The 72,089-nt window shown below is 48.3% G+C and overlaps 2 long non-coding RNA genes across 5 annotated transcripts; both read right to left on the bottom strand.

The window, feature by feature from the left end:
• Positions 1-24,452: 24,452 nt before the first annotated feature.
• Positions 24,453-33,456, bottom strand: LOC110340179. Its single transcript, XR_005881097.1, has 3 exons — positions 33,218-33,456; positions 25,643-25,818; positions 24,453-24,770 (listed from the first exon to the last, which is right to left on the bottom strand). It is a non-coding gene; the product is annotated as an uncharacterized LOC110340179 (long non-coding RNA).
• Positions 33,457-39,473: 6,017 nt separating this feature from the next.
• Positions 39,474-65,870, bottom strand: LOC110340211. 4 transcript variants are annotated; one of them, XR_005880952.1, is made up of 9 exons: positions 65,763-65,870; positions 64,860-65,067; positions 63,013-63,098; positions 50,270-50,371; positions 45,443-46,822; positions 44,649-45,054; positions 43,810-44,129; positions 41,096-41,518; positions 39,474-40,668 (listed from the first exon to the last, which is right to left on the bottom strand). It is a non-coding gene; the product is annotated as an uncharacterized LOC110340211 (long non-coding RNA). The 4 variants fall into 4 exon arrangements; XR_005880953.1 differs by lacking the exon at positions 50,270-50,371; XR_002381982.2 differs by lacking the exon at positions 64,860-65,067.
• Positions 65,871-72,089: the final 6,219 nt, after the last annotated feature.

Raw genomic sequence — 72,089 nt, 5'->3', positions numbered from 1 at the left:
TTCATCTTTGCACCATGTGTCAGATTCTTTTGTAATGTTATAGATTCCTATTCCTTAGAAAGAAAAAAAACTCTGTCCTTGTTCTTCATTTCTTTCCAGACCATCTCCTGGCCTTAATTTATCTTCTTGGAAGTCCAACAACAGCCCAACCAAGTTGTTCATCAGGTGTAGTAAAATATACTAAGACCATGAGCTCTTACCCACATCAAGCAAAAATCCCCTATAAATAATAATAATTCCTGGGAATTGAGAATCACTTTCTGTCTCCCTAGTGTCCCCTGAACCTTCTAACAGTGCAAGTTCACCAAGGGACCAGCGAAAGTCACCAGTGAGGATGATGAAGGTAAGGCTATTTTCCTTTGTCTAAGGCAGTGGTCCCCTCATATTGCAGTGGGTATCACATCTGAATCATGAAACTGGTCTGAGGCACCAAGGACATCAGAGATTTTATTTAGTTGGAAGAGGGAATGGAACTGTACCAACTTGGTCTTCATTCAAGACAGCGTACATCACAATGTGGCACAATTTGTGTCCTGCTTTCTGAGTGATTCCATCACGGTGGGCGCCTCTCATTCACACTAGTTCTCATGGTTTAAAGATCTGACCAGCTGAATACTGAATATCCTATGCTGATGTTGTACAATCTGTTATGCTTTTCTTCAGAACATACTGGAATGTGCTATGGCTAATAGAAACCAATTTTGGAACTATGCACCCCACTCTCTCATGTTTATTTAATTTTCAGCATGTGTCACCTAAAAAGCAGGATGTGTGCTTCTCTGCCTTTCAAAGAATAAACTGTCTGTTGCATGCTGAATGACACTACCTAGGACTTCCAACCACCACAGCAGCCATTGTGGCATTTTGAATTCCTGTTGATTTGCCTTATTGCAGGCAGATGCAAGAAGGCAGAACTCTTTGACAGGATTATTGTGCCCTTGATGGAATAATTAGTGTCTCTTGAGATTCATAGTTAAGGTGCCTCATCACTATCCCTGAACTGTCATTTATTCATTTATGGATGAACACACAAACATATGACTGACCCTGTATAACTGAGATGAGGTTTGAATACATTTTTGTAGGTAACTTGTATTCTGATTTTCAACTTACATATCTGTCACTGAAAATTTGGTTTGGTAAAAGGTGTGATATTTTTTGGAGGGGGGAGATTGAGACAAGAATTGGAGCACAATGCTTCAAAATATCAAAGTTATTTCCAAACCACAAGTCCTAGAAACAGAAAACATCTTAGAGAAAAATACAAATTTTCATAGATGGTATGTGATGTAGGTTTTGTTGAATACAAGGATACACATATCTATGATTTCTTACTTGATATATCCCTTTCCTAAAAAGCACTAAAAATATAAATTATCATATCATTAGGTATCTTAGAACACAGTGGTACATCACACAAAATACAACTGATATTCATACAATTCCTATCTAAGCTGTGTCTTAGGAAAATGATCCAACAATACATACCATATCTGCGTTTTTTAAGACACCACCTGCAATCAATAGGAAAGAAAATATTTAATGGCATGACCATGCTGAGTAATGTCTACAAAGTCATTTGTTTTTCTACTGACAGTGTTATTGCAGCCAGGACAGAGAAGAGCAGTAAAGAGCAGACTATATTAATGGGTACATGATTTGATGATGTCACAGAAGATCTGGGACTCTGTACTTTGTGATAAAAAATTGCAACTTTCATACTTTTCTGAATCAAAGGCAGATTGAGATAAACCTGTCTGTAGACAAAACCTACATCACATACCATCTATGAAAATTTGTATTTTTCTCTAAGATGTTTTCTGTTTCTAGGACTTGTGGTTTGGAAATAACTTGAGTATATGACCCAAAGTTTGATGTGTGTTGGAAGCTTAGTGTGGCCAGATATAGATTCTTAAAGCAGAATTTGAATCTTCTGAGTAAAATCGGGAGCACATGTGCGCATACACTGCGCACACATACTGTGCATACACTGTGCACACACACTTTCATTTCCTCATCAGATAACACAAATACTTATCACCAAAGACTCTGGGACCCAACAATGCTCAGCCTTAGCCCTACTGTTCATTTCCCCAAAAGCCCTGGGAGAAGCAAGGCATGAACAACTAATACCACAAACGCTACAGTGCTTGGTGTGGACGCTGCACTGAGCATGCTCTGTGGGACACACTGTTTTAATCCTGAGTTGGGACTGTCCCTCCTGCCCTCTGTAGATGAGGAAGCATAGCCTTCGATTTTCCCCCAAAGTCTAGCTTGGGCCCCAGGCAGACTGGCTTGCAAGCAGCAAGTACACCTATCTGCTATTTAACTGGCTTGTCTCTTCCTGGAAAAAACTGCTTGCTGGCATGCAAATACCAGGGGCCTGGGCATGTGCCATAGCCCTTTACTCTGAAAGCAGCAAGTGTGACTACCATGCAAAAGCTGCCCTCATATTCTGCTTTAGCCGTATCCATCTGCACAGCTCTGAGTGAAATGTTTTCTTTCTGTGATTTTATGGCATTCGGTATGTTTTTCCATTTCTTAAAAATTCTCTTCTAAGAATAGTTCATTCGCAGAAGCACTCCCTCAAAGAGCAGCCAAGAGATGGAGAGCTCTACTCATCACCGAGGCCTGAGTTTGAGAAAGTTTCCTAGGGTTGCTGTTCTTTTTCTTGTTATTGAGTCTGTTTATATCCCAACACAATGTGCCTGCATTTTTCACAGTATTAATAATAAAGGAAATAATTCACCTCATTTTATAAAGCAAGTACAACCCAGAGACATAATGTTCTTATCAGAAACGGGAGGGGCAGTGAGCCTAGCACCCATGTGAGAGCCATGTATCTGCTGCTTCAGTTCTGGGAGGCAAAAAAGGAGGGGTTTCAGGGGCACACTGGTCATACAGACCAGCCAGAATTACAAACTCCAAGGTCAGTGAGAGACCCAATCCCAATAAACAAGGTAGGGAACGGTAGAGTAAGACACCTGATGTCAGCCTGTAGCCTCCACATGCATAGATGAACACACACACTCAAGTGCATATATACACACACACACGTACACAAACATACACACCACACATACACATACATATACACACAAACACATATACACACACCACACACATGTATACACACACACACACACACAGAGGCACACAAAGAGAAAAACGAGCAAAGACTTTGTTTAGGGAAGTGTAAGAAGGTACAAAGTTTGGGAAGACAGAATTCTGCAACTCATTGTAAAACTCCAGAGGGTGACTTAGGTGTGTCAGAAATATGAACATGCACCAATAGAACACCCCTTGGCAATAAATATGAAGGTTTCTTGATATCTTCATAAATTCTGAGAAGCAATAATAGGTGACCTAGTCTTCTTTTGTTTGTTTGTTTTTTAAAATCTCATTCAACCCAATGGAGATAATCTGTCATAGAGGCTATATCAAGTTGACAATCCTAATTATCATAAGACCTGATTTAGCTTTGCCTGCATAATACTGCTGATAACTGTTAGACACAAAACAAAGATATTTGGAGGGAACAGGATACTGGGCTTTGCAATCCAGAAGGAGTTGTGGGCTCTGTAGCCTTCACCAAGCTGTCTTTGCAATCATGAAACATGTAAGTCTACCGAGAGAGACAGCATAGAGAGAAGATCATGAATCCATCATTTTCAAACACCAGATAAAAGCAGGACAAGATGAGGTTCCTTCTGGCATCGCTCTTTAGGAACTCCTTGGGGAGGGGGGGTGAAACACAAGTCCTTGAGACAGGCAAATCCCAAAAGAAGGGTGATTAGGATGACTCATCCTTACTGCAACCTGACTGTATTTGTCATCACTTAGGGACACACCCCTGCATGTGTCTGATCAGATGGGTATTTGCAAAGAGATTTGACTGAGGAGGCATTACCCTGAAGAGGTGTGGCACCACACCATGGAGACTGAAGTCCTAGACTGAGTAAAAAGAAGAAATGAACTAACACCAGCGTTCATCTCTCTCTCTGCTTCCTGACTGCAGAGGCAACGTGACCCGCTTGGTCTAGCTCCTGCTGCGGTACCTTCCCCACCGTGATGGACTGTATACCCTTGAACTGTGAGCTAATCAATCCTTCCTTTTTAAAGATAATTGTTTTCATCACAGTAATGCAAAGATAACTAATAAACGTAAGTTTAATAAAAACATATGTCCAAAGGGATCCTATTTATAGTAGCTTTCTAATAAATTACCCGTGAATAACACAGAAATCCATACAAAGAGTATTACAAAATACCTGGGTAGCCCCTGTCACATGTGAGGGTGTGGCCCTTTGCTCTGTAGATCATCCGCACCTGTGGCACCCTCAGCTTCCTGTGGTGCCCTGTGCCATCCTGGCTCAGTGGCCTGGATTCTGGCATGCAAGAGCTTTTGTGGATTTGTTCAAAGTATTCCTGCACTAACTGGTTTTGTGTCAACTTGACACAATCTAGAGTTATCAGAGAGGAAGGAGCCTCAGTTGAGAAAGTCAATCAGTAATCAGTGATGGAGGGCTCAGCTCATTGTGGGTGGTGCCATCCCAGGGCTGATGGTCCTGGGTTCTATAAGAAAGTAGGATGAGCAAACCAGGAGAGACAAGCCAGTGAGCAGCGCCCCACACCCCCATGGTCTCTGTATCAGCTCCTGCCTCCAGGTTTCTGTCCTGCTTGAGTTCCCGTCCTGACTCCCTTCAGTGATGGACTACAGTGTGCAAGTGTAAGCCAAAAAAAACCCTTTCTCTCCAACTTGCTTTTTGGACATGGTGTTTCATTGCAGCAATAGAAACCCTGAGTAAGGCAACCCTCAAGTTGAGAATAGGCCTAGCACAGAGGGGTACCATTGTGCATAACTGGAGCATGGCTCTGTCCAACTCACTGAGTTCGTTATCTGGGGAAGTCAACATCTCATGCTACAGTAGAAGTGAGGCACTGTGCACGAACTTGTGGATGGTGACCTCAGACGTGAGGCTGGAATGAGCAGAGTGTCTTCAATTGCTTCCTGCCTTGTGATAGCTGTCGTGTCAGGTCCACACAGAGTCTAGGAGTGCCAGCAGAGGGACAAGTTGTTAACCTGAGGTGTGCACTGACTCTGTCTCAAGTTGTTAACCTGAGGTGTGCACTGACTCTGTCTCAAGTTGTTAACCTGAGGTGTGCACTGATTCTGTCTCAAGTTGTTAACCTGAGGTGTGCACTGATTCTGTCTCATGTTGTCCTCTCTCTTGGACACTAGGGTTCTGGTTGGTGTCTTGTGTCACACTACAGGGTCCCCTGCCTTGCTCAATGGTTTCCCAATGCTGTCTAGAAATTAAATACTCTTTCAGAGGGAACATGCAGTCTTAGCTCTCCATGGCAGTACTCTGAGCTCCCGTCCTAAGGGGCAGCCTGGGCTACAGAGAAACAGTCGGAGGTCCCAGAGAATTCTGGCATGTTCTGGAATGTCAGGAAATCTCAAGGGAGAAATGAGGTGAGATGCTGGAGTTGAGGAGTGACTCTCTTCAGCTGAAAAGGTAGAGATAAGTGTTCTTCGGAAATACTGCCTCCCTCTGTGTAATGGCTGTTCTTGGTTGTCCACGTGACTACATCTGACATGAACTACAATCCAGAAATGGAGGGCACACCTGTGAGAGATTGCTTTTGCTTGGGTGAATCCACTTCCAGGTCAGACCTTTGAGGTAAAGAGACATTCACCTTTGATCTGGATCTTGAGGCGGGAAGACACACCTTTATTCCTGGCCACACCTTCTTCTGGAAGCCCATGTAAGGACATGGAAGAGGAAGCTTTTGCTCTTTGCCTGCTTGCTCTCTTGTCTAGCTATCAAGTGCATTCCTTTGTTGACATTAGAGCCTACTTCCTTGGAATTCCAGTGTCTACTGAATACCAGCTGGGACACCCAGCCTTGTGGACTGAGCAAATTCTGGACTTTCTGTTCATAGCCCCATTAGTTGGACCATATCCTGTAGGTGATTCTAATGTACATGTGTGTGTCTGGGGCAGGGGGAGAGTCTGATCCTCAAATCCCAGCCTGGCACATTTCCTGAGAGCAAACAACAGAGTTGCTTTAGGTCTGTAAGCTTCCCCAAAGACAGAGTCCAGGACTCCCCAAGATCTCCCACTGTGGACCCATAACCAGTGCCCCAAAGGCTTTCCCTGCCTTCACCCTAAGAAACCTGTGCAGAGATGGACACTCGTGTTCGTCTGAGGCCTAGTCTAGATCAGTGATTTCAGTTTACTGAAGACGGAGACAAGCCACAGGACTCTTGATCCACCCTCTTGTGCATAGCTAAGGTCTACACCCATCACCTCAGCAGCCTGGGTGTGCACTCTGCTCCGTTAGCTGAGGGAGGCAGAGCCGGGGAGGCTCTTTCTCCCTGCCAGTTGAACTCTGAGACCCCTTACAGCTGGGGCATAGGCTCCACACCCTCAGAGCTAGGGGTTTGGGTCTCCCCACTGCTCCACCTCCCAAGGCCCCTGTGTTACTGTAAGCATCTCTGGAAGTGTGTACCTGACAATGAAGGAGGCAGAGTATTTCTGCCTGGACCCTCTAAGTTGTTTTATTTCCAGTGCAGAGAATTGAACCCAGGGTCTCATGCATGCTAGGCAAGAGCTCTACAGCTGAGGTCATCCCCAGCCCATCCCCCATTAGAAAGAACAGAGGGAGCCTGGGTAGGGATCACTTTCCCAGGCCATCACTTCCCTCTGGCCTCCCTAGACTTCTTAGATAAAGGCAAAGACTTGATGTCACCTAACCCTAATTCTGTTGCTATGACATCTGGGCTCTTGGACCCGACTTTCACCCACATTAGTTAGTGCTCCAATTTCCCAATGTCTCCTCTTGTTTCTCTAGGTCTCTCTGCAAGAGGAACTAACACCCCAAATCAGCAGGCACACAGTTAGCTCAGGAGACTGAGTGTCAGTTCTGCAAACATTTCTATGTCTTCCTGGCCTCCTCTGAACCTGTGCCACTTTTGCTTTGACAAAGAAAACTACACATGCCCACATCACTCAAATAACCCCTTGTTATTTAGGAAGCCCCAAGAGCACTCCGAGAGTTTGGGTCTCAAAGTACCAGAGCTGGTGGGAAGAACAGGCTTTGAGCCAACCAAAATAGTACATTTTTCTGTTTTCAATCTTTGCCCCATCTTCAGTGTCATGATGAGTGGTACCCAGATGAAGTCTTCGTTTACTAAAAGTTCCACCCAAAATAGAAACTTCCCATAATATTTTTCTTGGGGAGGATATCTGGTCGGCCATGTTCCCTTTTGGTGTTTTGAGCTAATACTGCCCATTGTACAAAGCAGAGCTCCGGAGCTATTTCTGGACTGTGCCACTGGAGGCAAGGAACTGCTTCCTAACCAACGTGGGGACAAGAACCTGGTTCCTAACCAACCTTGGGACTCTCAGCTCTCACATTTCTGGAAAGCTTCAATATTGCCTTGTCCGATCTAAGTGGGTTTTTTATTTGTTTGGTTTTGTTTCATTTGTCTTCTTTGTTTATTTGCGTGTTTGTTTGCACTCAAAGCTTGGGCAAGCTTTCCAGCTCCTCCCACACTCACAGAAGCCAGCAAAAAGAAAACTATGACAGGGTCCCTTGGGTGAGGATAGAATTTCCAACAAGCTAGTCTTTTAGGAGGGTCTCCCACCTAGAGATGACAAATGGCCAGTGCCAAAGGCAACAGCTGGTCCCACTGTAAACCCAGGTTCAGGGTCCTTTAAAGCACACACCTGTTGCAAGGGAGTCACTGCAGCAAACGTGCAGCTGTGGGTGCCGTTTGCAGCCTGCCTGTGTCAACACACACAGTGGGCCTGGTCAGTGGGATGCATGAGGATCAGATGATGAATACGTTTTATTACAGCGCCTGCTGCCCAGCAGAAAAACACCCCGTAAGATTTACTAGGATCACTGCAACTCATAACAGCAAAACATTCGTTTGGCAGGGCTCGCAGACTTACACAGCTCTTGCCAGGTTTCCATGGTGACGATGTTCTTTGTAAGTGCAGCACAAGCACCAATTCACCATGTCCAGCAGAGGCTGTGGTCTCCTCCACCCTTCTGCTTGCCACAGGCAACAGTGGCTGAGATGCTAAAAGTGCACGCTGGAATGAAATCAAGGCCCTTTCTATTCCCTGTCCCCAGAGAGGAGTGGAGCACACAGGCAGAAAGCAAGAGATACTAGCAGGGCATTGGGCTAGACCCAAATAGATGGTACCATCCCTCCATCTGCTCAGCTGCTACTGACTTACACTCACTGTGTTTATCCTTGCCCCTTTATTAATGTTGTTGGGGGAGCATACCACAGCTCATGGGTGGAGACCATAGGAAACCTCTGCTGAGCCTATTAAACCACACAGGGCGTTTTTCTGGTTTGAGACATTCTCTAATCGAGCACTGAGGCATACTCCAAGGCTAGCTGGCCCTCGAGCTTCGGGGATTACTGTGTATTAACCTCCCATCTAATGCTGGGCTTACGGATGTGTGTGCTACCATGTCTGACCCCACCGAGTCATCTTCCAGTCCTGTTAGCATTTTGTTAGATTAAATTCCAGATGGGAAAGTTGTATTAAGGAATTTGTTCCATAAGGGAATTTCAGAGCCATTTCTATGTACACAGTGATTCAAGCCAGGACAACCTTGCAAACAGGGACAAGTCTCTGCCAAGATCTGGTATGTGATCATCCAGGTCTCATCTGCTGCTTGGAAAATCCTGGGAAACCAGCCTTTTCATCAGAAAGAGCCACATGCTGGGCCAAGAACAGACCCTGACTCACAGCTCTGTTCGATACTGTGTGACACCACAGCAAAGTGGTGGGTTCTCGGTCTGCTGCCAAGACGTCCACTGTGTGACGGCTGCTTTGGAATCTTCTCTGTCACAGATGTGTCATGTAGAGCTGACAGGTCATCCACAGCCTCACCATCAATGTTATTTTAGTAATAATAACACTAAAAGACCCCTGTTCTCTAAAATGAAGTTCCTCTCTCTCCCTTATGCATTTTTAGCTCATCTAGGAAAAATGAATTTGACTTAATGTTTGTAAGTCAGTGTGTGCAGTTTACTTTGGCAAAGTTGTGACTCAGAGCAGAACAGGGCAGGTCACCCCGGGAAAGCAATCAGCTCTTTTCCAACCCTGCTGCTGAGGGTCTGTGAGTACCAGGGATCTGCATTGGGCAGGAGTGTTTCCAGGCCAAGGCACTCTTGGCCAGGGCAGCACTTGATCTCAGACGGTCAGCCTTCATACGCACAGGCAGAGGGCAGGCTGACGTTTGCTCCCAGGTTTGAGCAAGTGCCTTCCAGGAAGTGGATTTGTTATTTTGGGCAGAGACAGCGATCTTAATGTGTGTTGGGGATAAGGGTTCCCGCAGTGGGGGTTCTGACAGTTCCTGATGTTTACATAAACAAGTCTCCAAATATTGACTAACAGTGACGTGAAGGAGAGTGGATTTCAACCCCGTAGTGTCCGGAGAGATACAAAGCTGGGCAGAAGGCAATCCCCATGCTGTGGTAATCAGGGGAACTCACTCTCTGTTCTTTTCTTCCAGGCAGAATAAAGTTGAAAGAATGAGGGAGGGCAGGTCCCAGCAAACGTGTCCCATGTCAGCTGCTCCCACATGACCCATAGCCACAAACCAAGTAAGAAATTATTTTTCATTGTGAAGAAGAAGCTTAAGAACCATCATTTATCCCCTAAAACTCTATATGTAAAGTGACCAGAGATGATAATAGCCACAATTCCTGAGGAAAAGGGGGGCAGGCATGGAGGGTACCGTCTACAATAGCCAGGAGTTTACTACTGCTTTAAAAGAGTTAAATCATGCCAAACAAATATTGGCTGAAGTAGTGAAATAACAGAAAAGGAGGCTCTCCAGATCCGTACACAGTAAACCATCCCTCCACCAAAGAATTTTCAAAAACGAGCTTGTAAATACTGTGACTTGCTAAAACAACTAGGAGATAGTTTGCTTTGCTGCCCCTAAAACAAAAAATCAAAATAACCCTGCAAACCTCAGGAGAACACCAAGAAGTTAGCAGTTCAAACATGGCCCCTTCTAATGGAGAGTGGGAGAGTATTTGTCTTCTCAGTTTTCATAGGATCTAAAGATTTCCCCTCTCTGGTGTTCAGAACTCAGGGGCTGGCATTCTGTCACTGTTCCCTGAACCATGTGCCAGGCATAGTCTCTCCCTTGGAGATTTGACACCAGGCTATGACCTTTCTGTGGCTGCTCATGGTGACACCCAGATCCTTCTCAATCATCCTTGCTCTCTGGTCAGAAACCTGAGTGGGAGGTCTCAGTCCCCAAGTCCCTAAACACAGCTGCCCCCAGACAGGCCTGAAAGTAAAAGTTTGTTTCTGGGAACTATTTTCACCAACAGGAAGGAGTATGTGGTATGCATGACCTCAGTCACCCAAGTTCGCTACATAACTGAGTGTGTGTGTGTGTGTGTGTGTGTGTGTGTGTGTGTGTGTGTGTGTGTTTCCGCATCCTGCTCTACCCTGTGCATCTTCTCAAAGATGACGGGGCTGGCTCAGCATTGTCCTTCTTGCTGAAAGGGCAAGGAATCTACACAGCCTGTGAGGTGCCCAGGAAAAGCCCTGGTGCTTTCTGTCTGGGTCCTGCTCTCTGGAAATTGCTTAGCTTGCAGAGGCTGCCCCCAGCCAGCTCCTACATACCTCCCAAGAAGTCAGACCACTTTCACAAAAGGCAGCCCACACAGCACTCCATCAGATGTTGTAAGCCAGAACCCCTTTGAACTCCTGCTGAGTCCGGCAAGGGAAGTGCCTGCCTGGTGACTACGACCACTCTCCTGAGGGGCAGGACTATGCTGGTCTTGGGCCAGCATGGCCTTCCTTCCCTTTGAGGCCCAAAGCTCTAGGATCAATGTTAGCCCAAGTAGCACCTGCCACACATCAAAGGACACGGCTCAGCACAGTCTGTGAGTTGGAGGAGCCTCTGCACAAACCGGTTTTCTCTGCAGGAAAACTTCAGCCAATGAAGATCAAAGAGAGATAGCGTGTGTTTATGCTGTCTGTGTGTACACACTGTACATGCACATACACACACGCACATGTACGGATGGATGAGTGCCTGCCACCACTTACTGTTAAAGATGCCCCAGGTCCAGGAAGCTCTAGATAGCAATCAGAGTTTGAGACTCACTGAGGTCTCAGTAGGCAAACACATTTGTCACCCTGGGTTCTAGGACAAAACCTTCTCTCATTCCCACAGGCCCATTCCTAGGGAATCATGGGGCTAAGCTGACAGTCTCTAGTCAGCCACTTCCTTCCAATGAACCACTTCCTACATGTGCATTCCTACACAGTAGGTGAAGTTTTGTGTTCCTCTCATTTTTACTATACCTTGTAAGCCACCAAGTTCCCACACCAGATGCTTATATAGGTGTACACTGACATAAACATGTATGCACCCATGTCATGACACGTACTAAACACCAAAACTCCCTCTCAATCACACCTGTTCATCCAGAAATATCCAGTCACGTACCTGCTCAGTCACACCCCCACACGCTAGCAGCCACAAACCTTCACATTCACATAGGCTTTACAACCCACAACACTCATACTTATTGATAAGTACTGGATCCCCAGTTATTGGGTTCTTCTGCCTAACACAATAAGCCAAATCAAACTGAATTAATAAGACCAGATATAATAAACAGAGCAAAGGAAAGAAAAGCAACTCCCAGATGACTCTTGGGAAGGCAGGAGAGAGATCATGTGGCTTGTCTGGCAGATCCCCCTGTAGTCGAGGTCTTGAGCAGCTCTAGGGAAGGAGCTGACCCTTGGTGGGCTTTCTGCGGGGCAGGGTCTGGAATGAGAGGACTGAAACCAGAGCGGAGATTCCCAACACTTATCTAGTTATATACCCAAACCTCATACAGTCTCGCTTGAAAACATACACCCATGCACTCATTCACACATACTTCTAACCAGCCCCACCTCTGTACCCACCCACATCAACACACGTCTCCATATATGACCGCACACACTTCTATATACATGTGTACGCACCTATTAAAACAAGTGCTTATACAATCACACCGCCCAATTGAGTGACACATACACTCATGTACTCATTGACCACCTTCACACATCCGTGCCCACACGTGTACGCTTGTGCACACACTTACTCCCAGTCCAAATCTTCTCCAGCCCTCACTTTGCCCAACCCCAACAGAATGGACCCTCTTCACCACACAGTTTCAAACAAGAAGCCATCAGCTCCCGGGGCTGCAGAGCCGATGGCACAGTGGCCTCCAAAGTGGGTCAGAATCCAAGAGATGCCCTGATTGCACCCAGGGATAGAGAAAGAGACTGGGCGTGGGGAACAGATTCCCTTCACCTGCTTGGTCTCAGCAGACAAGAAGAGCATGAGTGACTTGTGCAAGCCTTCCAAGGGGGACACAGAGCAGCAAGGCAGCCCACACTCAGTGACCGGGCCTGTCATGTGAACCAAGCTATCGAACGCAGAGGGCAGAGACCGGGGGAGGGGTGCAAATGCAGGCCTTTAGGGTAGTGTTTGGCTACTCTAAAAGAAAATCAATACTTCACTAATGCCTTGAACAGATTCTACTAGGTAATCACGAGGCTTCGTTCTGCTCTCCTCCCAGGGCCTTTCTGTTTCATAATGTTCCATGCCCTGTGTAGCTGGTTAACCTTGTCATGCTGTGACTACTCTGTCCTCCTGGCATTTTGGTCAGCAGCCTCACATTGTCACCTTGATATCAGCTCACATGAGCACATGGGGATGATGGAACTCAGAAAGTGTGACCTTTGGTTCTCCAAGCCAGCTGCAGAGCCCCACTGTCACAGTCCAGACTGGCAGCACACAACTGAGCAGGTCACATGCTCAGATCACTTGGACAGAGCCCGTAGAGTGCAAGCCTCAATCAGTCTCTGTGGGGTTCAAGTGAGAACGGTTCCCATTGGTTCATATGTTCAAATAATTGGTCCCTAATTGGTGAAACTATCTGGAGAGGATTAGAAGGCGCAGCCTTGTTGGAAGAGGTGTGTCACTGGTGGCAGATTTTGAGGTTTCAAAAGGCTTGTGTCATTTTAGTTTCTCACTGCCTCCTGATCGTAGATTAAGATGTGAGCCCTCAGCTGTTGCTCCAGTACCTGCCACCGTCCCTTCACTATGACCTCAGAGGACCCCACCCCTCTGGAACCAGAAACCCAATTAAACACTTTCTTTTATGAACTGCCTCAGTCCTGTGGCTTTTCTGTCATCATAATAGTTAAAGCAACAAAGATAATCCCCTTGCATTTGGGAACTGGGCATCTGTTCACCCACTGTGGCTACCCATGGGCTAAGTCTGCTACACTCCAGTGTGTTGTGCACAGGGCTTGACCTTGCTCTAACCCTCGGACTGACACTTGGGGAACCACTTTGGGCAAAAAGACTTTTGCTGGCCCCACGCCCACTTCCTCACCTATTTCCTCTCTCCTCTCTGCGCTCTTCATACAGCCCGACAAAGCAAATATGTGCTGTCTGAGCACTCACACCCAAGGTGACTGATGACCCCTTTCCTCCATGGCCCAGTGACCCTTGGCTCCCTTTCCAGCCATCTTCACCAAGGAAATCCATGTCTCTGTCCCAGAAGAGTCCAGCAAAATACACAGACGGAATGGGACAATCTGGGCTTGGAATTCTCTCGATGTTCCCATTTCACAAAGAACGCCCTAGAAGATACTCTTCATTGATGCTGGAGGCAGGGTATCTTGTAGTTCACACTTGAATGCCTACAGTCCTGACCCTCTTGCCCCCACACTCTAAGTGATAGGATTACAGGCATGCCCAATCATGCCCAGAATATGCAGTTCTGGTGTCAAATCCGGGGCTTGGTGCATGCTAAGCAAGCAATCTACCCACCTAGCCTCAGCACTAATGATATTCTTTCAGATCAAAATAACAGGCAGCTGTGCAGGCTCCGGAGGGTGGCTCTCAGACACTCTGCCATGGCCAGAGTTCTGTGGAAAGAAAAACACAATGTTGTAGGTGAGGGAAAGTAACCCATATGACAGCTGCAGGAATTTTACCAACAGTTGGCCCTGTCTTTGTCACTTGGGAGTGGTCCGGTTCCAAGCACACTTGCCCTTCAGAGGCCTGGGGTTCCCCTTCTGTGTTACCCCTTACTACAAGTGCACATCTGAGTTGTCATCTAGTTCAGATGCCCATGTGGGTGCAAGGGCACCATCCATCACACTTTGTAAAGACACTCCGTCGTCCAGGAGGGGCGTGAGAGGATGACATGGCTAACTTGGGACCTCCAGAGTCTTTCTCGATGGGTAGCCACATTGGGAACACTTTGAGACCCTAAGGCCTTAGGGCATTTTCTTGAAACAAGCAATTGATGTTTTGTGTCCCAGCCCTGGTTCCTGCTCTCCTGGTGGGAGAGTGAGCAGATGAACCAGTTCATCACGATGGTGAACGCCCAAAGCAGGCTCCAAGTTCAACAACAGCGGCAGCCTGGAGACCATCATTAGACCTGAGAACCCAAACAGGCCTGAACTCCACAACCCGCTCCCAGAGAAGGCACAAGAGGCTGGCAAAGAGTTTCAGAGGGCGAGCCTGTCAGAGCGTGACTTCTCTGAGTTCACACACACCCAGAGCCCCCAGGCTCAGTCTCCATTATCTCAACAGCAACAACAAAAGCATCTTTGTGGCCTCCTCTCCCCAAGCACCTCACACATTAGGTTGTTCATGCTAACACCGCTGGCCTCTTGTGTCTTATGCTAACACAGATGGCCTCTCGTGTTGCACATGGGAAAACAAAGGTGGAGTTCTGAACAGAAAATTGCTACTCTAATTGCAATGATTAGAAATGGGGCCAGGCTAGGTGGCACGTACCTGTGATCCCAACACACAGAAGCCTACAGCAGGAGGATCATGAATTCCAGGTCAGCCTAGACTACATTTTGAGGCCCTGTCTCAAAATAAAACAATAAAGTCTTTGAGGAGTGAAATATCTTTCTCAACGTGAAGTTAAAAGCTAGTAATAGGATTTTTGCAAGGACTGGGGTGAAGCCAATTGAGGACATGAATTTGAGCTCCACTTCCCCTGTGAAAGCTGGGTGTGGTGGCACTCACCTGTGATCCCAGCACTGGGGAAGGAGACACAGACAGACACACTGGCCAGGCAGTCTAGCAAATTTGTGAGTTCTCTAGGTTCATGGAGAGGCCCTGTCTCAAAAACTAGGGTGGAAAGTGACTGAGGAAGGCCCCTGACATTAACCTCTGGGCTCTACATGCACACACATGTGTGTGTGCACATGTATACACAAATGCACATGGGAACATGGGTATACACACAAGAATTTTGGAAGCACTGATGGACTAGACTTTAGACTGGAAGAGATCAGAATTCTGCTTCGGTGACACACGTGTCTGCTTCTTTATCTAACTGTGACACAGTGAAAATAACACTGGGTTTGCTTTGTTGGACTTGGAAGGCAAGCCATCACTGGGCATTCTTTGAGAGCAGTGCCTGCCACAGACCCTGGGAAGCCTGTTTTCAGTCCCCTCCATTGTCTTCTTCATCCTTCCACCTGTCTTTCTTTTATCTCCCAATTCTCCAAACTGTGAGCTTCGGTAAGAGTTCTGTGCCCCGCAGGAACAGGGCAAGTCTAATCAGACGTTGAAGTGACAATGAGTGATGTTCTCAAAGAGGGCAGATGATAAGGTTTTAATAAAAAATGAATAGGGTGAGTGTATTAACAAGCACTTAGGAAATATTAGCTTACACAGAAATAGAAAAGCAGGAAAAAGCTCTCTGCCTCTAATCTAAGAGGACAGAGCCAAGCTAAATAGTTGAGCTTTTGCAAGACTTCTGCTTTTGTGAGCCTGCTTGGCCCTTTCCTCTTTTTCTGGAAAAAAAGCAGATATCTGCTCATCTCCCTTGAGAAGTGACCATGGATAGCTGTTTCATGTAAACAAGATTATGACAATGTCTAACCCTGCGTAAGCTGTCTTAGTTAGGGTTTCTGTTGCTGTGAGGAGACACCAAGGCCATGGCAACTCCTAGAAAAGGAAAATATTTAACTGAGGGGGATTGCTTACAATTTCAGAGGTTCAGTCTATTATCATCATGGTGGGAATCATGGTAGCTGGGAGTATGGCGGCTTGTAGGCAGACACGGTGCTAGGGAATTCTACATCTTGATCCAAAGGCAACAGGAAGTAAATGGAGATACTGGGTATGGTTTAAGCATATATGAGACCTCAAAGCCTGCTTCCCCAGTGACACACTTCCTCAAAACAGGGCCACACCTACTCCAACAAAGCCACACCTCCTGATAGTGCCACTCCCTTTGGGGGGGCATTTCCTTTCAAACCACCACATAAATTATGGGATGTTTTTGGTCACTATCTCTTTAAGCAAAAGCTAGAGTTAGCAGTAACATCCTCAATAAAGAGTTTTTCCTTTAACCCCTGAGAGCTGTTGGGTATCTTGCTGGGAGAGATAATCCTTGTTAACACTGGGAGCCTTATCTATGTTCTGGCCTTGCTATACATCTAGGCCAGTGGTTCTCAACATTCCTAATGCTGCGACCCTTTAATATAGTTCCTCATGTTGTGATAACCTGCAGCCATACAATCATTTTCATTGTTACTCCATAACTGTAACCTTGCTACTGCTATGAATAGTAATGTAAAAATATGATACACAGGATACATGATCTGCAACCCCTGGAGGGGTTGTGACCAACAGGCTGAGAACCGCTGATCTTGGCCTTTGTAGGCTGGTGGAAATACGGGGCGGGGGGGGGGGAGGGCAGAGTCAGATGCTCTGACAAAGGCTGATACTTCTTATTCAGTGTCCATCTACCCTCAGACCAGAGGGTGATAGGGAAGGGAAAGTAGTGGGTATGGAGGTAGAGATGCTGCTGGATCCCTGGCGAAGACAACCACTCCTGAGTCAGGAGACAGAGAAAAGGACTGCAGCCTACAGGACCCTGTGTGGGCAGAGCAGTGTGTGGGCAGAGATCGTGATGCCCATGTGAAGCCTGGCACTCCAGTTGGCTCCACTCCTGTGAGTACACATCTTTACTACCATCCATGGTAGAAACATCCATCAGAGGCCCAAAGACGGAGAAGTTTGGATCTCACAGTTGTCTGGGGTCCATGTGACAAAAGGGACCAGAAGTTGCTGTGGGCAGGTTGTATCGCAATTCTCTTAACCGAGGCATTCCAAGGAGGCAGCGGGGAGGATCATGAGACCCTGGAAGTAAGCACCCTTCGCATGTCTGGGGAAGCAGAGAAATGCAAGAAGCTCAAGGCCCCTCCCCGGTTCTTCAGCAGCAGAGAGAAGCTGCTGGGGTAGGAGACGGCCAGCAAGTTGTGCAAGACCCGGGGTTGCCATGTGTGTTAAGTTGTCACCCATGCTGCGGTGGGCTTTCCAGGGATGCAGCTGCCTTCCAGTCACCCCTGCTTCTGTAAGAGACCCCCTCACTCACACTCCTGAGGAGAGCACACCATGTTATATCTTCCTGGGAAGTCTCAGACAACAGGGCCTTTAGGAGGTGGACCTACCAAGATACGTTGAGTCAGTGAGGGCTTGGCCCTGCAGGGAATTGTGGGACATCACCCATCCAGTCTTTCTCATCTTGCTCTTTAGGCTTCAGGGCTCTGCCTTGCGCTGGTGGACTGGGCCCTGCCAAAACATGAGCTCAGTATAACCTTTTCTCCTTAGAAGTTTGTTATGTTGGTATTTCGTTACCGTAAGGGAGAAGCACTTACCATGCGTCCCCAGCACAGTGTGAGGCCCAGAAATCATCATCAGCACCTCCACATGTAACGAGACTGGATTCCTTAGCAGTTTGGTGAGACTTGCAATGTATTATTGGTTGTTACGGGGGCAAGAATGTGGCATTTCTTGTATTTGAGCATAGTGGAGTGAATCAGCTATGATTAGATTCACCCCCTTAAAACAGAAGTGCCTTGACAGCCGGTTAAAGAAGGTAGGGAGTATTTTTATCTCACATAAACAAGTCCTAAGAAGGCAGTCCTGGGCTGCTTCAGAAGTTCTCTCTGTTCCAGCCTTCTTAGTGAATGGCTTCCAACCAGGCAACCTCATGGCTCAGGATGACTGCTGGTGTCCAGTCATCATGGATGCATTCCACAGAGACAAGGTCAACGATCACAGAAGAAAATGAGCTGTGTGTCTCTCATCTAAGGTGCATCTGAAGTGGTTATTTATGCTTCTTTTATTTCTGTGGCCAGCATTGAGCCACAACCAGAACCATCTGTGACAGAAGCCAAGAAATGTTGACTGTGGCCTTAGGAATATAGCTCGATGGTAGAATGCTCACTTAAGTTGCTTGATACTTGGAGTCTGGGTTCAACCCCTAGTGTAACAGAGATGAGGGGGAAGAGAATATGGATTTGCATTATTATTATTACTATTTGCAATAAAGTAAGACTTCTCTGTCTCCGGAAGGAGGAAAGACAAAGGCAGGCAAACACAGCCTCTTCTAGCTCAGCCTGGATTCAAACGTCAGTGTAAGGGTCTGCTTTCAGATGTCTTCACCCAGTCTCAGACACTTCACAGTCTGTTTTAGACTAGAAGACAAAGTCCTCAACTCACAATGGGCAGCTCTCCATTGCCTATTTCATTTTTATTTCAAAACTGCTTAAGTCAAGGTGTGGTTATTTAAAACAACAGGCATTGAGCTGCTGCCTGGTGGGAACAGCTCTAATGACTCACTTAGAGTATGTCCAGGACTCTGCAGTCCTTAAGTGAATGGACTGAGTTACCACTGACCCAGCCCAGAGCCAGGGAAGCAAGGGCTGGACACACTGGATAACCGATATGTAAGGGATGATGCTGTCCTCCAATGATGCAACCATAGCTTGATTCACTGGGTGCCCGGGTGAAGTTTCAAAGAGGAAAACTACAGAAGGGAAGGATGGAAGAGGATGTTCATGCTCAAGAAAGTTAATTGGTCCATGAATGATGTATCCCACATCACTTCAAGATGCTGACAGAGGCAAGGCTTTTCTAAGAGGACTCCAAGAGAGATGCAGAGTGTTCCTTCAGATGACCCAGCTTCAGTTCCTAGCATCAGGCTGGTCAGCTCTCTTAACTGCCTGTAATTCCAGCTATGGGAGATCTGGTGTCCTCTTCTGATAAATCTTTAAATAAATAATAAAAGGACTCTACTAGCTCAAGAAATAATCCCAAGAATTGACAAATGGGACTGCATGAAAATAAAAACTTCTGCACAGCAATGCAAAGGATCATCAGAGTGAAGAGGCAGCCACAGAATGGAAGAGAATGTTTGCCAACTCCACATTCAGCAGAGGAATACATATAGTAAAGAATTTAAAGACCTAAGCACCTCTTACCATATAACTAGAACTCCATTGAGATTCCATCCCACCCAACCAGAATGGCTGTCATCAGAGACGGATGTCAACAATGCTGGCGAGGCTGTTGAGAAAGAGAAACCATTATCCACTGCTGGTAGAGTATAAACTAATGCAGTCATGATGGAAACCCACGTGGAAGAGCCTCGAAATTTAACAGTAGTCCTCTGACATCAGGCAGCCAGCTGTACCACCCGCCCTGGGTATGTACTCAGAGGATTCTGCATCCTGACACAGAGAAGCATCCACCCTCATCCTTACTGACTTTCTACTCACAATAGGCAGGAAACGGAGCCAGCCGAGGTGCCCATCAACTGATGTGGGAACTGATGACTCATACGCAAAGAGAATGTCCTCATAGTCCTCAAGGTTGGTTGTCTCATCCAAAATGGTCCTTGACTTCCTCTGTCACACGGGTGCTCACAGAAATGATGTCATGTGCATAAATGAGCATCAACATTCATGCCAGTGGGTTGCAGAGTGTGCGTTTTCACTTGTGTGCTTCCTTAATGCTTTCATTCTCTCGTCTGTCTGCCTCTCTCTTATGCCTGTGCATGTCAATATGCATGCATGTGTGTCCTTGTGCACACAGAGGTCAGAAGTCAGTCATAAATGTCACTCCTCAGCACCCACCCACCTTGTTTCCTGAGACAGGATCTCTCACTGGAGGCTGGGGATCCCTGTTTTGGCTAAGCTGATTGTCCAGTGGGCTGCTGGAATTGTGTCTACACCTCCCCAGCACAAATGCACATGCCCAGCCTTTAGATGTGTGCTAGGGATCAAATTCAGGTCTCCACCAGTGTGGCAAGCCGTTGACCAACTAGACTAAGCTGTCTCCCAGCCTCTGCACCGATGTTGAATGCATGCACCAGCTCTTCACTTTACTCATATCTCATTTCTTTTCTTCATCTTAAAGATAATGAGGGGCTGGAGAGATGTCTCTGTGGTTAAAAGTGCTTGCTGCTCTGAATTCAAAAAAGTTCAACTAGGGTGTTTCAAATATTTTTAAAAGAAGTCACATCTTAACTGGTATCTTCACATGTTCACTATGTGTGCGTGCAGGAAGAACTCTGAGTTTTTATCTCTTCATTTTTGAATGTAAAGACTGTCTTTCCCATAAACCCTGAGTATCTCCAGGCTGTGTCAGGCCTGAGGTTCAGGAAGGCAGAAGATGAATGGGTTTTTGCTTCAAGGCAGCAAACAGTTGCAGATGCCTGTGGGGAATGTTCCCAGGGTTAGGGGCATTTGTGCTCAGACTATGTAGTTGTGTTGTCAGGAGGCCAGAGGCAGTGAGCGAGGGTGATTCCAGAGCCCCAGTCTCCAGAAGGCTGATGCCTTTGATTGCTGGGATGTATTTTGAAAAGTGTCAGATGTCTTTGGTTTGGGGAGTGGAGGATGACCTCAGAAAGATCAACTGGGGTGAATTGGTGTCAGGAGGGAGCATGGGGCTTGGCTGATGGACAGGAGTACCCTTCAGAAGCACAGCTGACAAATGACAGGAAAATGAAGTCATGAAAGGGACCCAGTGCTGAGCACAAGTTGGTTTTAGTGGGTAATATTAGAACTTCCATTTTACAGTTTCAGATGAACGGGGGAAGCCTAACTCTCATTAAGGCACTTTCTTTTTCTCTTCTGAGACAGGGTCTCTTGCTGTGTAGCCTTGGATAATCTTGAACTTGTGACCCTCCTGCCTCAGTCCCACTGTTGCTGGGTGACAGGTGCCCACCAGGGTGCCTTGAGCCGTTTAGGCCTCCTCACTTCCTTCTCTTTAAAGATCATGGTCTTGAGGGTCAGGGGTTTCTTGTGTTTATTTCACTCATTAGACTTGTTTCCTGGAACACCTGGGCAGAATGTCCTATGTATAACTTGGTGCTCTTCCGGGGTCCTGCCTGAGCACCTGTTCAAATCTCAATGAGTTTAATTGGGATTACTTACGAGAACATGGGGAAGGATGACTGTGGTGGTTTGAAAGACAGTGATCCCCAAAGGGAGTGGCACTGCAGGAGATGTGGCCTTGTTGAGGGAATATGTCACTGTGGGGGCAGGCTTTGAGGTCTCTTTTGCTCAAGCCTCCCTCAGTGTGACAATCGGTTAACTTCCTGTTGCCTGCAAAATGGAGCACTCTCAGCTCTAGTACCATGTCTGCCTACACGCTGCCATGCTACCCGTCATGATAATAATGGAATGACCCACCAGAACTGTAAGTGAGCCACCTCAATTTTTATATGTGTCACTGTGGTCATGGTGTCTCTTCACAGCAATAAAAACCTTACGACAATGACTTACGCAACCTTGGATAGCTTATACTGAAGAAAATATTTCTCCCAGCAACTATTACACTTTCAGATATCCACAGAGAGGGGTGGGGCCTCGAGAGCCCTTTCCCACGGTGGAACATTAATGGACCCAACTCATCTCAAAGGGAGACCACATCTTGCTCAGAGGATAGCATTCCACAGCATTCTTATTGTTCACGTGGGGTAAATTTTATTGCTCTCTCTTCAAGCCCATTGCCTGGTTCACAGGACCAGAGAGGCCTGAGCTGGTCAGAGTAGTGCCCATTGGAGAAGTATGACTTACTTCAAACAAGCCACTAGTCATTTGAGCAAAGCTTTGCAGTGATAGAGGGCTATCTGGGGCCCATGCTGAGCAAGATCTTACAGATGGCCATAAAGAGAGTGTCGGGACTTGACTGCCGTGGGAATCCTAAGAGAGGGGAAGGACCTCTGTGTGTGTTACCAGGCTTACATAGCACAGCCTGTGCCCCCAAAACGCTGGATTTGGCCACCATCCTCAATAAAGCAATCAAAGGAGCCAAATGAATAGCAAAAAGTAAATAAAGGAGATTTATTGAGTATGGCCACACTGGGAAGAGGGGCAAAGTCAGTTTTTGGGATCCTGAAATGAGGGAGTATAGAAATGTAAACAAGAAATGTGCATCATTCAACATCCCAGTGAGGAGTGATCCCCTGCCCACTGTTGTATTCGTTCTAAGTCTGCCTGCAAGCGCATCCCATATGCTGTAAATCTTTCTCCAGGAGACACAATCCTCTTCCGGCTGAGTCCAAGCCTTCGGCTACTTCTTTCACCAAGCAGGGCACTCCTGGAGATATACTAATTTGGGAGGTCCATCTTTTCACTAGTCTGATAGCCAAAGAGGGAGCCTGAGTGTCTGTCTGCACATCCTCACTCTGCCAGACAGGCAGTTACACAGGCACGATGTGGATCGTGCCTACACTGCCTTAGAGCTGAAGGAAAATGAAGCATTTCTCTTGCTGTGGGTGCTCAGAGCTGAGTTTTCCCACAGTGCTGGGCATGAGGTCCTGGGTCCTGGGCAGGCAGAAGAGCCTACTCAACTTTTTGGTCCTGGGACTCACAGTATCCTTCTGAGAGTTCTGTTGTTGGAGTGGTACAGCAGATATCAGAGCAAGAGAGCAGAGGTTTTTTTTATTTTTAATTTTATGTGCATTGGTGTTTTGACTACATGTTTGTCTGTATGGAGGTGCCAGATCTTGGAGTTACAGACAGGTTTGAGCTGCCATGTGGGTGCTGGGAATTGAGCCTGGATCCTCTGGAAAAGCAGTTGGTGCTCTTAACCACTGAGCCATCTCTCTGACTCCTGGGGAACATAGTTTTAATGAGAGTTTAAAGGCTCAACAGCATGAGTGCTGAGAAGGGAAGGGTACACCCTGGGGTCACATGATGCTCAGTGTCTCTCAAAGGCTATGTGTTGAAGGCTTGATCCCCAGTGTGTGACACTATAGGGAGGTAGGGGAACCTTCGGAGTCACTCTAGTGTCACCAGGGAAACAGGTTCCTTTTGGTAGCTTAGTCTGCTTAGTAAAAGACTTCAGAGGGCTGGAAAAGAGGATCCGCACTTAAGAGCATTGCTGCTCTTGCAGAGGGCCTGGGTTCAGTTCCCAGCAGCTGCATGGTGGCTCAACCATGTGTAACTCCAGTTCCAGAGGACCCAATGCCCTCTCCTGGGTTCCTCACACATGACGGATATTGAGAACAAAAAACCATGGCATTTGCAATAGAAGCTGACATAGCAGCCACATGGTAAAAGGTATGGGAGGCTTCAGAGAAAGACTGAAAAGGTCTAGAACACCAGGAAAAGTTCAAATTCCCAGAACCCACGTAAAAAGCTAGGCATAGTCATGCATGCCCTTGGCCCCGGTGATGCCCAGCACCTAGCTTAAGTGGGGAGCTTCAGCTTCAGAGAGACACCCCATCCTAGAGGAACCAATTAGATAGTGACAAAGCAAAACACATCCCACTTTGGCCACTGCATGAGTGTACACCTGTACACACACACAGGCACGCATATATGTGTGCATCCACCCTGCACACACACACACACACACACACACACACACCAAGACAGTTCATTTTAATTGCTAACTTGACACATTCTAGAAAATCCTGGGGGTTGTCTAGATCAGGCGGGCCTCTGGGCATGACTACGGGGGATTGCTTTACATGAGTGAGGGTGGCAGACCTGTCTAGTTGTTGGCAGCCATTCCAAGGGTCTGAGTCCTAGACTGTGTAGGGAGGTTGAACACAAGGAAGCCCACATGCGCACACTCCTTTCTCTCTGCTTGCCTGGGGGAGAGATGCCGGGAGCTATACTAAGTTCCTTCCACCTCGACTCTGCAAAGGCTGATGGTGGCCTGGAACTAAGAAAACCTTTCTCCCCTAAGTTGCTGCTGTTCTTTCCAGAGTATTCCATCACATCAAAAAGGAGTGAAACTTGGCTGTTTGTGATGTACTATCTAAGTAAAATTTCTGTTTTCTGAGTGTTACAATCCGTGATTGCTATAACATGATTTGTTATGTTGAGTGGAAAAAATGGCGGGAACCTGGGCCAAGTTAGCAAAGCTAAGACACTGTTTCTTTAAATAAAATTAGTTAACTAAATAATTATAAGGGAATGTAAGTCGATATAACTATAAAAAATTTACAGAAATACATTTGTTATCAGGGCAAGTTATTATGACCATAAAAGACAGAGAATGGAGACATGGTAAAGACAATTTATTTATTTTTTCGATGTCTGCAGTTTCCATTTTCTTTCTCCTTCATGTCTCATGATAAGGAAACATAATTATCATCAATAACGGATGAAGTCATGGTACAAATTAGGGAAGCAGTGGATGAACATCGAATACAGAGTCCCCAACCAAACAGCTCTGAGGGTCTGGCAGAGCTGGTCACTGCTTACTCCTGATGGAGTGAAGGGCCATGGGAAGGGCTCTGGAGTCAGATTGCATTCTGCCAATGTTGGTACATGTAGTAAGAGATGGGCTGAGCCCCATGGTACATGCTGGACACAGGCATGTGTAAGCTGTGCCCTCCAAACTGCTGGGTACATCAAACTGCAATGAGAACAAGGGGGGGCATCTTCATCGTCTCTTACTTCCTTTCTGCCTCAGTCTCACCATCGCGAGCCCCGCTGGCTCACCCCCAACACCAGCATCAAGTGCACCACCTACTGCTTCCCAGCTCTGAAGGCGAGGATGTAAAGCTTTCACTAGACACACGATAAATGATAAATGGACGTTTGTTGGGGAACACTTACACAGACAATAATAAAGAACCATGGGAGCGATTCTCTGCCCTGCCTATAGGATCCAGAGAAAGAGCCCATGCAAGCGAGACCACGCCTCATGCTTCCCTCTTTCCGCTTCCTTCTGCCTGAGGTCCCGCCCAAAGGGGTGTGGCCACTGTTACAGGTTCCCTGCAAAGACTCTGCTAGACAGTTCTAATTTACTCCCAGATTCAGCACCCTTTATTTCACACTGGGGCCTCTGTAACAGCCACCCTCGTGGCCATCCTGCCTCACTCCCGTTCTTCTTCAATCTGTTCATTCCTGGTGGCTGTGTCACAGTATTTGAGACACAATGACAGTCTTGCCACACCCTGACTTAAAGCCTTCTCAATTTGTCTTCCCTGCTCCCAACTCCTTCCCCTCTCCTTCCAGTTCACGATGCTCAGGCCACATGAGTTCCCTCCTACGCTTCCCCTTCCGCTCCAGGGTATTGTCTCTAATGAGAAGACCCACCCGGCTCCAAACAGATTCACATGTCTGCCTCCCACTATAGCAGTCCCGACATTCGTTCACTGTCTACGAACCCCACTCACTGTACACCTACCACTGATCTGGCCTTTCCTTTGGCCTCTCTCAATCTCACATCCCTTTATTATTTGACCAAACAATTCAAGGATATACCACAGATGGGAGGCTTACGTCATGTTGCCTCCTTTCGGGTAACCTGTCTGACTGCTGGGTATCTCCAGGCACACAGTAGAGGAATGCGCATGAAGACAGCCCATCTGCTCCTGTGTAGCCTGCTCTGGCTGCAGTAAAGCATCGTATGGAGGCATGAAGAGACACAGCATGTTCCAAGCTTGTTAGGTCTAGGTCTGAAGGAGGAAGACAAGGAGAAGAAGCTAATGTAAGGCATGGTTGGTAGACCTGAGTGTGCTGGACACTTCAAAGGACGAGTGGACACAAGACACGGGTGAGGGGAGGGTGCCAGTTGGTTCTTGTCCAGCAAACCCTTTCGGGAAATTTTATGATGTCAAACAAATACTCCTGAGGATAAGATGTTCAGGGAAGAGAAGGGAACTGGGTGAAAGACCTGGTCCCACTCAACCCTAGTAGACTGGAATTGGTGAAAATTGTTTTTCTATGTTAAAAATGAAAAGAGAACAATGCACACAGTTTAAGAGACAAACTTGGTGCGCCTGGAGCCTAAACACCTTTAGAGAGCAGCCCTCCCTTGTGAGTGGGATTGCTGGAAGCAAAGAGAACCTCTGCACTGCAGTCTCCATCTCCCAGGGGCTGCCCACACATTGTCCTTCAGGGAGCACTAAGAGTTTACAGAACGCTTGTCCTACAGGTGGCTGTATCCAAGGCATCTGCATCGCTTATGTGTCTGTAATCTGTAATATTTGGACTTATGCCAGGGTAGTTGGTGTCTCTGGCCAGAAGGCAAGGGCTCAGCCTTCCGGCCAGGCTTCCCGGGATCAGCTGGAGTTCCTGGGAGCTAGGACAGCTCTGAGGTATCATATGCCATCACCCACATCCATGTGAGCCTCCAACCAGAGAAGGATGAGGCCCACAGGCTCTCCCTGCCCTGCGATCCCTAGAAGCTTCTAGACTCCCTGCAACTCTGCTTGAGATTCCAGCAGAGTTTCCTCACACCGGTAGAAGTTTTACATGGTCTTATTTTGAAATACAACTGGATAAATGAGAAGTTGAGAATGAGAGAGAAAGGGAGACAGAGAGAGGCAGTTGTGCAAGAGAGAGAGAGAGAGAGAGAGAGAGAGAGAGAGAGAGAGAGAGAGGGGAATGGAGGAAGGGAGAGCTGAAAACTAAATCTCAGCATGTATGTAAGGAAAAACATAATGGAACAGTGAAAAAAACTTAATTCTGTCTAAATAGGTCTATAGTTGACACAGCATAACATTCATCCATTTAAAGTGCACGGCCCGGAGGTTTTTAGTGTATTTATCAAGCTGTGTGGCACTAGCCTCATTCTAATTTTAGAACATTTCCACCACTCTCCCGCCCTACCCCTCCAGGAAACTTGCCCCTGAATGGCCCCTTCCACCCATCCCCCAGCTCAAGCAAGTGCCAGCCCACTTTCCCTCTCTGGATTACCTATTCAAGATGCTCCTGGAAAAGGAACCTGCATCCGTGGCCCTGTGAACACACGGGAGTCGTTCCCATTGGCCGTGATGGATAACGCTGTATTGATCTTCCCTCACAGGCCTTTGTGTGCACAGCTGTTCAGCTTCCACCCCAAGTGTTTCCTGTAAGGGCTGCTGAGTCGTAGGCTGACTCTGCTTGAGGTTCTGAAGAACTCCCATCTGTTTTCCTAAGTGGTCCTTATGGCAAACACAGTACAAAGCAGGGTCTGGGACCCTGGTGAGATGTGTCTAGTGCTCCACCTTAGAAACACAGAGTTGAGCAGAGTCATGATAAGAGGCCAGGCCACACCCTGTAGATCCCTTGAGAAATTGAAATGACTTCCACAGGAAAACTTGCACATGAAAGTTCCCAGCAGTCTTGTTCACGATAGACAAAAAGGAGAAGCAACCCAACTGTCCATGAACTGAACAACGGATAGGGAAACAATGGTATGTCCACACGAAGAATTGTTACGTGACCATTAAGAGGAATGAAACACCATTACTTACCGTAATGCAGATAAGAACTGAAAAACCGGACAAAGGAAAGAGGGCCTTCACCAAAGCCTACAGGCCATCTATCCAACTCATCATGAGATGGTTCCAGAACAACAAATGTGTGGAGAAAAAGGTGGAGCCATGATTGCTCAAGATTGAGGGATGGAGATAATGCAACAGGGAAAATGATGGGGATGTACCAGTTATGCGAGTTAATCTTTTCTTCTCAGGTTTCTCCTCCTATTTGTTCTCTCTGCCTGAGAACCCTGCCTATCCTTTCTCCTGCCTCACCAATGACCGTTCAGATCTTTATTAGACCAATCAGGTGTTTTAGACAGGCAAAGAGTTAAACAAATGCAACGTAAAAGAATGCAGCACATCTTTGCATCATTAAATAAATATTCCACAGCATAAATTAATTGACACATCTATAACTAATCTTCCACAACAGAAAGATCTCTGGTAAAGGTGATCACATGACATGTTACAGACATGAGCGTGCTTAGGAGGTAGAGCAGAGGGAATCCGCATTTCAAGGTCATCCTTAACTGCACAGTCAGTTCTAGACTAGACTGTGCTCCCCAAGACTCTGTCTCAATCCAAGAAATAAAGTAACATTAATACAACACAGTGTGCTATGACACAATACAATAAGACCCAACACTGCATGATGTTTAGTCTACATGATTCTAGTGACTAATGTATGAAGACATAGTAATCACACATGTAAGTGTGACATCAGCAACTGAGGAAGTAGAGTAGAGCAGTCTTCCATGGCCTTTGAGCTACACTGCTGTAGCTTACTCCAGACAGTCATCACTTTTGCATGTTAAATGGGATCTCCATGGAAACCATGGAGGACTGGCCCTACAATGTACACTAGTAAACTCCCAGGGCTTTCTCAGTTAGTGAAAGTACCATCAGGATGTAAAACTTTTCTGCACATCAGCACACTTAAGCCTAACCTGAATCCTCCCGGCAAACATAAGGAGTAGGTTGAAGTTTGGGACACATAGTTTAGATGTCAACACACATCTGAAGAGAAAGTGAGAGAGGACAGGAGATGCCTGCAGTAAAGTTGAGTGAGGGATCACACTGAGTTGGGCAAATGTGTCCAGAGCAGAGTGCAATATGAGGAAAGTCCCACAAGGGGACATTATCTGGAGGCACCAGGTCCCTCCCAGCAGGTCTGTGTATGGGGTCACATTTTGGTCATCCCAGGTTTAGGAGCTCCATAACAATAGTGAGAGTGACATGTGTTGGGAAGGTGACTACGTACCTAAAGGCTCCATAGGCATAGTCTAGGGCAACCATCAGCTTACCTCTCTGCTCCATTCTCTTCTTGGTCCCCCCTTCTGCCCAGCCTTAGATCACCTTATGCTTGCCTACCATAAACTTAGGGATTCATTGCTGTTCCTGGAGGAATCATATTTTTCCATGTCTAAGCACCCTGGTGTAGTGTACTATACAGTGTCACTTTGCTTTTGGAGGGTCACAAAGTCTTCATCTGCACTCCTCTAGCAGTAATGATGGTTGCTGGGCAAGAATAGGAGACAGGGACATCTAGCACACCTGCGGAGGCTTGGTAACTTTGGTATGGGGTTCTAAGAGTTCATTATAGACAAATAATTCCCAATTATTTCATTCTTAGGCTTCAACAAGAACTGCAAATTGCAAATCACCTCAGGGGCTAAAAACAGAGTAAACAATTGATCACAATAGTAGAGGAATATTTCCATCCTGGCAGAAGACCAAATGTATATGTGTCAAGGTGGCTTGAGATAAACACATGCAGGGATAGAGTACAAGTGGGCTTAAGAGGCTTTCAGCTTACTAGGATGTCACAGTTAGCTGGATTATCAACACCAAAGAGCAACAGCAGTCATACACACAAGGTTCCCAATATAGAAATGAGTATGTGGCCTTAAGCTCCCTAAGAGAGATGGTCTTTGGGTGTGGCAGACAGTAGGATAAGGGTTCATGCTGGAGCTAGTGATTGTCTCTATGTCAGATTGTTTACCTGAAGCACAGGGGAAACCATGGAGACGTTCCAGGAAAGTTTAACTGAGGGTAGGATACCCTCCCCTAGGGTAGATAGCACCATCCAGCTGTGGCCGAGGTGTTAAGAAGACCCAAGACAAAGTGGAATGGCCTGCCTGCCCACCTTAGCTTCTCACTGCTGAGTGTTCATGCCCTCTCTTTGCCCATGCAAACTTTCAGTGACTTTGGACCTTCCAAACTGGACCGAAGGCAAATGACCTTCCAGAAATCCTCAGGCCCTCAGCTGCAGTCTGGACTGAGCAATTTCAGGCTTCTCAGCCTCTCCGGTGGGCAAATAGGCATTGTTGGACTACCTATCCCTTATCCTGTAAGCCAACCTAATAAAGTCTGTGTGTGTGTGTGTGTGTGTGTGTGTGTGTGTGTGTGTATGCAGATGTAGAGTGATATATAGTGATAGAGATATTCATTCTGTTGGTTCTGTTTCTTTAATGACCCTTGACTAATATAAAGCATTTTAAATATAAAGCAGTCTGATGATTAGAAGAACAGATCACCACATCCTAATGGCTTTGTTCTGACAGACCTTGGCTTCTTTTGGAAAATATGACTATAGGTGTCAAGGGACAGCTTGCAGCAGCTTTGCCAGGAGACTAGGAAAGAGCTGCAGAGCAGAATTCTCATTCACTCCTATGTCTTGTTCAGGTAGGACAAGGTGGGTGTACAAAGGCCACAGGGAAACTCCACCCATGAGGCTGGAACCAGGTCATCAATAGCTCTTGCTCAGTCTCCTTCCTGCTAGCAAAGGGCCCTGTGGTTCCCGAGCCTCAGCTTTGCCTGGGAGCTCCCAGCAGGCTCTTAGAAACCTGTTGCTTTGTGTCTTGTCTTCTCTGCTTCCAGTGCCCAAAACTAAGTGTTCTGCAGCAACTGAGCACAGTCTCCTCTTGCTCAGACGTTTATGTGGAGTGACCATGCATGCCCTCTGAGTGGAGGTTTCCACCGCTCCCCCAGAAGGTCCTCAGCTAGAACATCTCCACGTCTACTCAGGCGGCTGCCTCACTTCTCTGAGGATTCTGTCTGCTTTGCAGAAGATGTGGGCACAGCTGTTCTGTCCACGGAGCATCCAGTCTGATGCCATCTCTGATTCCCACTGTCTCCTGGGACCTGTTTTAGACAATGTCATCTGGTCTACCTTTCCAAACAAAAGGGGAAAATGGGTTCCAGTCCCTGGGACAACACATCCATGTGTAGTTACCGGGAAATTCGGAAGATCCCCTTGAGTTACCTGCATCCAGTTGATGAGGAAGATGAAGAAGGACCACAGTGGAACCAGGTGTGGCGTCATGTGCTCAGCTGAACACATTCTATGTTGGTTCTTTCCACTAGTCATGTCTGTGAGCTTAAATGAGTGTACATCAGGGTGATCACTGCACCCTCTCTCAGGGAAGGCCTGCCTGATATGTTCTCACACTTGTTGCAGCAACATCCACCTCACTGTCATTGCTTACAAGGAAGAAGAGTCGGGAGAATAGAAATCAGCTAGTAGCCTTCACCTGCCCTGAATAGCATAGCCAGATGAGTCCCTTACCAGGCTATAAGGCATCAAGAAGACCAATGCTCATTGGGGGAACTTGGTTTGGTTTGGGTTTCCAACTGGTTGTTGTTCTGAGGATTGCCTGGCACACTCTATCAGCGAGCCATATCTGCCATCCCCAAGGTTCTGCGTTGAGTCAGACAGGCCCTGAGCATTCCTCTGGATGTGTTCTTGCGGGTTTCAAACCACACTTAGCGGACAGTGGGACTCAGCCTTGAAAAGGGTCAGGAGGAGGGTGGCTGAGGAATCTGCCTTTCTTTCCCATCTGAAGTTTTCTTATTCTAACGCTGAGCAGTGCTGGCTGCAATCACATTGTCTGGGACCCACCAGCCCGCCTCCTGCCCTGCACAAAGTCAGCAAGCCACAGAGCTTGAAGGAGCCCTGTGACACCCTGCTATTCAAAGCACCTCCTGTGGCCTCCCTTTATACTCAGCTCAGACCCTGAGCCCTCCCTGGACCCTGACTTCTCTCCTGGCTTTGGATCTCTAACTGCTCACTCACTCTCTTGGCTCCTGAGGCAGGGCTTGGGTTTTGTTATCTCTTTCTGCTGGAGAGGAAAGTGGTTTCCTGCACAGCCAGAGCCTTCCTGTGTTGACTTTAAGGCTTCAGTCTCTCTGTATGTGCAGCCAGCTGTCTCTGGAACAGAACACCCTTTTCACTATTTCCTCTATTTTCAGAGTCCTGGCTCTGAGCTGCCCAGAGCCTTAGCTTTTCTAGAAAGCTAGGTTATAGAGGATCAAGGCAACCACAATAACATCTCTAGCATATCTCTTTCTCTAAGAGGCTTATGCGCATTCTGTGCCCGTGGCCACATAAGCTCCCAGTAGCCTGCAATATAGCAGCTGCAGGTGTTTACGGAGAGATCATGGGTTTTCAGCCATGCTGTAAACATGTGATCAGAGGCTGAGCCATGGGAAGTGCAGGCTGTAACTAGAAATGCCTGAGTTGTGGGAAGTTCTTTTTCCACTGCGTAGGTTCACAGAGGCCTTGCTTTCATTTTCATAAACAAAAGGGTATTTCCACCATCTGGGGATGCTGGTCCTCAAATCTCCAGTGGCTCACCCTGTGGGTCAGCATCAAGCAGGCGTGCTTCGGCCTGGTGTTGCAGGATAGACCTCTCCTTTGCCAGCCCCTTGTGTATCTCTTGAACTCTGCGTTTACTCCCTGCGTTCAGGAGCCCAGCAAGCTTCAGCTCTAGTGTCAAGGTCTCTCCCTTACAGTCTGGTTTTCTTCACACCTTAGACTTCTGTGTGTCACAGATGAAACTGCCTTCCTTGGGAAGCACAGTTGTGAATTGTTTAGAACAGCTAGTTTTATCTTTCCTCCTACTTTTATTCTATTCCTTGGTTATAGCCATGAAGCTAAGCACAGAAATCCCACCTTTTACTCTCTCTGTGTCTCTTTGTCTCTGTCTCTCTCTCTTTCTCTGTCTCTGTCTCTCCCCCGCCCCTTCAGGGGCCTTCTTATAGCTGGGACAACAAAGAGCCCAGCATTTATTTACTGGAAACCACCACTTAACTTTACTTATGATTTATAAACGAGGAACTGGGAGGTGTTAGTTGGAAAAGTCTAGCTTAGGCCTTTGATGGAGCCATAGCAGAAGGCTTTGCGGGCTGGCCCTGAGGGATGGCTCGCTCACAGACAGGGATTGACATGGCTATTGAGTATAGCTGCATACCCTCATCTCAGGGTCTCAAGGCTACAAGCATCTTGCATGGAGCCTGGCTCACTTTGAGTCAGATCTCCAGAGAACCAGGAACAGGTGAAATTCCATTGCCTGCTTTAGACGTGCCACTGTGATATTTCCACTGTCCTGTGAGCAGAAGATGGCCACAATTCCTGGGTGTGTATGTGTGTTGCCGGGGTGTGTGTGTGTGTGTGTGTGTGTGTGTGTGTGTGTATGAGTGAGAGTGCTTGGAATTTCACTCTTGTTGATGACTGCACTAAGGCAATCAAATACACAGGCCCAGGGCAGAGGATTATGCTACAGTCTTCCTAGATAACAAACCTCCATCAAGAGGCCTGGTATTACAGTACCTGCTGGTCACTCTCATCATGCTATCTGTGCTCTATCTTCTGAGAAAATGGGTGATAATCAATTCCAGGGGTTCCAGCTGGGACTGTGACAGCCTCTCTCACTTTTGGCTCCTGATTCATCAGAAATCTATGATGGTGGTTTACAAAGAAACATTGTCCTGCTCATTTCAGGCTCATCAATTAGAATCCCTGATGATTTTTAAGTGAGCCCGAGGCTGGGGCCATTTTCATGTACAGGCCTGGAAAGCTGGGGAAACATTCCTTGGGGTTGGACTCATCACCTGTTGCTGGGTAGAACGGGCTTCCGGAGCTTACATCATGGAAACCAGCAAGCATTTACTATAGCAAGGGTTCTGTTTACGTCATGGAAACCTGCTTGCGTTTGCTATCGCAGGGGTTCTGTGGCCGCAGAGCAGGCTGGGTATGGCTATTGGTCTCTGACTTGCGTTAGCCTCCAGGCAGCAGAAAGGTTCTGGCCAGCACTGCAGTTCTTTCAAGACTCGCCTTGGGGCTGATCTGCTCCCTTGATCATTGCAGCTTCTGTAAGCTCTCCAGGCTCCACCGCAGGACCACAGACATGAATTCCATGAGATTGTGAGGTGGTGGCGTACTCACTCTGAACCCTGGAAAGGAAGACAAGCACTCAGAGATGGTAATGGGGCAGCAGAAAGACAGAGGGGAGCCCCAGTGCAGTGTGATGTGAAGGGGGTCCTCGAAGCTCAACCTGTGCACCTGGGCCCTTGTTCCCCATCTACACGCGTGGAGCAGGGAAGAAGGAGCAGTGAGAAGGCATGAGCATGGATACTGACCACATAGCAGATAACTGAAGTCAGAGCCAGATACTGACCACATGGCAAGGACATAGGTCACAGTGCAGACTATACCAGCCCTACTCATTTCAAGAATGATAAGCCTTCATACTGGAAAGAACAAGTCAGTAAAGTCCTTGTTTACAAACATGAGGATCTGAATTCAGATCCCCAGCACCCAAGGGAAAAGTCCAGGCACGGTTGTTTGCCTTTAATTCCAATTCTGGTAAAGCAGAGACAGGAGGATGTCTATGGATTCCTGGCTTGCTTTCAAATAGTTTTCCCCTCTCTTACACTGTTCAAGGCCCCACGCCTAGGGAATGGTGCCACCCATATTGGGCTAGGTCTTCCTACATCAACCAACAAGATAATACCTAAAAGACACTCTCAGAAGTCAGTTTAGTTTTGATGATTGTTCATTACGATGCTCTAATATGATTCTAGGCTGTGTGTATTTGATAGTTAAAACTAACCAGTATCCTGTACATGCACGTTCATGCAGGCACTTGAGTGAGCACATGCACACACACAATCACTTAATCCCAGAAAGGAAACCTATGTCACACCAAAGTAACAAGTACACCAATAACAGAAGAATGGGTGAGGAGTTTCTCACAAGATTCAGAGTCAACTAAAAAAATGAAAATAGACAAACAAACACCTGAGCTTCATTACTGGAAAGGCCACTTCAAAGTAGGAGCTGTCCCCGGAAAACTGCAGCCCTGGAACTCTCTGAACCTTGCAGGCAGCTCCACAGTTGGAATACCTGTTTTTTCTTGAAGTTTGCTGGTCAGAGTTCCTTCTCCTATCAGCTGCTTACTCTTTCTCATACTTCTTTTCCAAGGCTTTCAAGAATAGTCCAGGTGTCTGTTTTCTCAGTTGCCTGACCTGTGGTTTATCTCTAGATGCTCTGGGCCTTCCCTGTTCTTGGAATGGGCATGTTTCCATTAGGAGGGGATGTTGTATTTAGGAGGGAAGTACCGCAGTGATAGCTCACTCCTTCCTCTGCTCTTCAATTCTTTCCAACCTCTCTTTCACAGGGTTCCCCGAGTCTGGAAGAGGTGATAGAAATGCCCACCTATGGTAAGAGTTGTGTCCCTAAGTCACAGCACATACCTGTTCTCAGGACCTTCATGGATGTTATTAGTCTTCATTCTCTAGCATCCTTGGGGGGTCATGAATGCTTTGTTTTTGTGACAATTGAGTCTGACAGTGACAGTGATGTTTGTTTGCTCCCACCCTCTGCGTACTGGCATCTGCATGGAGGAATGGTGTTCCTTCTAACCTTTGTCTGGCTTAACTGTTGGTTCAATTTTTGGGAGTGTCTCAGTGACTTAAAAAGGCACTGTCCCCAGTACAGCCCATATGGCATTGGTGGCAGGGCTCACACACATTACACCACTTTGTTGTAAATATGTATACCACTTTTATAAGGTATGATTCTGTTCCACCCCAGATAGGCTTGGCCAGAAGGCTTTTAGTCCAACCTATAATTACATAAGCTGTTTTGATGGTGACTGGGATGGGGCCAGAGATGAATTCTGCCCACCAATGCTTTATATACAGGTAGCCATTACTGTTCTGGTACAAAGCTTCTGCCATCTTCCATACCTGGGACCACAACCCTGTTGTAACTGCTTGCTCAGGTTGTTTCTGTCATATCCCTTCTGTTCTGGTGATTTCTAACATGGAGGGACACTGGGGTGATGGGCTACACAGCTGTTCAGCCTGCCTCACAAGAGTCTTAGCCTGTTCAAATCCCTTTGAGCTTTCAAGCTTCTGGTTTCATTTGGAATTTATCAAGCTATACAGAAGATGCGTGGCTAAGCAAGGTAGGCTGTGAAAATCCACCATTAACCCTGAAGCCCCAAGACCTGCAGCTCTTTTGCATTTACAGACACTGGCTATCGTACTATCATAGGGATCTTTCCAGGTGAGCTACCAAGCACGTCTTACAGTGCTGTAACACTCCCAGGAATTGCAGCTGAACCTGGGATTGCATCTTGTGTGCTGGATTCATCTCCTATCCTCATTCCTTCAGGTGCACCTGCAGTCCTCTGCGTGTGGTTTTCTCAGGGACCATGTCCTTTAGATGTCACTCACTCAGGCGCACCTCTGTGTCCCTTACATGCTGTTCCTTCAGGTGCACACCCATGTGCTTTTAGGTGCTATTCTCAATCTGGAAAACACTCTGGGTAGCATTATGTCATTAATTCAATGAATCCTTTTGACAGAGGAGACAGGATAACAAAGCAAGGTCCATAACCACCATCCCATGACCAACAGTGGGTACTGAGAAGCTGACCCTGGGGAAGTACTCTGAATGTTCTCTGGTAACCAGTCCATGTAAATACAAATGAGTCTTGGGACCTCGTAGCTAAAGGATTACTGAAAAATGACAAGGTCTATCATGGAAACACTTCCTCACCTGTACCAGATGTTCAGTCCAAAGAGAAACATTTTGTAGAGGCATGCATGGGAGAACTACTTTTCTTAGCCATCTAAAGCCTACAGTCGTTCTCCAGGAGCCATGGCTTTTTCATGGGCCATGCTGAGTTATTGCAAGGGCTCTGAGCTGGATAAATAATCTCTACCCCCTCCTAATTCCTTAATAGCTTGTGTAATTTCATCCTGGCCTCCCTCCTGGGTAGTCTAGACTGCTTGGCCTCCGTCACTTTACTTGCTTTAGACACTTTTACAGATTCCCGTCTTGCCCAACTACGCATAGCTGGCTTCATCATCTGCATTCCTAGGCAAAACTCTCCAACAGTTATATACAGGGTGTGGTCCAACAATATATTTATCCCAAGAATGTTCTCCTGCAGTGGAGAGAACACACTGTACTGGGGTGGGATAATCCCCCCCAACAACAAGCAAGTCCCTTTACCTGCACTGGCATGTCCCTACATCTACCCATTGTGGCTCATTGTCCCTGGTGTTTTGGCCATGAATTGAGGTGCATTCGTCTCCAATATCCACAAAAGCCCAAATATTTAGCACGTTAGTGGGGGACCAATGAATCCGTAATTCAACCTGAGGCCTCAGGTCACTGTGTATGTCCCTCAATCGCTGGCACCCTTGGCTACCTAAGCCCAGGAATGTGTTGGGTGGCTCCCACTCCAGGCATCTTCTTGCATAGGTGGTACAGTGGGGACCACCCCTGTCTTCCACTTCCCTTCATCATTTGCTGAACCTACTGGTCAAGTGTCAAGGTCTTCCTAAGACCCACAGCACAGATTTTGGCTTCTTTTAATTTCCCTAGAAAATCTACCTGGATAGCGTTCTTGCTGCATCTGCCTGTGGGTGATTTGGATGGGACCCATTGTGTGCTCACTCCTCTCCTCTTCCTCCTCCCAAGAGCTTTAGCACTCTACACATTGACCCACACGCGGGTCTAGAATGCTGAGATTTGCCAAAGCCTCTCCGACTAGACCATAAACCACCACAAGACTCAATAAAACCACCATGGCTCCATACCAATCTTAACAATCATGCTGGAAGAACTTTTGTTGTTTTTTTCCCCTCAATATACGTTTTTATTTAAATTAGAAACATGAATGCTTCACATATCAATCCCAGCTCCCTCTCCCCCCTCCTCCCTTGTCCCTCTACCAGCCCCCCAGTCCCCCACCCAATCCCCACATCATTCCCCAGGGAGGGAATCTCCAAAGTCTGTCATTTCATCCAGAGTAGGACATAGGCCCTTCCCATGTGTCCAGGCTGAGAGAGCATCCCACTATTTGGAATGGGCTCCCAAGGATCATTCATAAACCATGGTAAACACTGATCTGCTACCCAGGCCCCAGTGATTTCCATGGCCTCCTCGCTGACACTACATTCATGGAGTCTGGATCAGTCCCCTGTTGGCCTCTCAGCCATCAGTCTGGGATTCAAGAGCTCCCCCTTATCTGGTCAGCTGACTTTGTGGGTTTCACCATCATGGTATTGACCCCTTTGTTCATCACTCCTCCATCTCTGTCACTGGGTTCCAGGATTTCAGTTCAGTGTTTAGCTGTGGGTATCTGCCTCTGCTTCCATCAGTCACTGGATGAAGGTTCTAGGATGGCATATAAGGCAGTCATCAACCTTATCATCAGGTAGGGGCTATTAGTGTAGTCTCTCCACTATTGTTTAGTTTGCCAGTTGGTGTTATCCTTGTAGATCTCTGGAGATCTCACTAGTGTCAGCTCTCTCCTCAAGCCTATAATGACTCTATCTATTATGGTATCTCTCATCCTGCTCTCCTCTAGTGCCCTGTGAACATAGTTCTACCAGGCCCACTGACCCAAGGACCAAACATAGCTCCTCATATCCCTAGGTCTGATAGCAAATCCTATTATTACTCTATTGTTTTCCATTCCCAGATAACTTCCAGGGACTTCCGATGGAGAGAACCAAGTGCCCTAATCTGATAAGCCAGTCTGTCAGGGACTGCTTTCCTTCGGTCTCAGGATGCAGCCTGCATTTTGAGGGATGAGTAGTGATACTGTTCAGTTTTATGGCTTCGACAGTCATCAGACTGATCCAGTGCATTCCCCTGTCCCACAGTCTCTTTCATTGCTTGTTTAAAGGACTTGCCCAATTCTATTGGTTCAGGTGCGACTATTCTCTGGGGCTGGACCACAGTTAAGACTGGATGTTAAACCAATTCCTTTTTGCCTACCAAAGATCATACTGGGTAGTGACCCTCTCATCACTTCTATTATATTCTCCCCACTCTCTGGTTCTTCCCATGGGTTCAAAGGTCGTGGCTCCCAGGAAGGGCTTTTCAGCATGGATCTAACTGGTTATCTCCTTTTTCTTTTGATCTTCAAGCCAAAGACATGCAAGCCAACACCTCTATCTCATCCTCTAATTTATCGAATTTACCCGCTAGAGGGGAAGCTACCATGGAAATGTTCTACTAGGGGCCATTCCCTTTCTCACTCTGATTTCTCCTTCACATAAACAAGTTCCTTTTGGGCCGCCACTTTGGCCTTGGATGCATTTCTTACTACATACCACAGTGGCCAGACAATCTCAATCTTTGCATGCTACTCTCAAATGTCTCAAAATCTTCCCTAAGCCTTAACTGCTTTAAGGACACACCTCAAGCAAACATGCTCAGCCTAGTAGCATGCCTCACTTCCTATAGCAAGAGCCATGCAACGGCTGCCATAGCAAAAGACACACTACCACACACCACATGAGAAAGGGTGGCTGTATCAGAATTCCTTCTGCAGATGTTCCAACTTCAGGCTGCTCAGTCTCTGGTGGAGGCTACCCATAGCACCAACCATGCAATGATCCTCTCCAATCCCTCCAGTTTTATCATGTCCCTGGTTAGGGAGAAAATGCAGTATGACAAACGTTTCCCAGGGAAACACAACACAAATACATTTGTCCACCCCAGAAAGGAAGTCCACGAGAGTCCAAATTAGCAAGTACACAATTACACGAATGTTCTATTTGGTGAGACAATGAGGTTTTATTGGGGTTACTACCAGGAATATTGATGAGGGATTATGTGCAAGGTACAGCAATGACTCTGAGGAAAAAAGACATTTCTACCACTGGAAACCCCACTCAAACTTGGGGGACAGTCCACAAAGGCCACAGACCTGGGGGTCTCTGCACAACTTGCAGGAGGCTCCACAGTCTAAATGTCTCCTCTGCATCTGCACCACTCAGCTTGTCTTCCCCCGACTATTTGGAGGGAAATGTCATACAAAGCCTTCCTCCAAGAAGACACATATTTCATTCAGCCCTCTTTCAGTGTACAGACCCCAAAGGTAATCAACTGTTGGAGGGTTCAGTCCATGATCCAGTCCCCAGCCCGTCTAGAACTCCCACAATGCTGTATGCACCGAACCTATCAGCATGGGTCTAATGATGGCGCCTCTCGTCTGCACTTACAAAGGTACAAGAAAGGCTCTGTGGCCTAAGCTGTAGCATTCCTCATTCGATTATGGGAAGACTACATCAGAGGACACTGTGGGATGGGTGACTAAGAACTGTGTGCGTGCAGCAGCAGTGTAGAGACGGGACCCTGTGGTTGGTTCCCAGGTTACTGGAGGAGACCTACAGAAGACCCGGGCACCCTGTGTTTCCACTCTATTGTCTTCATTCCTTAGGACAGAGGGTGTTTTCACTTTGGGAAAGTTTTACTAAGCTAATGGAAGGAACTGACTAAAAATGGAGGAGGGAGGGGGTAAGAGAATAAGCTGCAAACCTCACCCTGAGAGGAGTTCAGAGTTTGGCATTTCTGATGATACTACTGTTTTCCAATTGGTTTGCAGGCATTCCAGGGTAGAAAGAAACCTGAATCCTGACAGAAAACACACCAACACTGGGTGTCCCGTAACAGCGGAAAGGGGGCTGGGGGATGTGTGGGGACAATCCGTGCCACCTGGACACCTCTGTGCTCTGCAAGTGGGGAGACAGGTTATTTTAGAGAAAAGCGAAGCAGTACATGGAAACAGCCATGCACTGTCACACTTAAGCAGTGCAATTGGCGGATTCCCTGAAGATGAGGGCGCCATTGTGAGCCTTGAGGCTCTAGGCTGGGCACCGTCCCTGACATCAGGGCCTCTTCTTGTGGGATGAGAACAAAAGGTAACAGCGGCCATCACAAAAGGAGATTTCAGAACTGTGTCATTATCCCTGCAAGAACAATAGAGAGAAATGAGGAGACCAAGTCTGAAGGCTAGAAGAGACACAAACAAATTCTGTATACTTCTCCCTGCTATTCTTTCAGACATGTCTTAACAATAGTTTGCTCCTAGCTTCAGAGAGTGATGTGGACACAGCTTACCAGTGGTTTTTGACTCCCTGTGAGTCTTGTGCCCAGAGGCGGCTCCACAGGGGTGCTGTCAGCCACAAAGCACTTTCCTAGGTGGCTTTTTCTCACCATCACTTAAATAGTGCTCTGTGGCCTTGAACTGTTCATGGTTGTGAATGTACTGCCCTCCTTCACCAAGCATGATTGTGAATGGACTACTCATCCATGAATACGTTTAAGCTCCCTAGGTAAAACCCCCATGTTCTCTTTAGAGAATGCCAACTTCAGTGATTCCCATGAACTCCTTACCTGCTGTGGGTGATAAATCTTCCCCGTTTCTTTATGTACCATCATCTGCTTGATTTGCCTTTGCACTCATGGACATGAGAGTCCTTGAAATTAAATTATGCAGTGTCTTCTAAACCATCCAGGTAGCCACCAACTGCATGTGTCTGCTCTGAGTTCTCTGGTTAGAACTTGTGATCTCAAATGCAGCCTGATTGGGCTGTGGCTCCTTCAGGGCAGAGCAAGCCCTTTAAAGCCAATGAGATTGTCCATATGGATGTTCTCAAGTTCCTCATATTCACATCAGCAGTGACCTGGGACAGGAGCTGGGCAAACGCTGTCCTTCCCCAGGTGATACTGGCCAGAGGACAGACACAGCTAGACACTGACTTCGCAGGGCTCAGCGGGGGACACATTCTTAAACCCTTTCAGTGTCGTCTGGAGAAGCTGTGTGGAACAAGAGACGTGGGTGACATTTCTGCTCCATGAGAATGCAAGCAGAGCCAAGAGAGAGTTTTCAGCAACGAGACCCCATGTGAGGCTGCCCAAGGGGATCCTTCTTTTAAGATCCCAGACCTTATTGAGGAGGGGAGAGGCCATAGTAACTGGTATCTGGGAAAGAAATTGTTTTGTTCCCCTCCAGAGAACATCCTTCCCTGGTAGGTCCCTGTGAGGATGGGTCATGTTCCAGAGCCCCCAAGAAACCAAGTATCAAGTCTCCACTGCAAGGGAACCTAGAGATGGCCTTCTGCAACCAGTGTTAGACAATGCAGGCTAGCAGGTTAAATGCAGCCCTGGTTACAGGTTGCAAGGTTTAGCCAAGCATGTATGAAAGAGGAAGAACATTCCGGACAAGTGGAGAGTCTGGCACAAAGTCCCATGTTCTCCAGGACCGACTCTGCAGCCTTTGCAGAGAACAGTAAGTTCGTTGTCATTGGTGTCAGAGACTACAGAGAGGCAGGTACAAAGCCTGCCTCCTTCCTTTGTGACCTCCCTTTGGTAGGAACACCAAGCAAGGACTCTTGACTCCAAGGTTTGGCTTGTCTGGCTGGCCCTCCTGTTTTCCCAGCAGCAGCTTCCACCAACATGCCTCCCTTGCCTTCCACTCCCAACCTCCCTTACATTTGCCCATCTGAGACCAAATGAAGAGAGTTTCAATGCTGAACTCATCAAATAGAGCCAGCAGAGTTGAGACCAGATTTGAAGGCCATGGTGAATCTCTGGAGTTGAAAAATGAACTCCCAACTCGGTCCAGGGCCACAAAGGACATCATGGCTAGGGCCATGCCTGCCTCAGATTACACAGGGACTGACCAAACTTGTTCTTTCCCCCCAAGAACAAGCTATTCGGTGCTTCTGAGGAGGTCCATGATGTTTCCTTCCTGGAGGTGGAAGGTGATTCTGCCACTTCCTTCAGTGTGACCCAGTACCCCACATTGTCTGGAGAGTGAAGTCCAGGGTGAGGATGTGCTGCCCAGCCCAGAAGCCCACACTGGCAGTCTGTGGGTTACACCAGAACAAGAGTGTGAAAAGCCTGATACACAGTAGCTGCTAGTGACCACATCGCCTCCACTGGGCAGGCGGAGGAAGGATAGACAAGCAATGAGCCAGTGCACAGGGTTGAGGGTGAGATAAGTCCTCACCTAATTCTCTGCTCTCGGGTAGCAAGCCAAAGGTCTGTCTGGAGAACATGCAAAAAGTTTATGCCCCCTTGAACACCTCCATCCCCTACAAGTGGGGAAGATGATCCTTGCAGAGAAAGGGTAAAATAATTCGTGGAATTGGCTGTCTGCCTTCACACTTTTGAGAACTGCATTTGGCTCCATCCTGAGGGTTATGGCCATGGGCTGGGTGCCATCCACCTAACAAGGGACCCTTCCCTCAGGGTCAGAATAAAGAGTAACAGCCGCCATTGAAATAAGAGTTTTCAATGCCATGCCATAGTCCTCTAAGAATGGGTGGGAGAAAGGAGACCAGGTGAGGAGGCCAGAGGGGCGCAAACTCAAATTGCATGTTCTTTTGCAACAAATGGTTCCTGGAATTCCTTGACTACAGGGAGCATGTCTGTGGTCATGACACAAGCATGTCAACTCCTGGAGAGCACCTCCATGTGTCCCAGAGAATAACTCTCTCTCCCTTCTGGGACCAGCACCTGGGGTTGGAGTCCCCTCACTCGTTCCCAGGAGGACAACAGAACCCACCCCATTCCCATCCCTGGCTTCATTAATCCAAACAAAAGCAAAGGCCTGCCCCAGTGAACACCCCCACACCCCCTGCTCTGACCCCCACAAGCAAGATGCTCAGTGTCACTGGTCACGTGTCCCATGCAGGACCATATGGGAATTACGTGGTGGCCAGGTTCTAGGGTGTGATGTCATGAGTGGCTGGCAGGTCATAGCATGGCCTTCCTGCCATACTAGTGGGAAGATGGTTCTGCCACTCCCTCCAGTATGAGCCAGTGCTCCACAGTGATCTGGAGACTGAAATCCAGAGTCAAGACCTGCTAGTCCAGCATATCACACCTAGCCACGCCTCAGCTCTTCCTCAGTCACCCTTTGCTCTTCAGAAACAAAATCTGGTTTGGGGCGGGTGAGGTCAGCCACCTGATCTCCCCTTCTCTTCTCTTGGGCAGATGTTAAGTCAGGATGAGGCTTCAGACACACAGCGGAATTACCATTACATTCAATGACATGATCCCCACAGACTCAGTGCCCCCTGCCTCGGGTAGCTGGCTCCTACCTGGAAGGCGCCCAGAAGAACAGACACCTCACCCAGCAGGGATCTATGCTGCTCCACTGTTTGGTGTCTGTTGGCCACATAGTGATCAAGATTTCCTTTTAAGCTTGATCCCTAAGGCAATGGCACAAAGAAGTCCCACAGCTGCTGGCCTTGTGAGGCAAAGCTGGGCCCCACGTCTGGAAATATCTTCTTACGTTGCCTCGGTGTGGCAGAAAAATCTCAAAAGTCTAGCCAAATGATAGTCAAGAAGTCCCTCAGTGGGGTAGGAAAAATTCTGCCAGTTTCTAAAATCCCAGTTCAGGGGAGCAGTACCTTTGGTTCTGTGAAAACAAAGACAAAGACACAGATGTTACCAGATCATCCCAGGCTTGGGTCAAGCAGAAGAAGCAGGAGGCACCAGTAAAGGAAGGGGCTTCCCTTATCTACAGCCCCACCCTGCCTTGGTGCCCCAGGACGGGAGGAGGTTTGCTAGGTAGCATCCTACTGATGAACCCGGCACATGCCGGAACCTACCAGAAAGAGACTGTCCTTTCTTCATGGGTCCCTGTAGAGGGCACGAGGGCCATACCATTTGCGGGAACCCCTGCAGGTACTGATGCCATGCACCCCCCCCCAACTCTCCTCTTCAGGAGAAGTTTACTCCTCCTTGTTCATGGCCTCTGTCACTAGTTCCTTCCCTCCCAGCTGCCTGACTGGCATTTCCTCTGAACAGACAGTCCCCCTTTTCCCTTACTCTGCCTCATGCCCTTCCCCTCCAATCTTCTTCCTTTTCTGTCTTCCCCATTTTCCATTCACCCGTCTGTTCCCTTTACATCCAGTCTCCATCCTGCTAGGCTTACATAGTTTCTGCTTCGGTTAGTGATAACGTTGGTGAGGATGTGGGGACAAGCTGGTGAAGGTCCTTGAGTCAGCCCTTGAGTCCAGGGGACACTCAGTTCTCTCACTGTGGGTTGAGGCTTGAGGAACGTAGTTTCATAAGGTGGAAGCCATGTGGACCACGTCCTTCTCCAGACAACAGTGCTGAAAGCACAGTGGACTAAACGAGGGAGGAGCTATTAGCTCCGACTCAGCAGCTGGGAGGAGGGGGGTAGAGGAAATGTGCCCGGTCACAGGGCTGTCTGGCAATGGGCATTTGAGCACACAGACTCCTGGAGTTCTGGCCTGGTTCCTTCCTATAGCTCAGTCCAGACCAGGCTGACCCAGTCCTGTGGTTTGATGACCACAGACCTGGGGCTGTTGTCACCCCTTGAAAGGAGACACAAGAAAAGGACTGTTAGTGACAGTGACAGACAGGACTTCAGCACCGAGCTAGCCTGCTATACCATAGCTCTGCACCCTATTCCTCACTGCTGAACCTGGGCTCCATTTTGCCAAGTCTTCCTCCCTCCTCCCTCCCTCTATAGCCCCAGGTCACATACTCTGCTGTCTGCTGCTGACTCAACTTCCCCAGAATCCACGTAACGATGATGCAGGGAGAAAGCTCCTAAGGGTCACAGTATCTTAGGGTCTGGGCACCTATGCATGGGTGCAGCCTGCATGCATAGTGGGTCAGTGGGAAGGGGCCAAGACCACATACACAAGTGCATTGTTGGTGGTCATGTCTACGCGGTATTTCCCGTGAGACCTCTCTTACCTGGGAGATGTGCTGTTTTTCTCTGAGATAGAGAGGCAGCGGCAGTGAGTACGAAGCAAGGGAACAGTCTGCCTCCCGGCCTCCTTCCAGCCGCTTCGTCTAGTGCTGTTGGAGGCTGGGGTCCCCTGGGGCTGGTGATCACTGATGATAGAAGCCAGTGATCGTTCCTGGAGAACCTACCCCGGTCATTTTCATCTTTGGTTTTCCCATCCTGGGGAGGGTCCGTGGAGGTTATATCATCAGATGGTGTTTCCCTGAACCTCCTGTCAATGCCCATCTCCTCCACGGTGCTGCGGGTGCTCTGACCATCCCCAGCAACACTGTGCGGGGCTGGGTCATAGGGACAGCAGCATAAAAGGGTCAGGTAAAGCGGGGTCCTGAGCGGCCCTTGCTCTTTCCCTTCTCATCCACCTCTTGCAGTTGGTTTTTCCAAAATGAGATTAAGAGGGAGGAGTACCTGTAGGGCTCATGTTTGAATGATGCTTCACAAACTTTCCTGCGTGGTGAAAACGGTGCCATGGCTTAATCGGTATTTCAGTGTAGTGTAGGCTACTAGGACATCATTTGGCTTCTCTTTCCTACAGGTTCCATGATTTCTTGGACTTTGTAGCTCATGGTGCCCATGGCTTCCACAATCTTGGTGACTGGAATTATTGGGATGATTTCTGGGGGGACGGGGGTCTGGTGGCAAAGCTTCAGCACAGAGTCATAGCCATGGGTGCCCCATGAGTTGGCCTATGGTTATTCTCTCCCCAGAACCTGTAACAGGTAAGTAGGATATAAGGATTTCCCAAGTTTCCACGTGGTTGGTGGCCTTGCACGCCTGCAATCAGATGGTGCAGAGCTGAAGGCTTTGTTACCTTGTGAACCCAGTGACCATAGTGTAAATCAGTTTGCCCAGGCTCCATGTGTTCAGGAGGTCTGTGATACCCTGGGCCCTCCAACATCTCTGGTGCTAAATAAGAATATGTGCAATGAACTTCATCTAACATCCGGCCAGTGATGACCTTTATGGCCACTCCCAAGTCACACAGTTCCATTATTGGACCCTGACTTCATCTCCCATCTACGGGCTCTAGCAAACATCTCCCTTTTCTGGACTTCAAGCATCTCGAGGTTTCTCAGCAGTATTTGATGCTAGGATCGGCTCTGGGCCCAGGGGGTCCTTTTCTGTGCCTTCCTCCCAGCAGACAAACATGTCATCAGTCGGCCTTCCTTCACTGGAACAAAGGTCCAAACTATTTCCAAACTCAGCTCGTTGGCAGAGGAGGTTTATCCGGGCTCACAGCGTTGGAGGCTTCATTTCATGTTCCTCTCTTTTCATTGCTGGGGGTCTGGAGTGACACGTTATGGCCAGAGTACACAGAAAAAGCAACACCACTTTACAACAGGAAGCAAAAAGGGAGGGAGGGAGGGAGGGAGGGAGGGAGGGAGGGAGGGAGGGAGAGAGGGAGAGAAAGAGAGAGAGCATGAAACATTGAGGATTCTACACTTCTCTTCCACAGAACTCTCTCAATGACCCCAAAACACCTCTCACTGTTCCCCCAACTCCCAACAGCTCCCCCACATGCAAACAGCATCAAGTTACCGATCACACACTCAATTCTTGGGCTGGATGAGACATTTTACATTTAAGCAATAGCAGTGATTCATGGGAGGATGGGTGAGATGCCCACCATCCCCTTCTCCCCGTGCTCTGAGCTGTTAGAATATTCTCACAGGCAGCCTGGCAGCAGAGGTGACTGGGGTGTGGAAGAGCCGCCGAGGGTGGGGCGCTCACCGGCACTATCTTCAAGAGGCAGGTGGGCTCTTGGCCTGCTCCTCTCCTAATTTTTCACCCATGCAATCCTACACAGCTGCTTTTATAAACGCCGGAACGCATCCCTCTAGGCCTTTGTCTCTTGTGTGACAGTGTGTTTTATTTCCATTTCTCTTTCCCTCCAGAGCACTTGATTTCCCCCAAATATGAAACCCGAGGTTGATTCTGCTTTCGACAAATGGGAAATCAGTCCCATGTGTACACTGCCCACGATCAAAGGAGCCACAGCCAAAGACGAGGGACTAAAACTTCCATCAGCAGTGAAAACAGGCCAGCCGAGGACTCTCCTGGCTCATACCCATTTCCCGTGATATGGCTTTCTGCTGGGGAGCATGGGCTTCTGAGTCAGAGGACAGTAGTCTGTGTGTGGTTCCTGATGCCTGGGGGGGGGGTGGAGAAAATGCCTGTTTCTTAAACACTATTCCCAGGACACACATTGCTTCAGGCCGCACTGCGTCCAATAGGACAGCTGGCGCCATGGTGCTGGGCCACTCCACTGGGCCAGAAAGCATGAATTAGGGAAACAGAATACTTGCATTGGCCTAGGGACAATCCTAGGGACCCAGCCTTGTTCTGCTTCATCCCCTGCATGCAATAGAGATATTTAACAACACTCTCAGCCCCTCTAAAGACAACCATCAGGAAGAGACAGACGTGAAGTCTAAACATTGCACAACCGGGCTAGAATATCCACATGCGCAAGTAGCTGGGTTTTATTACTTTCGTGATTAAAGAGAGGGGATTGGGTGAGCCTACTCGAGAAGTGACTTGATACCGTAGGATCACAAGTTCAAAGGAAACTCAGCAAGTAGGCTGCAGAAGACTGGGCCCCAGTTCTAGTCCCGCCTGGTTCCTCTGATCGAGGGTTAGCCAGGTGCAGCCTCCCAGCCCCTGGTTTTCCCAGTGTTTGGTCTTCCTGGCCTTGAAGAACCCACTGTGATTACCAGGTCTCCTAAAGTGGGCTCTCTGCTGCTTGTGGCCGTCCCCCATTTCCCAGCGACAGATCTCATACCCACAAGTGGTACTCAGAAGACTCTTGCCAGGTTCCAGGGAAGCCGATAAAACAGAGCACAGAGTGGTCCCCCCATCTTGTCTCCAGTGTCCTTGACCTTCTCCAGAAAGGACAATGGCTCCATCCTCACAGTTCTATGGATGGAAATTGCTCCTTTGCTCTGGGAGCTGACTTACACCATGGAATTTCTCTCTGGCCAGGCTTCCCACTGGTGTGCACATCACCTAAAAGCACTTGTCTTTTGTCCCCTGTCACTTAATTGTTTGCTATCCTGGGCAGCTGCCAACCCCCAGAGAACATGGATTTTCACCAGGCAGGATCCCATGAAAGCCACATTTATGTCAGCAAGTGATGGAGAAGTTGCCCAGTTGCCCCAAATGGATGCTGACCAGCATAGAGCCCTATGGGAGAACAAAGGCCTTTGCTCTCAGTGGAATATTATGTTCAGAACAGCAACTGAGGCCAACATGAGTAGAGGCTCTGGACTTCTTGAGCAGGAATGCCTCTGCCAAAGGCAAGACATACTTTCCCAGGGTTCAGATTCGTGGTCCCCAAATGCTGCCTGTGAATGTTGTGGTAACATAACCCTGACATAGAGTTTGGAGAACCTAGTCACCAGCAGACATCACTGGACCACCCTGCTTGAGCACATGCGTGCTACGTGCACGCTGTGACAGAGTGCCTGAGGCAAGGAGGGGTCTTTTGGCTCCCAGTTTGAGGGGACACAGGCCACTGTTGTAAGTCACAGCAGGAGGAAGGGAAAGGATGGTGGTTGGGCAGGAAGTCAGCTGGTCATAATGCAGAGAGCAGAGCCGCAGCAGGAAGAGCTGCCTCTGGTGACCCGTTCACTCTAGCCAGGATCCACGTCTTGAAGGATCACAGCCTACCAAACAGCACCCCTACACGAGGACCGAATGTTCAAACACGTGAGCCCGGGGACAGTTCACCCCCATGCCACCACAGCACCCCCTCGCTTTGCTCCCCACTTTACATGCAGTACATCTCTCCACTTGGGGGCTTGGCTCCCCTGCAACACAGTTGAACCACTAGGGCAGAAGACCAAAGAACAGATTTTGAGTTAACGCAGCCTGTGGTAGCACACTGTAACATTTGCCAGGTAGAGCCAAGGAGCTTCCTGGGTGGGATCACCCTCACCCCAGTGCCTCCAGCTGGAAGCGGAAGCCATGTCTGCAGGTGGGTCCCACCCTCCTGGGCGTCCCCAGGAGTGACTCCCCCTGTGCTTAGTCCAACACTAGACACAGGAGCGTAGACGGGGCTCTGTGGGCCTACAGATTGCTGGGGGGAGGGGGCGGTGGTGGTGGTGGACCATCCGGAGCCTCACCTGAGCACCGGGACAGGCTGTACCCAGGGAGCTTGCGGTGTGGAGGAGAAAAGCAGAAAAGACAATCCTCCCAGAGGCCTGCTTGACAAACTACCCTCACACCTGCTGCTCATCTGCAGCCAGAGAGCAAGCTGCTGGCTCAGAAGGGAATGGTGCAGAGTACCAGCCATCTTCTATTCTGGCCGGAAGGAAAAAGGAGGAGGCGTACCCTAAGTGCCTTTAGTCGAGGGCCCATGCTGTTAGCAACTGGAGAGACATTTTGTACTGGCTTGAGTTAAGGCTGGCTCAGCCCACTCCTGTTCTGAGGACAATTTGGTCAGAGCACAAACCCTTGGGCTCTGTCAGTACCACATCAGTAGGAGTGGGCACCATCTTCCTCACAAATGTGTTTGCTATGCTCTGCAAAGCCTGAGAGGAAAGGGAATGTTCTAGTTTGGGCAACAACTTCCTTTCCTCTCTCCAAAGCCCTGCGAGTTGTGTGGGGTGGGGTGGGGGTGAGTGTGTGTGTGTGTGAGTGTGTGTGTGTGAGTGTGTGAGTGTGTGTGTGTGTGTGTGTGTGTGTATCTCCTTGTATACAAGCATATGTGTGCTTGCTCGTCTTTGTGAGTGCAGGTATGCAAGTGCCATGAAACACAAGTGGATGTCAGAGCTCACCTTCCACACCTTGATTGAGGTAGGGTCTCTTGGTATGCAGTCACCACTGTACAGCAGGCTAGTTGGCCTGAGAGCTTCCAGGGATTCTCCAGTCCCTCCTGTCTGAACATAGAAGCACTGGTGTAACAAACACCTGCTACCATGTAAAGGTTTTGTGTGGACTCTGGTGATCCAAACTCAGGTCCTTGCCCTTGAGCTGTGAGGTGGTTACTCACTGAGCTAGCGCCCCAGATCAAAGCCCTGATTGCTCCTGTGTGAACCCTGGCACACAGCCTGGACCTTGGCATTCCCCTCATCACTTTCTCCCTCTTTCACCACAGCAGCTATGACTCTTCCCTGACTGTCTCTGGTCTCCGGTGTCCCCTCTGCCTCCTCCTCTCTTCCCTCATATCTGGATGGCATGCTGGAGTCTTCCCAAAGAGACTCTGGAGCTCTTCCAGATGGGCAGCCTTCGAGAGCCTTTATGTCCACTGAGTCGCTCTGAGGTCATCCTCACTCTTTGCTGTCCTTCTCCCTAAGAGATGGTCTCTCCTCCCTTCTCCTGGCTCTCTGCCTAAGTGAGAGTCATCACCTCATTCACTGAAGACTACAAACACTATCAGCCTCTGTCTTTCTCTTCCACACAGGGTAAACTTGACAGGCGTTCACCTCTAAAGACCATTCCCTCTCCGCACAGATGCTCAGTGCCACAAGAGCACCTCAGGAATCCTTAGAACACTCTGTGTCCCGCTCTGTGTCACTCCGCTTACCCCAGTCCTCATGTCTGCGTATTGTTCTAGCCTGAGTGCCTCTGCAGATGTGGGCGTGTTTGCATCACAGGGGAAAGGCTAGGTGAGTGTGGGTGTGTATGCTTCACACAATATTCATATGGACGTATCTGTGTACACATGCGAATATATGGAGAAAGACACAGAGAAATGGGCTAGAGAGGCGAAGTCATTTCCTTTCTTTTAGTCCTAGCTTTCCTGATGCAAACAAGCAAGCGTTTATTTTCCCTCCAAGCCTCTAAATGCAATCTACCATAGAAACCAAGGACAGTTCTAAACAGCCTTAGACACTGGAGAAAGTCCCAGCACTGGACAAACACAGCCCCATAGGCACACTCAAGAGAAAAACAAAACACCACAGGACAGAACTGGGTTTGGGCTTGTGATGGCATTGAGTGACCAGGGCATATTAACTCTCACAGTCCACCTAGGGAACTTGTAAGAAAAGCACAAATGATCACAAAAGAACTTATCCACCCTCAGCCCCCATCCCTCCCTTGCTTGCCTCTCCATACAATAGAACTTCCACACACCAAAAGGGGTTCCTGGCTAGGGGCCAGGCAAGGAACAGAAGAGCCAAGTTCACGATGCTGACAAGACTGCTCTGTGTTTGGCTGATGTCCTGTTACTATCTCATGTCCCCTAAGACAAAGGCCCCACAGAGCACCCTCCTGCTGACCCTGACACCCTATAGACTTGATTCCACCATGGCAGACACAGACTGTACCCATCTATGACCCTGTTCATCTGGGATGCTACCAATATGTTTCCTTTTCTTTCTGTATGCTCTGAGGCCTTGGTACCTAGGAAACACCCAACAAGCAAGCAATGATACAAGATAATAGTTGCATAAATAAATCCATCTTAAGAAAAGAGCTTCGGCAGGGCTGGGGGATGGCTCAGTATGTAAGGTGAGTGCAAGCATGAGGATCTGATTTTGGATCCCCAGCACCCACATAAAAAGCCCCGTCTGACTGATGAATTCCTGAAACCCCAGTGCTGGGGGAGGGGACCAAGATAAATGATCCCTGGGGTCACTGCTCAGTCCAATCTACCAGAAGCCAGCATGCTAGGTTCAATAAGAGATCCTGTCTAATCGGTGAAGTGGGTAGTTATTGAGGAAGGACTCCTGACATGAACCCCTGGTCTCCACAGGCACACCTATCCCAACATGCATACATACTATGTACAGCCCATAAAGACACTAGACAGCCCATAAAGACATTAGAAATTAAAAAATAAAAACATTTGTCTTTTTAAAAATGGACTATAACCAACCAGTTATAGCACATCTTTAATCCCAGCACTCGGGAGGCAGAGGCAGGCAGATGTCTGTGAGTTTGAAGCCAGCCTGGTCTACAGAGCAAGTTCTAGAACAGCTAGGGCTGTTACACAGAAACCCTGTTTCAAAAAAATGGATATGCTCCTGTAGAACTTTCTAGGCTTTCCTCCAGGAGAAGCAACTGCAAAAACTCTGAGTTGGTCCCACTCAGAGAGCAACAGATAGCGGAATCCCAGACCTAGAAGCACCAGGGTTGCTCGGCCCTTCCTGGAACACTTCAGATAAAACAGAACTCAGCTAGAGGTCTGAGCCTCATTTGAAGGAAAGCAAATCCATTGTTCCTCAAGGACTGCTGCCCCTCAGTGTGTGATAAGGTTATGTCCCCATCATATGAAAATGACACCGTGGGCCCCACAGGGTAGTAGAGCATCAGTCATTCCCCTCATGGTTAAGGAGACAACAAGAAGCCATAAGCCGCTGCCTCTGGCCACCGTCACAAGAAAGGCCATATACGGGGGCTGGAGAGATGACTCAGGGGTTAAGAGCACTGGCTGTTCTTTCAGAGGTCCTGAGTTCAATTCCCAGCAACCACATAGTGGTTCACAACCATCTGTCATGAGATCTGGTGCCCTCTTCTGACCTGCAGGGATACATGCAGACAGAACACTGTATACATAACAAATAAATAAATCTTTAAAAAAAGGGGGTGCATACAGAATATCAATATCTATGAAACACAAAAATTAAAAACCTGAGGTATGGTTTCTCCTGGTTGTCTATCACTTTTCACACCATCTTGAAATCACATGAAAAAAAAAACTTGAAAACCACCATGTGCCTGGAAACATGTGTGTTAATTGATCCCTTCCAGGTGGCAGCATTGTGCTGTGGTGTGTGGAAATAGGGTAAAGGGCAAATATTCTGTAAGTGAAAAGGTAGTACTAAGAATACACATGACATCAGAGAGTATAAACAGTCCAGGAGAGGCAGTAGGAAAGAAACATAGCTAGAAAAATATTTACTAGGATTGACCCAAAGACTGAGGCAAAATACGCTGGGGGTGGTGTGTTCTGGGTTCCTGTATGCATAACTAGACACACCCACTCAAGAGAGAACATGGATGAGTGGGAGGCCAGGGGTACAGATCATGACTTGGCTTCCAGGAATGAGAGGGGTCTTCAAAATAACTAGGGTGTGGCTCTAAGGCAGCCAGCCATGAGCTATACAAATTAGAAGCTCTGAAGATTGTCCCAGTATGATTATAGAAGTACGTGCATATTTTGCAAATCAGTGGTGTGCAGAGCCGAAAGAACACAATCATATCTACTCATAACCAAAACTTCAACCTAAATTGAGGTCAACAATGAAAGAATTCACTATCTCACAAAACAATAAACATGGCCTTAGAGCCATTAAAGGGTGACTCGTCTCACTATGACACAGACAATCCACACTTCTTGGGAATCACCCCCCAACATCTTGACTAAATTTGTAGGGTGCTAAGGTAGCCATGTTCCTGCAGTGGTCTAGGAGTCCTGTCTCTGGTCAAAATCAATAAAAGGAGGTCAGAAGTCCCTAGGACCTCTCCTACGAGAATGAGGAACAAAGCCCAGAAGAGCCACTCGGCAGAGGAGGTCAGAGCTTATGCAGGGATGTTCCCATCTGACTGCCTGCTTTGTACCCACTAGGGCTGGTTGCCAAGTCACGTGAAAGGATGAACCAATCTGGAGCCTTGACAAGGAAGAATCAGGAAATGGCTGTAAAGGAAATTGCTTCATTTCAGGTGAAAATTCAGAGGTAAGAGAAGGCCCCAGTTTGACGGTGGTCTTACAGGTTGAACCTGCCAGAACTCTGAGGTGTGGCCAAAACATAGGAGGAACCAGGAGCTGAGGGCAGATCAAGCTTCACAGGCTGTTCTCATCTGTACAGAACTCCACAGAGCATTCATGCAGAGCACAGAGGCCATTAGTCACCTGAACTACGGAGTTTTAGTGGCACGGTGCCAGCAGAAGCTAGATTACGGTGATGGCAAAGTGACAGGGAAGTAAAAACCTGGAGTCAAGCATGGGCAACCCCTGTGGGAAACCCTGTGCCTGCAGGGTGAAGGACAGGCGGGAGCTGCAGAGTTCAATATTTCTGCTGTATTTTAATTTTGTAAGAGAGACTTACCACATTTCACAAATCACTGCAGGAACACAGTAGCGAGAGGGAGAGGACTAAGCAGGAAGGAAAAGAGATGATGGACAGGATGAAAACCCTGTAAAGATGAGAAGAAAAAGGATCCAGAGTGTTTGGGAGAGTCTCAGGGGCTGACCCCAGGTAGGAAGAAACAGGTCTTCGTTCAGCAGACATTGAAGCATAAAGGGCAGGCCTGCAAGGCTGTGGCTGTGGTGGTTAATACTGGAAGCAGACAGGATCCAGGGTCTCCCAGGAGACGAGCCTCTGGGCATGCCTATGAGGGAGCAGCAAGATTGAGTTGAGGTAAGATTTTCCCTAAGGAGGACAGCACCATTCAGTGAGCTGGAGTCACACACGCATGAAAAGGACCAGAATTTCTCTCTGTCTCCTGTCCTCTCCTCTCCTCTTCCCTCCCCTCTCCTATCCTCTCCTCTTCCCTCCCACAACTCCCCTCCCCTTCCCTCCTCCTCTCTCCTCTCCTCCTCTCTCATCTTCTTTCCTTCTGTCCTCTCTCCCCCTCTCCCCTCTCCCCCTCTCCCCTCTCCTCTCCCTCTCTCTTCTCCTGTCTCTTCTCTCTCATCTCAGATGGTAGATACAATGTGACCAGTCGCCTCACACTCTTGCCCCATGCCTTCCTCATCATAAAGGACTGTATTCTTTCCTTTCTTAATTGCTTTTTTTCAGGGATTTGCCACAGTGGGAAGAAATGTAATTAATATAGCAGGTGAGAAGACATAGTCTTAAGGGAATAAGTGATTGATACCTATGTGGTAGCTTCTGTTTTCACCACAGGGGCTGTTATGTATTCTGTTCATGTCTCAATGGCTTAAGATGATCAGTTGAAACTGAACTTCTCAGGTTACTTTCTGGAGTTTCCAACTGTCACCCCCGTTCCCACAGAGACTCCCTTGCCCCCTGAGGAAGAAGCATTCAGAGTCCGCAGTGGAAGGTGATGAGTACTGCAGAGTTGGGTTAGAGAATGTGGCGTACCTGTGCAGCCAACAGGGCTCGCTGACACTCAACCTGAGAATAACAGACCAGAGGCACACAGAGCCCACCAGGAGGGACAATGGGTTCAAAAAGCATTTAAGCCTCAGGATGGAATGACAAGAGCAGGGAAACTGATCTCTTAAATGACTCCAGGTAGACCAATTAAATTAATTCCAAGACCACTCTGTGACCGAGATTGACCCTTCCTTCCTTCCTTTCTTCCTTCCTTCCTTCCTTTCTTCCTTCCTTTCTTCCTTCCTGCATCCGTTTCCCTCACACCATGCCCACCTTGTCCTTCAGTTCCACATACCAGGAGTCCTCTCTAAGCCTCGATGGAGAAGACACACTTCTGAGGCCTAGGCAGACTGCAGAAACAGTGGCAGTTCAAAGGAACATTCTCTCTGGTTGCTGAATCCCCAGGGAGAGAGGTTAAGTCCTCTGGCAGCTTCAAATTCCTAAAGCTTATGCAGGCTCCTAAGAGGGCTCAAAGATTCCTTGAAGGACACAAATTCACTTAAAGAGAGATAACACAAGTGGCCCCTCACCTGGAATGTTCAGTTCCTTGAATAACAAGTGAAAAAACTAAAACTAAAAACCACCTAGCTCGGATAGTTTCATCAGTAAATTCCAAGGAACATCTAAGGAAGACATAATATTAATTCCCCATACTCTCTTCCAGAAAACAAGGACTGCCAGATACGTGGTTAAGTTAGGGCAGGAAGGCAGAGCTTTCATGACTGGGATTAGGGCCTCTGTAGGAGATCTCAGATCATTAGGGCTGGTGGCGTGGGGCTGCAATCCCAGCACTAGGGAGGCTCAGACAGGAAGATCAGAAGCAAGCCTGGGCTATACAGCAAGGCTCAGTCTCAAAACTATGAGACCTTTCTACCCTTGTAGCATACAAGTGAGAAGGTACAACCTACCAAGTCCACCATAGCCTTCCAGCTTCCAGAACTATGAGAAATACAGTCTGGAGAAACGAGTTACTTAGTCAAGTGTCTACCCTGCAAACATGAGGACCTGTATTCGCTCTCCAGAACCTGCATTAAAAGTCAGGCATGAGTCCATATATATGAATATAGGTTGTATATTATCAGGGATGACTATTTGATATTAGGTAAACAGTTGGTATGCTCTTCCTTTTGGAAGACTATTAGTTCAAAAAAAAAAGTCAGGCATGGAGGCACAGGCTTATCATCCCTGTGCTGGGGAGGTAGAGTCAGGCAGGGGCTTGTGTTGGCCAGCCAGTTTCGCCTAACCAGTGAATTCCAGGTTCAGTTAGAGACCTGACACAAAGAATAAAAAAAACAGCAAGGAATATCAGAGGTGGAGAGTTCCCAGAAAAGAGACCTGAGGTTGCCCTCTGGCTTCCACATCCATGTTCACATATGTGCATGAACATATGTGTGCATAGGATATTAGGAATACATGTATATACACACACAATCATGAAACAAATACAATTTTGTTGTCTAGAAGCCATCTCGTGACATTTTGTTAATAGTACTATAAATGAATTAAGGCAGCTATCCCTGCACAAGCTGGCATGGGAACATGTCTGTGCAAAGGCCACAAGAAGCTGAGCATCTGCACAGGCACCAACAGACTACTCCACCCTGCCTGGATCGTAGGGATCAAACAGGCTTCTCTTCCCTAGAGGCTCAGCCCTCCTGCTCCCCAAGCGGACCAAGAACTACTAAACAACTCTAATCAGTAACCCTTGATCCTGGAGACACTAAGCTAAAGAAAAACGGTTGGTGTCCTGGCTATTTCTGAGTGCTCAGCCCAGACACTGGAGAGAGCAGCACTTCACCAGTGAGCCGTTTGTCAGCTATGCCCCATAGATAGTGGGTGTGGGAGCTGCGGTGCTAATGCGAGCCAGACGACAAACATGGGTTCCTCAGCTGCGGTGCTGGAAGCAACACCTTGAGTTCTCTGAGCCCCTTGTCTCCTGTGTGTGAGAGGGGGCCACTGACCTAGTGCCGCTGACAATTAATGAAGCTGATTGAGGTAGCATGTACCCAAGTTCCCTGACAGCACAGAGCCACAGGGTCCTCCTCCTCCTCCTCCTCCTCCTTTTCCTCCTCCTCCCTCGTTTCCCCTCCACGCCCAGATGTGTGACTTCTATGGCTCTGAAAGACATGGACCCACAATCACACAGAGGTGCTCAGAACTTTCCTCACTGGCGATCTTAGCCCTCACAAGGCGACCCCAATTAGAGCCAATATACTGAAAGTCCTACTGCAGGCTGTCATGTGAGCACTGGTTGCAGTGGCGGGCAGAGACACATGCTTGGTGCTCTGCACATGTTTGGGGAGGACACAGTGAATGGCACTGTAACTGAGGGGGGTGAGGATGAGAGAGACTGCTGTTGAGAAGGTGGGCCTCAGAGTAGAGCCAAAGCCAGGGGTTGTGGAAGAAGTGCACTCACACATGTGTTTGATACTAAGAACTGTCACAAAAGTCTGCCAGAGCCACAACCGGGGACTGCTGTCACCCTGAGGCGAAGTGTTGTCTTTTCATTGGCTTATCAGCTGCACCTGAATCTACTGGTATTTTAACTACCATCTGTGGGCGCCCCCCCGTGCCCCTGGCCCCTGGCCCCTGCACTCAGGACCCCACCACTCAAATCTCAGTCTGGCAGTACTTAGTTAAAATGTAGTTTTTAACTAAGTCTCTGTAGTTCCATTTACCTGAGTTGGGAGTCTGATTTAGGATGAAAACCTGCCAGCTCAGCGGGACCGAGAAGCAACCAGCTGACCTTCCTTTTTGCTCTAGAGACCCACCAAGAGAACATCTCTCGAGCCATCCCAAACCAAAAAGACTCAAAACCCAAGTCCCGCCCTACTCCTTCCTGTGCATCTCTCTGTCTGTCTTCCGGGTTTCTCTGTACTCTCTGTGGCTAATTCCTATCAGGTAGCTGCTGGCTCCGCCCCCTGATCCAAGGCTGATTTTTATTAACCCAGTCTCAGGGTTTCACAGTCCAATCAAATATCCCACAGCAGCGACGCGCTGGCTCCACGTGCTTGATAGCTCAGAATCCCAACTCATGCAAACCTAGGCAGGGTGCTTGGCATCACAACCCCAGGAAAAATGGTATTTTTCTTAGTGAAGCCAGACTCACCCATGCCCTCAGCCATGTGTGTGGGCACGGTCACCTGCCTGGCTGCAAACTTACAGCCTGCCTCCACAGCCTCTCCGGTTGCTCCAAGCTGACCACTTGGCTTCCACTAAAACATGGTGCCTACACTGAATTCCTGCTGGGAATTCTCCCATTGCTTCACTGCCCACCTCACTGGGTCTAATGAGAGAAGAAGAGAATGAATTTGCCCAGAGCCCTGCTGTTTTGGGAAGACAGTAACCTCCATCTCCCTGGGCAAGGCTCCTGTCTGAACTCTTTTTATGAGGCTCTAACCTGTGACCTCCGGGGCCTGTGTCAACAAAGGCTTCCCCTGCAAGCATCCTGGAGACTGGAGAGCAGAGGAGGGAGCAGGCCCAGATACATGGCCCCAGCTCCACAGCTGGCCAACCCTTCTGGAGTCTCCAGCCCATGGCCTGGTGTAGCAGGCTCAGCTCTGGTGTGTACAAGGGTCACAGCAGCTTTCTCTCTCAAGACTACTCTTTGGGCTGTGAACATAAAAGAGGTAAGCTGGGCATTCCAGGGAAACTGCAATATGGCAGTGCACGTCTATAACCCCAGTGCGAGGACAAGTAGAGACAGGAAGATCCCTGGGAATCACTGGCCAGCTAATCTAAACACTCTATTAACTTCGACTTTGGTGAAAGACCTCAAAAAAAGGGAAGGAGAGAGGGAGGGAGGGATGAGAGAGGAAGTGAGGGAGGAAAGTGGGGGAGGGAGGAAGGGAGGTAGGAAGGGAGGAGGGAGGGAAGGGGGAGGGGGAGGAAGAGAGGGAGGGAGGAAGGGAGGGGGAGGGAGGAGGGGTGAAAGAAAGGTAAGAGATTGAGGAAGGTACTGGACACTGATCTCTGGCCTCTACAGGCATTTACACACACACACACACACACACACACACACTAAAAACTGGGGAGGGCCGGGGGCCTGGGGATGGGACTCAGTTGGTAGTAAGCTGCTTAGCATGCATGAGGCCCTGGGTTAGAGCCCCAGAAGCACATAAACCAGGCATGGTGGTGTACATCTGTAATCTCAGGACTTGGGAAGTAGAGGCAGGAGGATCAGAGGCTCAAACTCATTCTTGAATACCCAGCAAGTTCAAGGCTAGCTCAGCCTGCTACAAGAAACTGTGTCAAAAAGAAAAGAGACAGAGACAGAGAGTCAGAGAGGAAGAAAGGAGGGAGGGGGTTTGATAGTGAACCCAAAACTGCTTGTTGAACCAGCTTTCTACCTGAGATGTTACGCTCCGTGGGGCCAGGACTAGATTTCCGTAGTCATTTGTTTTTCCTGACATTTATTAGACATTCAAGAAGCAATTATGAATGAATGAATGGGTGAATGAATGATTGATCATCAACCCATCAGAGGAGTCGGTGCAGACCCATCTCTGGCTATCTGGAGCCTGCCTGTCCAGGTTTCACCCCGTGGCTCACTACCTGAAGAAATAAGCACACACCTAATGATACCAGATCATCCGTCTTCCCAGCCCACCTTGTCAGAAGCACAGGAAAAGGCAGCACCTGAGAGGGAAGGACTCTGCTCTTTCCAAGGCAGAGGAAGCACCTGGCTTCAGTGCCTTGTGAGATGAGACATGTGCCGTGACATGCAGAGGGCAGACACTGCTGCTGGCCACCCCGACTCTTCCCAGTACCACACTGCAGCAAACAGATTCCAGGAGCAATCCACAGAGTGTGGAAGCGCCCCACCACTGTCCTGTGCGTGGAGGGATCCGCAGAAGCCTCTGAGAAACCAGAGGACGATGAGCAGCCTGGCATAGTTATGGCCAACTATATGCACCTGGGCTAGCCTGCTCTTGTGATCCCACATACTCTCTACTCCAGAAAATAGAACTTATGGTCTCAGGTGGCTGGACTCAGGAAAATATCTCATCCAACTATGACATAAGAGCAGTTACTGTGTCACCCCATCAACTGGCATCATCATGAATGAAGCGGTATTACGGTATAATTCGGAGTGTGCTAGCTTTGTGGGAGCTTTGTGGAAAAAGGCAATGGACAGAGGGATGGCTAAGTGGGGTGTGGCTCAGCTTCTCCTTCCCCTCCCCACTCTGTCTCATCGTGGTGTCACTGAACCAGTGACGATAAATCAATGGCTTTGTTAGGTCACAACCTGGAGCCTTTGCTTATGCAGGAACAAGACTGTTGGCCTCACGAGTATAACAAATGACCCGATGGGCCCAAACCAGAGCTGACAGCAAACCCTGCCCCTGGCTCCCAAGACCGTCTCTAACCAAGAGCAAGACCACGGCCCTCTGCAGCTGCGATCAAGACGCCTGAAGCTGTGTCCACGAGTCAGTGATGACGACACAAATGGCCCGAATGGTCGAGCCCCGCAGTGCCCCTTTATTGCCTGGACTTGACTTTCTTTTGAAGCATGGTCTCATGTAACCCAGACTGGTCTCAAACTCACTGTAATAGCTAAGGGGGTCCGTGAAATCGTAATCCCACTGCTTACTTTTCCAGTGCTGAGATTACTAGCATGAGCATTCTACAGCAAACATTCCCACAACCCCAGGCCTTGTATTAAAGAGCCACTTTCAGAGCCTTCGAGTCGCTGCTGGCCCCTCTGGTGTGTGGTCACTTCCACCTTGACCTCTCCAGACGCGGCTGCATTACACAGATGCTCTCCCATCTAGGAGTGCCCATGAAAAGAGAAAGTTCCCAACACCAGAGAGTTATACAGGAGTAGCTTGGTTATAGGCTCCACCACACAGCACTGAGTGTCACAGCTGCATGGGGCCCTGCTCAGGTCTCTCCTGAGTCTCCAACATGGCCAGTCCAATCAGACAGCAGCGACATTCATTCCTTGTTCTTATTTCCCTCACCAAATCACCTTCTCTGTGTGTCACTGGCCTACAGGAGCCCCACTTCCCAAAGAACGCTTGGTAGGGAAGTTGGGTATCCTGCACGTGGGGACCCAACATCCACAGAAAGTCTCTCTGGCCCTAGCGTCATTGTCTCTGATCTTGGTAGGAGGTCAGGGGATGTCATGGCAAAGAACACCGTCACAGGGATCTGGAGAGCCAGTCCAGGACAACTGCTGGAGGTGAGAGGATGGGGGGGGGGGGCGCTGAGCAAAAAGGCTGGAGTTTCCAAGGAGTGGCCAAGCTATCGCTGCTCCCAAGGGCTGGAGTTCTAACAGCCGCGGCGAAGCTAAGTGTCCTCATGGAAAGTGGAGGCTTTGCTGACACCAGCAGAGGAGCTGATTCTCTCACCTGACCGCTGTGTGGGACAGCAGAGCTGGCTGTCATCTCACACAGGAACAAGTAGGGAGAGGTGTAAATGTGGGAAGCACCCTGTCATAAAGGCCCATTCAGAGGGACAGTGATGGATGGAGTGGCATGGTTCCAGGAGCCAGAGACTTCCTTGCAGCCTTGACAGTATGCACAGAAAACCCCAAGGCCAGCTCGCCACACAAAAGTCAATACTCTCTCCTGCCAGGAAGCCTGTGCTCTGGGTATGCCTTCCCCGGCTCACGCTTCGGCTGTGAAATTATGCTTCTAATTTTAGCTAAGTACAACCACACAGTGAAATCAAAGATCTTTAAGGAGCTTATGTTAAAACTCATGGGCCTGGTGCCCAGCCCTTCACTACATCACAGAGGACGTCATTGTCTACTTTAAAAGATCACTTTCTGGTACTCATTTCTGTATATCTACACAATAGTCGATTTTGACACTTTCTGATTAGGAGACAGTGTAGTTTCTGCTGTGGTAGGCAAATTGTTCTCTCACATACCCCCAGCTCCCTGCACACACTTCCCACAGAGTCTGCATTGGTAAACTGAGGCACAGATTGCACATGCTGAGCCCTTTTCTCATGCAAGGTTCATATTGGTTTATTTTTCCAGGGGTTGAGTTGTCTCATGTTTTTAAAAATTGTTCAATTTTCCATGCACTTCCTGCTAACATTTCAAAAAGATGGTTGTTAAATGCCTCAATTTCCCCAAGTGTTCAAATATCTTTATTTTCTGTTGGAGATTTGTGATCCTTCTTTACCCCACTTGGGTTTGGGCCTCTGCTTCAAGGATTTGGTTTTGCAGTTTTCTCCCTTATTTTATTACACTTTAATTTACAAGGAAGAGTTCAGGGGAAAGAGAAGAAGGTAGGTAGGTTAATCTTGATAGATGATCGGTAGGTAGTAGAAAGATAATAGACTATGAATGAGGGATGATTGATGATTGATATATAGATAAACAATTGATAGTTAGAAGGTATTATTTTCATGCTAAAAATATAGATTCTCCTTCCCTCTTGACCAACACGTCCCCCTTACCCTCTTACTATTCTTTTCCTGTAGGTACATTGCCATCTGCCTTCTAAAACCACGTTTACCAGGTCTCTGGCCCTGCTTACTTCTCTTCTACTACATACCTACTTTGCTTTCTGGTTTTGTCCTTCCAAGTCTTAGTTTCCAAGAGATGCTGTCCAGGCATCTGGTGATCCTCCGCGGTTCATCCCTAGTTCAAAGAGAGGCATTAAACATTGTTTGGAACCTGAGCAGGTAGACGTTTGGATGGTCTGATAGAAAGAGACCCAGACTCTGGTGAGGAGCTGCCTGGTGGCAGACCTTGTCCCTGGAGACTGTAGTCTTTCCAGTATCTTCCCAGGAGAAGGCAGAGAGGCCTGGAAACTGTCTGGAGGACATGAAAGCAAGCCCTTTTTGTCTGGTCCTCACCAACTATTATCCACAAAGTTCTCCCTGCCTACTGTGAGATCCACTGTTGCCAACCTAAGGGGACTCTGTTGTCCTACCAGCAGGCAAATGTCCCAATTCCATATAAGCTGGATTGTGCCCTCCACCTCAGTTCTCAAAATGTTAAAGTCCTAACCCTGATGTGTCAGAAGATGGCTGTAGTCCAAGACAGGGCCAATGCAAGTGCGGTTAGTGACGAAGGGGTCGTCTGGCCGGGCCCTAACTCAATGGGATCCCTGTCCTCCAAAAGGGGAAGCTTGAACATATCTACGCCCAAGTTTAGAGGGCAGTGCGGAGACACTGAAGACCCCCTACCGCAAGCCAGAGGTCTTTCGGGACTTATGACTTCTGGCCTGTGGGACTGGGTGATCCTGAATTCCTGTGCTTCTGTCCGCCCAGTGCGGTGCTTTATGCCCAGCATTCACGGGCTGTACACGCAGGAGCAAGAACCACCAGGCCACAGATGACACTTGTGCAAGCCCCTGGTGAGGGACAGCTACCTCCAAAGGGGCAGCAGCATCCTGGCTACTGTCCGCTGAACTGCCTCACTTAGCAAATGTTAAGATGCTGTCTCCTTAGTGTGTCTGCTCTCCTCCTCTCTGGCTCATGGGTAACTTTAGTGGGGGTGTTTTGTTCAGCTTCCATCACTACGGCAAACGTCTACAGTGATCAGCCCCTCTACTTTGGCTGACCACTCTGGAAGTCTTGGCCATGGTCACTTTGCCCTGTGGCTTTGGGTCTCCAGTGGCACAGTGTACCATGCTGGTAGTCTCCCTTACAGAGAAAAGGAGGGCCCAGAGTCCCAGCATTCCCCCTTAAAGGGACATGACCAGGTGACAGCCTTCCTTCCGATGGGCCCCATCTCCTAAATGTACCAACACTCCCCAGGAAAGCCAGGACCAAACCACTTTAAATGCACGGGCCTCATGGGAAGCCTTCCCCCTTCTGAATGGAGATGGAAGAGAAGTGGATGGGGAGGGGTTAGATGCAAAAGGGGAGGGGCTGGAAGGAGAGGGGGAGGGGAAACTTGTTGGTATGTAAAATAAATAAAAAATTCATTTAATTTTTTAAAACCCTGGAAAAATGAAATAGATATATAAATGAATGAATAAATAAATAATTAATAAACAAAACTTCGGGGCCATGTAAGCTATAAGGAGCTTGGAGAGAGAGCATCTGATTGTAGTTAACTGGTCTCTTCCTAACTGGAAGTTCCCTTGGGTCTATGAAAATCAAAACCTCCCATGGTTTAGTTAGAAGCCTCCCTTGACTAGGCAGCAGGCAGCCCTTGTCCCTAGACTACCAAAGGCATTAGCAATCAAAATGTCACCTTCCCACAAAAACATCTCTTCCCATAGGGAAGACAGCTAGGATAAGTTCCTCATAGTCAAAAGCTGAGATGTAACATTTCCTGATGACTAGGATAGCACAATACACCACCTTCCTTCCTGGGTTCTCTGCCCTTCAGGGTGGGCATGAATTACTGCTCCCTCTGATCAGTCTGTGATACGATAAAAGCAATCACCTGCCAGCAGTGAGCCAAGAGATGGAGGCCACGACCACCAAAAAGTCAGTTGGGTCATCTGTCCGCTCCGACTGTGAAATAAGGAGATGGCTCGTGTCTGCGTTCCTCTCCCCAAATCTATAACCGCAACTCAATCTGAGAAACTGCCAAGCATGCCGAGCTGGAGGGGACTTCCACAGGACCATGGGCTAGAACTTTCTCCAAAGTGCTAAGGGGATGGAAGAGAAGAAGAGCACAGGACTGCTGAAGCCTGGGGGACCCCAGGCTCTGATGGTCTACCACAGCATGGAAGCCTTTAGAGGAGGGTAGGGCAGCTCAACAGCCTGAGATTCAGCACATAGGATTTCCCAACTAGAAAAACTCTTTGTCTTGGTGTGTGTGTGTGTGTGTGTGTGTGTGTGTGTGTGTGTGTGTGTGTGTGTGTATTTGTATATGTATGGAGGACAGAGGACAATGTTGGATCCTATCCAAAGAAGTACTAGCCATCTCCTTTGAGACAGGCCCATTCACTGGCCTGAAGCTCACCGATTAGGTTGGACCGGCTGGCCAGAGGGTGCCAGGGAAGGTCCCAGTGTGCCCCACTGGAATGACACAGCACCTGGTTCTTCTTATGTGGCACTAGAGACCAAAATCAGATCCTCACCCTCTCCAGGCGAACACTTAACCAACTGAGTTACTCCTCGAACCTCGTTTTTTGAAGTTTATGTTAGCATATATTAATTCTACATTGTAATAGGTTTCGCCATGAGATTTTCACACATGTATATAACATATTTTGATTATAATCACTCCTCCCCCATTTGTCTCTCCCTCTGATCCCCTTTCCCCAAATTGCCCCCCCTCTACTTCCACAGGGATTTGTTTGTTTCTAGTGAACCAAAGAGTTTAGTGAGGGTTACTTACAGGAGCGAGCGTGGGTGAGGAGTTATTTACAGAAGCACGGGCAATTTACTTGGGGGCTACAGCACTGAAGAAAACCTCTCTCTCCCTCTCCCAACTGAACAATAACTGCCGTTAGATCGTTGGGGAGGGGTTAGGCCTTTCGAGCCCCTCCCTCCCCCAGGACGGAATGCTGAAGGGCCCAATGTTGTGCAGGTCCTGTCCAAGAAGGCACAGCTACTGAGAAAACAAAGCACCCAGTTTTACTGAGGAAAGTTGTGCAAAATCTCTGTGCAAGCGCGCGCACACACACACACACACACACACACACACACACACACACACAGACAGACACCTGTAAGCTTCCACATTAGAAAGTATGTCATAATGTAATGCTGAGAAATGGCCCTGAGACTCTGGCCTTCCCTCCTCCTTTAGACAGTTGAGCTGCCCCTCCCCCACAACCCAGCCCCATCTTCCTCCTTCACACCCACCTGCCCAGGGCCTCTTGCCCCAGCTGTGAGTTCTGTGGGCACATGCTTGCTTGTGGGTGCAGAATCTCTGGTGTCCCCACAAACCCTTCTGTGACCATCTTCACAGGGGGAAGATACACATGATAGGTAGGACCTCCAGGGTCCTCTAGCTGGCCTCCTCCCGCACAGAGAGTCCACTCTGCATCCTGGCCTCTCCCTCTGCCTCTCTCCGGGGTCTCTGGCCATCAGCTCTCAGTTTCACTCTTCCTGGGTTCTATTTCCTGTCTGTCAGCTGTGCCATGGCATTTGCTGACATGCTCATTTCTTATTTGTACCTCCTGTCCAGATCCCTAAGCTTCATGAGAACAGGGGTAGCCCCTCTGCCTTCACAGGACCCCCTCACCCCATCCTTGTACAGTGCTTGTACCATGGACGCCAGAAGATGTGTTCAGTAAAAACATGTCAATGACCAGTGCTAGAGGAGGCCTTGTCATCCCTGTGTTCTCTCTGTACAAAGCTCAGTCTGAATTTTGTCAGAAACCTCTGCTCTGGTCAAGTCTGGAGTCAGGGAAACAGGATGGAGGGATCTGAATGCAGACTGTCTGTGTTACATGTGGTATTTATGTGTGGCATGTGATATGTGCGGTGAGTGGTGTGTGCCTGGTGAGTGGTGTGGGCTTGTGGAAATTGTGTGTGGTACAGGTGTGTTGTGCGTTTCATTTATAACGTATAAATGTGTATGGTGTGTGAAAACTGATGTATTTATAGTACTGTGTACTGTTTGTGTGACCTGTGTCGAACTGCTTATTGTGTGTCAGATGTGGAATGTGTGGGGATGTATGTGACAAGTGTGATCTGTGAATGCTGTTGTGCGTGCCTCAGGTATCCTTGTGATGTGTAGTGAGTGTGGTAAAGATGCACACACACGTGCCCTTGGGGGTTGATTTATGTGGATGCAACTAAATGCACACACTTATGTACACACACACACATGCACACACACATACACACACATGCACACACACATGCACACACACACATACACACACACATGCACACACACGCACACACACAGGACTTGGACGCAGTCAAGGAAGAGTTAAAGAATGAATCTCCAGGTGGTGGTGGCTGCTGCCTTCCTGGAGGCCTCTGACACAGGGCAGGTGGGCTCCAGGTGAGCAGACAGGACAAACTCCACGGAGTCCAGCTGTCCTGTCCTCACTTCTGACTATGGTTGAGACCATGCATCCAGGAGCGAAACTGTCAAGACGTAGCCAGAAACTTGGAGCCTGAGAGGACAGACAGCCGGTGGGCTGGGCGCTGCTCTGTGGAAGCTCAAGCTCACCTGCCCGCACTGTCTGTGAGGTTAGGCTAAGGACCCGCAGACCTGATGTTAGGCTCACCTGCCCGCACTGTCTGTGAGGTTAGGCTAAGGACCCGCAGACCTGATGTTAGGCTCACCTGCCCGCACTGTCTGTGAGGTTAGGCTAAGGACCCGCAGACCTGATGGCTTCTCTGACACGCAGTGACAAACCACAGCCTACTCACACACTGCCGCTGCCCAGTGTCATGTTCCAGACAGCTGCTCCCAGAGGTAGAAATCTCACAGCTAGCAAATGTGCTGGCCGTGTTCCCGACAACTAGTAAAACAGAATGACACTTAGACCCAGCCATGCGGAGCGCTAATTCATTCTCTTATCACTCTGAAATATCTCATGCTTTACACCACCAAAAGCACAATGATGACTGTGTGGACAACGGCCCAGCAACAGATGCTGGACATGCAGTGGCTGGTCACTTCAATATGATGTGCTCTCACACATAAGGGGTTGCCGGACCAGCGAAGGTAGGGCCTCTTACACCTGCAAACAAGTGTCTGGATATTACTCTAGAAACAGAAAGCCCAAAGACCATGGAAACTATGAAAATAAAACAGGATCTAAAATGTAAAACAAAAAATTTTGAGTTTGCTTCAAAATCTCTTGCATCCGATCAAATTTAAGTATCCCCAGCATTTTTCAATGTCCTTCCTTATTTTTCTTTGTAGTACTAAGGATTAATTCAGGCCTCACATTTACTGTGAGCTACAGCCTCGGCCCATTTTTTTTTTGTTGTTTTTTTGTTTTTTGTTTTTTTTTGGTTTTTTGAGACAGGGTTTCTCTGTGTAGCTTTGGAGGCTGTCCTGGAACTCGCTCTGTAGACCAGGCTGGCCTTGAACTCACAGAGATCCGCCTGTCTCTGCCTCCCGAGTGCTGGGATTAAAGGCGTGAGCCACCAACGCCCAGCTCCAGCTCATTTTTTAATTAAAAAAAAAAAAACCTTAATATCTGTGTGTGTGTGCATGCGTGTGTGTGTATATGTATATGCGTGTGTGTGAATGCGTGTGTGTGCGCATGCGTGCACGAGACCACAGGCACATACGTGCCACTTCAAGGACCTCATTTGAGATGAGATCCCTTTGTTGTTCTTCCCTTGAACGTATCAGGCTATGTGTCCTGCGAGTTTCTGGAGATTCCCCTCCTCTGCCTCCCCTTTCACTGTGGCATGAATCCTGGGACTACAGATTCCCACACTGCCTATCTGGTTTTTACATGGGATCTGGGTGTTTGAACTCAGGTCCTCACACTTGTACGGCAAGCACTTTTTTCCCACTGAGGAATACCTTCAGCCCTTTTTTGTGTTTGGATATTTGAAACAGACTCTCCCTTAGTTACCCAGGCTGGTCATGAACTTGCAATCCTCTGCCTCTGCCTCCAAGTGTATTAGATTATAGGCCTGAGCCAGTTTCCCTTCTAAAGAAAAGTCATAGGAAAGAGAAAAGAAAGTCCTACTGTGTCATTGAGAAACATCTCCACAGTGGCCACTGTCCCGCCTGCCCATAATCCTAATGGGCCCGAGGCTGTGCAGAATCAAAGTTTTGAACTTTTAAGAAAAAAAAAAACAACTTTAGCCGGGTGGTGGTGGCGCACGCCTTTAATCCCAGCACTCGGGAGGCAGAGGCAGGCGGATCTCTGTGAGTTCGAGGCCGGGCTGGACTGATAGCCTCCAAAACAATACAGAGAAACCCTGTCTCGTAAAAACCAAAAAAAAAAAAAAAAAAAAAAAAAAAGAAAAGAAAAAAAAAAACTTTAATGGTGCTTTACCAATTGAGACATGTTCCCTAACACGGTTCCTCAGACTGCACTGCCCAATGAACCACCACCCTCAGACAGCACGCATGAGTGCCGAGCAGAGACACGGACCCACTGGGAAGGCCGTCCTGCCCTCTGATTTCTCCCTGCTCTGAAGGACTGAATCTCTGCCCCCAGCATCATCGCAGCCTCTCTCAAAAGTAGGGCAGAGCTCTTCTGGGAAGACAGTTTCTGGGGCACTGTCCCCAGGGTGTCTGCAAGTGTGCCGCCATGTGCCGCCAGCAGCTACCGCCAGCAGGCACGGCAACAGTGGACACGGCCAGGGTGTAAAAGGCAGTGCTGTGTTCTATTCATGTCGCCTGCTGGCCCCATTCACCAAGCTGTTTCATGAATGGATATTGGAAGAGTGCAGGCTTGGCACCCCGTGTCCCAAGACTGTCCTCGCTCCTAGAATGAGGCTACGTTTGTCACTCAGGACTGTCCCAGCAGACTACCACAGGCTGGCACCTAAGTAGTGAGCATCTACTGCCCTTCCCTTCTGAAGGCCGTAATCCAAGGTCAAGAGACTGGGGTGGCCGGACTCAGGTGAGGCCCCGCTGCCTCGGCTGCGAATGGAAGCTTCTAGTCGTTTCCTTGTGTGATGGACTGGTAGACAGAGTGCTCTGTGACTTTCTCTGTTTTGTGTTTGTTTGTGTGTTTGTTTCGAGAGGCTGGTGAAGAGATTCAGTGAGTAAAGGTGCCAGTCACCCAAACCTGATGATCTAAATTTGATCCCTGGAACCTGTGCAAAGGTGGAAGGAGAAGATTGACTTCTCAAAGTTGTCCCATGGCCTTCACGCCTGCACTGTGGCATGCTCATACCATCACCCCCATTCACTTACACACACACACACACACACACACACTCTCTCTCTCTCTCTCTCTCACACACACACACAGACACTCTCTCTCTCACACACACACACACTCTCTCTCACACACACACTCTCTCTCACACACACACACTATCTCTCACTCTCTCTCACATTCTCTCTCACACACACACACACAGACACAATCTCTCTCTCTCTCACTCTCTCTCACATTCTCTCTCTCTCTCACACACACACACAGGAGAATAATAAGTTTTGTTAGCACTCTACTAATTACACATAATGTCAGCATCATTGTGACATCCGATGATGTATGTAGTGTGTTTTTGACCCCGTGCAGCCTATTCTTTTGTGTCTCCTTCATACTACATACACCAATGAAAACACAAAATATGAATCTTCACTACAAGAAGAAGACAAGAACAAGAGGAAGGAGACAACAGGCTGGCTGGCACACCTTGTGCGTGGCAGTGTTGTTGATGGGGATAAGACGGTGAACCCAAGAAGAGGGGAGGGCCTTGCTGTAAAATCTGTTTAAAGGGCCGGTGAGGCCCTCAACAGGCCGAGGCCCTCGCCGCAGAGCCTGATGGCTTGAATTTCATCCGCAGGGCACAAGAGGAAGGAAGACAAAGCAGAGGGTGTGACGTCCATGTGACACACACACCAATGAATAGGCCTGTGATGAGGCCGAAACGTAGCTTTGGAGGCCGCACGGTGTCTGGATGTGAGGCGTCAGTGCCTTTCCTCCCTTCCCCCGCCCCACCACAAAGCTGCACGTTCAGGACTTGCTAAGCACCAGGGGTGCTCGGCATTGCATTCGACTCAGGCATCACGAGCTTAGCCCCCAGATCCTGGGTGGCTTTGCTCCTCGCCATGCCCCCACCCCTCAAGCTGTGCTGCTCACCTCCCGTGTCAGGCCTGGACCTGGAGTGGGTGAAAGCAGCATGAAGTAGGCCCTGGGGGCCAACTCTGAAAAGCGCCTTGCTGTGTGACACCGTGGCTTCAAGAAAGGTATCCCTGAAGCAGCTGCGTGAGAAAGGAGACTTCAGGGAGGGACAGAACACCGTGTGAATGGCACCTTGGGAAGGCTCCCTTCACTCCAAAGGGGAAGGTCTCGTGGCCATCACTGCCAACAGCAGCAAAGGAGCCAGAGGCTGGAGGTTAGGAAGGCCAGCCAGCAGGGTCTTCAGAGCTCGATGCTACTCTCCGTGTGACAGGACGGCATCGAGAGGAACAAGCAATGCAGAAGCAAGAAGGGGATAGGTGGCTGGATGGACCAGCTGGAGGCCCAGACAAAACGGAGAGCTGTCAAGAAGACAAGTTGGCCACCCATCCCCCAAAATCCAATTAAAACACCCAGATGAACAGTAAATAGCAAAAGAAACAAAGCGGGGGGGCGATAAATCGGTGAGGCCACACTGGGAAGAGGGACAAAGACCCAGTGACCCTGCCTGATGTCCATCCTTTACTTCCTGAGTTGAGATTAAATTTTAAATAAAAGGCCAGGGATATGCACATCTAAGCAGTTCTGATTACGGTGTGGTCCTGCCCAGCATTAACCCACCATTCAGTTTCGTCCTATAAGGTGGTCTGAAAAGTTTTTAGAACTGCGTGAAATCCCAAGGTAAAAGCTATCCTCTAGTTGGTACATTTTCTCTCTCACTGCATGAGATTCCAGGGGAAATTCCCATTTCTTTGGGGTTGATTGTTGCAATAGTCTGATAATCAGACTGGGAGACACAAGTGTTTCTCTGGAACAGTGGCTCTCAACATGAGGTCATGACCCCTTTGTGGGCAGCATATCAGATATCCTGCATAGCGGATATTTATACTAGAATTAGTAATGGTAGCAAAATTGTATTTATGAAGTAGCAT

This window comes from Mesocricetus auratus, unplaced genomic scaffold (genome assembly GCF_017639785.1).
Source record: "Mesocricetus auratus isolate SY011 unplaced genomic scaffold, BCM_Maur_2.0 Super-Scaffold_100013, whole genome shotgun sequence".
NCBI classification, from domain to species: Eukaryota; Metazoa; Chordata; class Mammalia; order Rodentia; family Cricetidae; genus Mesocricetus; species Mesocricetus auratus.
Note: the sequence above shows the minus strand (reverse complement) of the source record. Positions and strands in the feature narration are given on the sequence as shown.